This window comes from Eutrigla gurnardus (assembly GCF_963514095.1).
Source record: "Eutrigla gurnardus genome assembly, chromosome: 19".
Classification (NCBI taxonomy): Eukaryota; Metazoa; Chordata; class Actinopteri; order Perciformes; family Triglidae; genus Eutrigla; species Eutrigla gurnardus.
Window position 1 is genome coordinate 2,693,389 of NC_139930.1, and position 71,553 is coordinate 2,764,941.

The 71,553-nt window shown below is 43.2% G+C and overlaps 4 protein-coding genes across 8 annotated transcripts in view; all 4 read right to left on the minus strand.

Annotated features, from left to right (window-relative positions):
* Positions 1–15,180: 15,180 nt before the first annotated feature.
* Positions 15,181–19,911, minus strand: LOC311030245 (tripartite motif-containing protein 16-like). Its single transcript, XM_084035900.1, has one exon. The coding sequence runs from the start codon at positions 19,613–19,615 to the stop codon at positions 17,951–17,953; it is 1,665 nt and encodes a 554-aa protein (XP_083892026.1). The 5' UTR covers positions 19,616–19,911; the 3' UTR covers positions 15,181–17,950.
* A 4,765-nt stretch (positions 19,912–24,676) lies between these two features.
* Positions 24,677–27,458, minus strand: LOC311029541 (uncharacterized protein). Its single transcript, XM_084034728.1, has 8 exons — positions 27,337–27,458; positions 27,014–27,249; positions 26,595–26,709; positions 26,090–26,207; positions 25,905–25,996; positions 25,420–25,537; positions 25,226–25,327; positions 24,677–25,149 (listed from the first exon to the last, which is right to left on the minus strand). Exons 1-8 carry the CDS (start codon positions 27,343–27,345, stop codon positions 24,941–24,943), a joined length of 999 nt encoding a protein of 332 aa, XP_083890854.1. The 5' UTR covers positions 27,346–27,458; the 3' UTR covers positions 24,677–24,940.
* Positions 27,459–45,709: 18,251 nt separating this feature from the next.
* LOC311030244 (tripartite motif-containing protein 16-like) lies at positions 45,710–47,764 on the minus strand. Its single transcript, XM_084035899.1, has one exon. It carries the CDS (start codon positions 47,727–47,729, stop codon positions 46,065–46,067), a length of 1,665 nt encoding a protein of 554 aa, XP_083892025.1. The 5' UTR covers positions 47,730–47,764; the 3' UTR covers positions 45,710–46,064.
* Positions 47,765–53,576: 5,812 nt separating this feature from the next.
* Positions 53,577–71,553, minus strand: part of lrsam1 (leucine rich repeat and sterile alpha motif containing 1) — a 27,261-nt gene continuing 9,284 nt past the window's right edge. For 2 of the 5 annotated variants that reach the window (XM_084035888.1, XM_084035889.1), the window contains exons 13-25: positions 68,474–68,613; positions 68,351–68,395; positions 66,214–66,284; positions 64,719–64,818; positions 63,240–63,327; positions 63,057–63,131; positions 61,332–61,412; positions 60,834–60,929; positions 60,061–60,159; positions 59,849–59,980; positions 59,165–59,231; positions 58,035–58,240; positions 53,577–56,824 (exon numbers count right to left, since the gene is read on the minus strand). In XM_084035888.1, the coding sequence (XP_083892014.1) occupies positions 56,702–56,824; positions 58,035–58,240; positions 59,165–59,231; positions 59,849–59,980; positions 60,061–60,159; positions 60,834–60,929; positions 61,332–61,412; positions 63,057–63,131; positions 63,240–63,327; positions 64,719–64,818; positions 66,214–66,284; positions 68,351–68,395; positions 68,474–68,613 (1,323 nt within the window). In that variant the 3' untranslated portion in view covers positions 53,577–56,701. The remainder of the gene's footprint in view (positions 56,825–58,034; positions 58,241–59,164; positions 59,232–59,848; positions 59,981–60,060; positions 60,160–60,833; positions 60,930–61,331; positions 61,413–63,056; positions 63,132–63,239; positions 63,328–64,718; positions 64,819–66,213; positions 66,285–68,350; positions 68,396–68,473; positions 68,614–71,553) is intronic. The other 3 variants (XR_014598951.1, XR_014598952.1, XR_014598953.1) reach the window with 3 other exon arrangements.

Consider the following 71,553-nt stretch of genomic DNA (forward strand, 5'->3'; position numbering starts at 1 on the left):
TTACAAGAATACGTGAGTGTGTGGTCGGAAACTTTTCCGCCTCGCTATCACGCTACCCTCAAACTAAACCCACTAATTATTCAATCAGCCGGTACACCGGCAAGTCAAGGGGGAGGGGTTACGTGTCACCTGATAAATGACGTAATCAGGTAGGTGTCAAAAAATAAATAAATCAATAAATAACCATTTTCTTTTCCGGCTTGCAAACTGTGGTCATAACTTAAATGAAAACTAAATCAAAAATCAGAAACCATGAAACCACAAACATGGCTCCTACATCCTGGCCCCTAATTGTTAGTGCTCAAGCAAAACAATTACCAATTCAATACTAAATGGAGCCATAATACATAATAACTTAAATTTCAGTTATGTAAATATATTCTTAATAACTGTGTCAACAATCAATGGTGTCAATACATACACATTGTTTTTCCTTTTCCAAAAAAAAAAAAAAAAAATTCTTCAATGATCCCACATAAGACCCCAAAGTTCAAAGTTCCTTTGGTCCATAGGACCTCAAGGTTTCCCAAAGTCCATGGGTGTGTGCATATGCACATGTGTCTTTGTCTTAAAGTCCATGCATGTATGTGCGTATGCAGTGTTAGTGTGCTGCAAGAATGAGAGGTCCATGTATATGTACAGTGATGAGAGGGAATGCGCTGTGGATGCAACAGTCCATGTGTATGTCGGTGGGTGAGAACACCATGCGTAGGTGTTTGTCAGTGTAGGTGTATATCAGTGTAGGTGAGTGTGTGCAGGGGCAAGGGGGCATGATGAGCTTGGCCCAGCATGCAAGGCCTTTAAGCTGGATCAGCTTCCAGGAGCAGGCAAAGTTTGCTGATAGGCCTCTGGATGACGCTGGCCTTGGTCTTCACCAAAACACTCCGGACGAGCCCTTTGGGCCCAGGCAGGGTCTTCACCACTCGGCCTAGGGGCCATGAATTTCTTGGCGCCGCAGGGTCCACAATAAGCACCAGGTCATTCTCTTTAAAGTTTCGTTTAAGGTTGGTCCATTTTTGTCTTTGCTGCATCAGAGCTAAGAACTCGGTTGTCCAACGCTTCCAGAACAGGTTGGCTAAGTACTGTACCTGTCTCCACCGCCTTCTTCCGTACGAGTCATCTCTATCAAAGAGTCCAGGAGGTAGCAAAGGTTTAGAGTTTAACTGTAGAAGGTGATTTGGTGTTAGAGGCTCAAGGTCATTAGGATCACTGGATACAGTTGTTAGTGGTCTGTCGTTGAGGATGCATTCAACCTCACACAGGGCTGTGTGTAACACTTCGTCATCCAGTGTCTGTTGTCTTAGCACTGACAGTAGTACCTTTTTCACCAATTTGATCAGTCGCTCCCACACGCCTCCAAAGTGTGGTGCAGAAGGGGGGTTGAACAGCCATTTGACATGGTGGGTCAGCAGAGCTTGATGGATCCTTTGATGGTCTAGCTGGTCTGCAGCAGCCTCTAGTTCCTTCTGCGCACACACAAAGTTGGTGCCGCAGTCTGTTCTAATGGTGAGTATTGGGCCTCTCCGACACAGGAACCGCCGGATGGCATTGATGCAGGAGTCGGTGTCCAACATACTCGCCACTTCCAGGTGAATGGCTCTGCTGGCTAGACAGGTGAAGATCACCCCCCATCTTTTCACCCGGGATCGGCCCCTCTTGACCTCGATTGGCCCAAAGTAGTCGATACCTGTATGTGAGAAGGGTGGTCGGTCTGGTGTGACTCGGTCTTCTGGCAGGTCTGCCATCTTTTGAACTCCAACTTTGGCCTGCAATTTCCTACAGAAGACGCAGGATTTAATGACACATCTTGCAGCAGAATTAGCAGAGGGAAGCCAGAACCTTTGCCTAAGCCTCGACAGCATGTGATTCCTTCCTGCGTGTCCTACTTGTTGGTGTATCTCACGCAGGATCAGTTTGGACACATGTGAGTCCTTGGGGAGGATGATGGGGTGTTTCAGACTCACCGGCATGGACGATTTACTTATCCTGCCTCCAATCCTCAGGACTCCATCATCCAAGACCGGATCCAGTGTGGATATGGTGCTGTCTGCTTTGACTGGCATGCCTTTCCTTAAGAGAGTGAGCTCAGAATCAAAGTGACACTGCTGTACATAGCAAATGATCGCCCTCTCTGCTTCGTCCAAATCATCCACAGTCAGAATTTGGTGCTCACCTTTCATTTTGGATGTTGAGTTAAGGTCTTTACCTTTCTGACTTCTGAGCAGCAGGAGCTTTCTGAGTTTCAGCAGCCAGGCAACAGCTCTTTGAAGTTTCTTCCATGAAGAGAAGTACTGAATGAGGTAAGAAGTTGCATTAGTGTCAAGCTGTAAACAATTTGCAGTAATGTCCCTCTTCACCTCAGGATCATCGTGGAGTATGTGTCCGATGTCCTCCGGTGCCTCAGGCCATTCAGATTCCGGCTTTAAAAGGAAGTGAGGGCCGTGGAGCCATCGAGGGGACTTCAAGAGCGGTTCGATGTTCAGTCCGCGGGAGGCATCGTCTGCTGGATTATCCCTAGTGTTGACGTATCTCCATTGATGCACCTGAGAGAGGTTATGAATCACTGCAATCCTGTTGGCTACATACGTATGGAACCTTTTTGTTTCATTATAGATGAATTTCAGCACTGATGTGCTGTCCGTCCAGAAAGTGGAATTCTCCAGGTCCATGTGAAGTTCCTTCTGGAGCATCCTGTCCACTTTAACGGCAAGTGTTGCAGCAGCGAGTTCGAGTCTGGGAATAGACATCTGCTTCACAGGAGCCACTCTGGCCTTTGCAAGCACAAAAGAGACATGAACATTGCCATTGCAGTTTGTAAGACTGAGGTAACTCACCGTTCCGTAGCCGGACTCACTTGCATCACAGAAATGATGCAGTCGAGCAGTCCTGGTTAAGCCAAAGTTCTCAGGTTTTACACACCTGTCCACATGAAATCTGTTCAGCTGCTCCAGTTCTGTGATCCATCTTTGCCAGGGTTTAGAGAGAACTTCTGGAATGGGGTCATCCCATCCACACTTTTCAAGGCAGAGCTTTTGCAGGATCTGTTTGGCTTTGAGGATAAAGGGGGCAAGGAAACCCAATGGGTCATATATGGAACTAACAACAGACAGAATGGCTCGTCTTGTTAGGACTCTGTTCTTGATGGCCATTTTGAAGGTGAAAGTGTCTGTCTGAATGTTCCATTGGATTCCTAGTGCCCTTTCCAGTGGTGGATCGTCCCGGTCCAGATCAAGCTGTTTGACCAGTGCGGCTCTGTGGTTTTCAGGTACTGTAGCAAGGACTTCGCAGCTGTTACTCACCCACTTGGTCAAGGTGAATCCTCCAAGGGCGCATGCCTCCCTGAGGTCCATTGTGAGCTGGATTGCCTTTTCAACAGAGGACACAGACTTGAGAAGATCATCAACATAAAAACTGTTTAAAATAGTGTTAACCGTTTCAGGACTGAGTCGGTCAGAATTGTCAAGTGCTGTTTGCTTGAGAGCAAAATTGGCAATACTAGGTGATGACACAGCACCAAAGAGATGTACTTTCATCCGGTAGACTTCAAAAGGTTGACTTACATCGCCCTGTGGCCACCAGAGGAATCTGAGGAAGTCACGGTGCTGTTCTTGAACACAAACTTGATAATACATTGCTTCTATGTCTGCCATTAAAGCAATTCTTTCTTGCCTGAACCTGAGCAGAATGCCCAGAAGGGGGCTGGCCAGGTCAGGACCCTGAAGAAGTTCGGTATTCAGAGATTTTCCTTTGAAGGAAGAAGAACAATCAAACACGACTCGAAGCTTACCTTTCTGCTTATGGTATACGCCGTGATGCGGTATGTACCATACCTTGCCATCATTTCTTTGCTGCTGACATGGTGGCACCTTTTCTGCATAGCCTTTTTTGAGCACATCTTCCATAAATATCTTGTACTCATTTGCATATGCAGAATCTTTTGCGAATCGTCTGGAGAGACCCATTGCACGTTGTACTGAGACCTCTTTGTTGTCAGGTAAGCACACATCATCACGGAATGGCAAAGGTAGGTGATAATGACCGTTTTTGTGAATGACTGACCTTGTTGTTACGTCCATGAATTTCTTGTCCTCAACAGACATCTCCAATTTCTCCTCATAATCCTTTTCTGGAAAGTCATTGTTATATTGATGAATGAGAAGATCCTTCAGTTCTTGCATTGAGACACGATTGACTGTGACTGAAGCTGTGCCACCCTTTTCCATAGCAGATGTGTTGAGTGGGCCGCTGACCACCCATCCTAAGAGTGTTTTGACTGCATATGGTCCATTACCTTGACTATTAATCACACGCCAAGGTTCCATTGCTTTTGGCACATTCATTCCAATCAAAATCTCAATGTTGGCATCAATCCGTTGCAATGTGACTGCATTTAGGTAAGGCCATCTTTTCAAATCATGTTGACTAAGTAGGTTTTCTTTAGACACAGGAATTTTTGGCTGAGTGTAAACATGAGGCAACTCTATGTAAACACTACCATCCATGTTGCCTACCTCCAGTCCTGTTAGCTCATAGCTCTTTACCGGACGCTCCTGCCCCATCGTCCGCAAGACCACTTCAGTCCGGCGACCTTTGGTGTTCAGCTGGCGCATGATGTTCTCCGTGCAGAAGGTGGCCGAACTGCCTGGATCCAGGAAGGCGTAGGTCTGGATGGTTTTTGACCCCTTGGATGCCCTCACTTGAACGGGCACAATGGCTAGCGCACACTCCTTGCTGGCCCCTGTTGCATTCTCAGCTGAGACCAGGGCACTGTTGACGGGAGGCCTGCCTGAGTGGTTTGGTACGGTCATAGTCTGCATTCTCCCTGCATTGTCACTGTTGATGTGCAACAAGGTGGGATGCTTACGTTTACAGATTTGACAGAGCATTTTCTTATTGCAATTTTTACTGAGGTGTCCTTTCTTTAGACATCCAAAGCAGTATCCATTTTTCTTTAGGTAGTCAACTTTCTGATCATGTGGTTTTGAACTGAACCTTTTACAGTCTGTTATTTCATGTTTGTCTGCACAGAAGCTACATGAAGACAAACCCACAACATGATGGTTAACTTTCTGTGTCTGAACTGGCTGTAATGCTACCTGCTCTTCAGCTGGCGTTACAGTGGTAACAAAAGTCTTTTCAAAGGTTTTTGTGTTTGGCATCCTTGATCTTGGTGTTACAACCTTGGCTGGAGCAGGGTCTTTAATGTCTCCGAATATAGGATGTAGCAACATGCTAGACTGGGTCTCTAAGAACTCTACCAGGTGTATGAATCGAATGCGGATGTTTTTCTTTATGGATTCATAGGCTACAGTTCTCCATCGCTCACGGAGCTTGTAGGGGAACTTAGACACCAGCAGTTTCAAGTTAGAGGCCACATTCAACTCATCCATGTACTCTAGGTCTTGCATAGCATTGTAGCATTCTCTTAAATACAAGGCAAAAGCATGAAGATCATTTCCATCATCAGTTTTAATTGACTTCCAGTTCAGAGCCTTTTGCAGGTAAGCATTAGCAATTTTAATTTCATCTCCAAAATGTTTCTTAAGGAGCTGTCTTGCTTCTGTATATCCTCTACGAGAATCCATATGCATACAGCTACGCACAAGGTCTTTAGCTTGGCCTGCAGTAAACTGTTCTAGAAAATACAGTCTATCCTGGCAGCTATCTGTCTTGTCTTCTATCAAATATTTAAAAGCATGAATAAAAGACTGAAAAGATAGCGGATCGCCATCAAAGACTGGCACCTCCCTTTTTGGTAACAGAGAGATATTTTGCTGCATAATCATTACATCAATGAGCTGTTTCTGTGTTTGTAGCATCTGAAAATCTACATCATGACTGGACTGAACTTGAGGGCTGGAGGAGGAGGCTGGAGGAACAGCAGCTTGTGAGCTAGGCCCGCTATGAATGTGTCTAACAGCCATTTGCAATGGTGTTTTGGGTACTGCAGCCAAAGGAGCGAACTCAATAGCCGACGCATCAGGGAGAGTTGGTTCAGTAAAATCATGCCTACTTGCTTCTAAATATTCGTTCATTGCATCACCGCTGTCACTCAGCACTTTAATTTTTGCATCAGCTGCTGCTATCATAACTTGAACTTCCAACTGTTCCTTTTTGGATTTTAAAACCATTTCTTCAAGCATAAGCGCATGTAATGCAGGTAAAGCGTTGGCGCGCGCCTCAAGCGCAGCCTTCTCCGCTGCCGCTATTTTAGCTGAGGAGGTGGAGGTCTTAGAACGCCGAGATGAAGCTCCAGTGACGTTAGATACACTATCCTTAGGATCCACAATAGTTTCAAGATTATATTGTTGAATTTTCCATGCTTCAACCTCATTAAAAAAGTTATTAAAGTTCGTCATTCTCGGTTCATACCAATCAGCGTTATCCGTTGCTTTCTCCTCCTCACCAAGCAGATTCTGTACTGACTGATGCACAGATTTAAAATCATCGATGCAGCTCAACAACGTCTTTGCAAGTTCGTCAATTTTATCAACATCTCCGGTTTCAAACAGAGCTTTGATTTCGTTCCTCTTTCGTGTACACACTCCTAATTTCCCACTGCGTGTCGCAATGAGAGATTTCAGTAGCTGCGCGGCCTCTTCCGCGGTCTGGGGAGCAGAGTCAGACATCGCTAAAATGTTTACAGTTCAGTTCAATAAAGTCCGTCAAACTTGTAAATTGTTTCGAGCCCTTAAGCAAGCAGTTCATACTCCACGGTTCGTTAACACTTACGCAAACCGTCCTTTCATTTGGGCTTTGATTCATTCATGAAGTCGCTGCCGCATCCAACGTTGCGTCATCCATTCATTCAATGATCCGTTTTACGCGTCGTTCATAAGGACAATGAGCATCCCACAAATCCGCGATATAATCCACAAAGTGTAGTCCTTTGAAGCTCGTCAGTCTTCGGAAGTTTCCGACGATGAAGTGGCAATTCTTTGCTTTGGAAATTGCCACGCGAGGTGAATGGCGAGGGTCCCGACGCACTTGTTCCAGAAAAAGCACTCGCAGAAAGTTCATGTGAATGGTGTTTTAATCAGAACAATTCCGGTTTACTTTCTGTTACAGTCCAAAGGATGAGAAATGATGATGAGTGAATCTACCTTTACAAGAATACGTGAGTGTGTGGTCGGAAACTTTTCCGCCTCGCTATCACGCTACCCTCAAACTAAACCCACTAATTATTCAATCAGCCGGTACACCGGCAAGTCAAGGGGGAGGGGTTACGTGTCACCTGATAAATGACGTAATCAGGTAGGTGTCAAAAAATAAATAAATCAATAAATAACCATTTTCTTTTCCGGCTTGCAAACTGTGGTCATAACTTAAATGAAAACTAAATCAAAAATCAGAAACCATGAAACCACAAACATGGCTCCTACACAGCCATTGTCTGTGGTGGAGAATGAAGGCTTTAGGGCCTTTGTCCACCTCCTGGATCCGACATACACGATCCCAGGAAGGAAGGCTCTGAAACAGATGTTGGAGGACAAATATAAGATCACCAAAGACCAGGCCGTAGCAGAAGTTTCGAAGGCATCCACTATCTGTTTAACAGCAGATATGTGGACCTCCATTAACATGGATGCCTACTTGGCAGTGACTGGGCACTTCATCACAGAAGAGGTCCAGCTCAAAACTGTTCTGCTTGGTGTCAAGCAATTCCCCAGGTCCCACACTGCAGCAAATATTGCAGAGGCCAAAGCCACTCTTATGGCAGAATGGGGAATAAGAACCAGAGTGAGGTGTCTGGTCACAGACGCGGCACCAAATATGATTGCTTGTGCCAATGTACTTAATGTGCGTCACATTAACTGCTTTGCCCACATGTTAAATCTGGTGGTGAAGAAGTCATTGTCACAGACATCTGACCTGGATGACATACGCACCAGGGCACGTAAAATCGTGCAAGAGGTGGACACCCGCTGGAACAGCACATTCTCAATGCTCCGGCGGCTGTACGAGCAGAGGGAGCCCCTGGGTGCAGCCCTCAGCAGTCTTAACACCCCCCTCCTGCCATTTTCTGCTGAGGAATATGAAACAATCAATCAGTGCATCTCAGTCCTCTCTCCCTTCCACCAGGCCACTGAAGAGATGTCCACAATGAGGAGGGTGTCTGGATCAAAGGTGATCCCCATTGTAAAGATGCTGAAGCACCAAGCTTCAAGACAGTGTGCTTCAGTAACACACCACATAGCCAGTAACTTGGTTCACAACATGAACACCAACCTTGCTTGAAAAGGTAACTTCATTAACACTTGCAACATTATTGGATCCCCGATTCAAAGAGGTGGGCTTCTGCAGCACAACAAGCTGTCAGGCAGCGGTGGAAAGGCTCACCAGAGAATGTGCCAATGTAATGCCTGCACCGGCTCTGCCACTGGCACCTGCAGAGGGTCCATCCCCTGTCCAGAGCAACAGCCTCTGGGACCTACTGGACAGCCACGTGGATGCACAACGTCCATCAAATTGTACCGCCAGTGCAATTGCAGAGGTCCAGAGGTAAACAAAATGTACTTTTTCTTTTTCTATTTTGTTTTGTATTCATCTCTTGCTGAAATGATAATGATAATCCAGATATCTGAAGGACAAACTGCTGCCCAGGACAGAGGACCCATTAAAGAATTGGCTCCTCCAAAAGGCTGCCTACCCACACCTTTTTATAGTAGCAATGCAGTATCTTTGCACACCAGCATCCTCTGTCCCCTGTGAGAGGATCTTTTCGAAGGCTGGCGAGATCGTCAGCCAGAGAAGAAGCCGTTGGAAGCCAAGCACCATTGAGCAGATTTTGTTTTTAAATAAAAACTTGTAATAAAGTGTTGCACAAGCATAAACATCAACACAACAACACATCCCCCAAGCACATTTCCCTTATGCACGTAATCACTTCATTTTGACACTGTAGCACAAGCACAATCCCACATATTCACAAAAGTACCTCTACAATGTTGCATTTGAATCTTTTCATATTATGTGTTACATCACAATCATGTTCTTAATGATAATCAGTTTATGATCCAAATCCTGGGATGTCCCACCACAAGTGGTTTCCACTGAATTGCATCAAAACTTCTCACAAACTCAGTCACACCTCCAAAACACATGTTTCAAGTAATTACAGGTAGTAACAGGACAACACATTTAACATTTTATTAGTCAATAGACATTATATAGTAACACTTTGTTGTGTATGTGTGAACAATGATTCTTAGAATGAAGACACAACTGCTTAATAATGACTTTATTGCTTTTGTGTTGGAACTGGAAGCAATGATGTGTGAATCATTTGGAGGTTCATTGCTGCTATAACTGCAGCTGACCACTAGATGTCACTGGTAGGGTCTTCCTGTGAAGCTTTGAAGCTTCGAATCTTTTTTCGGTACAATCAGGAAGAAGCCTCAAAAGCTTCACGAGGCTTCATTTGCCCATCTCTCCATTTAATGATTATGGAGGCCACTGTGCTCTTAGGAACCTTGAGTGCTGCAGAAATTCTTTTGGAACCTTGGCCAGATCTGTGCCTTGCCACAATTCTGTCTCTGAGCTCCTTGGGCAGTTCCTTTGACCTCATGATTCTCATTTGCCCTGACATGCACTGTGAGCTGTAAGGTCTTATATAGACAGGTGTGTGCCTTTCCTAATCAAGTCCAATCAGTTCAATTAAACACAGCTGGACTCCAATGAAGGAGCAGAACCATCTCAAGGAGGATCAGAAGAAATGGACAGCATGTGAGTTAAATATGAGTGTCACAGCAAAGGGTCTGAATACTTATGACCATGTGATATTTCAGTTTTTCTTTTTTAATAAATTTGCAAACATTTCTACATTTCTGTTTTTTTTCTGTCAAGATGGGGTGCTGAGTGTACATTAATGAGAAATAAAATGAACTTTTTTGATTTAAGCAAATGGCTGCAATGAAACAAAGAGTGAAACATTTAAAGGGGTCTGAATACTTTCCGTACCCACTGTATACCATTTCACATTATAGGTACAAAACAGGACCAAGTGATAATATTGAGCCATTATTGGCTTGTGATGGGATACAAACAGTAGAAGGAAGTGACAAGGTACCATTGATAGTCACCAAGACAGTCTGCTTTCCTGGCATGACGGTGTAATCTTGGTCTCGGCCACAGGAGCACATTTGTGTTGGTGGAGGAATGGGCAGCAGACATACTGGAGTAATGAAAATTTCACAAATTAATACCTATAGTCAAAATATAAAACACTAACAGTTCAAGTTTATGTAGTGCATTTTATCGAAACCTAAAGACAAAAAACAGAAAGCAAAATCTTTTGAACACACCTTGTTCAACCAGTTCATAATGGCCTCTTTCATCCATTTTCACTGATGATGTGGGAGGAATATGTTTGTAAAAACTCTCTATCATGATTTCTCTGTCATGAAAGATGAGTTTTTTATGAACCATTGAGTCACATTCTGCACAGAGAAACTGAACTCCTGAGGGAACACAGTCCAAGCACCGGACCACAAAAACAGCATTGGCTGTTTTGCACTGCTGACAGCAATGCTGGGGAACACCTTCTGCAGCCAGCAAGCAACTCAGGAGCTCTGGCACTGCAGCCTTGAATTTTTCCCCAGTGGTCAGCTGCCTCTTGGTCCACTCTGACATGCTGGTTGTTTCCTCCACTTCTGCTGATGCTGGGACGGTGACTGAACTCAACAAGTCTCTTAATGTTTGGAGATGTTGATCTAAATTGATAAAGTATAAAAAAAAAAACATGCCAAAGAGAGTCATAAGTTTTTTTTTTAACACAACAAAAAAGGTCTATATGGCTTTGCCACAGCCAATGCATCATATAGCCTACATGGCTGCTGCAGTACATTCAATATTCAGATGCCTATTCGGATATTTTCAAATTCAAAGATTAAGGTTGACTTTATTTGAGTTGTCAGATTTAAATATGCATACCAAGATTTGGGACTTCTTGCGGAATTTCATCCATCTGCGAGGCCTCACCTTCTTGCACCTCCATAGTACCAGTGGGTTTAGCTGCAAGCAATAATGTAAGAAACATTACTGCTGACCAACAGCTTCAACTTATAATAATAAATGTAATATTTTTCTGACCAGATCGGTTCTTCCGCATTGATTTTGGTACAATGGACCCATCCTGGTCCCTTGTCCTCCAGGAAACATTGGAGCCTCCAGTCCCCTTCTGTTTCCTTTTCTTTGATGGCTAAAAGTAAAAAAAAAAAAAAAAAAAAGATATTTGCCTTTACTGAGAAAATTAAGTGCAATAATAGAGAAAAATATATGAAAAATATTACTGTTTTTGCTACCAATTCATCTGCCAACACTTTCCCCGCCTCCAGCCACTGTCTGAAGGACTCAGATGCCATTTCCAGAGATAAGAAACTGGTTCTTAAAAGAACCGTTGGTTTATTTATATACTATGTATATTAATGTTCAGAAGACCTGAAAAAAAAACAACATGAACCAAACGGATGAACTCAGATTAGTCGTGCAACCATGTATTCTATTTGTTGCCACAGAAATGAACATATAGTTAAATTTAATATAAAGTGAATTATCATAATTTTTTTATATTATTGTCGACGTGTGTGTGTGTGTGTGGGGGGGGGGGGGGGGGCAGTACACATTACAGTAGCATTCTGTACAAAACGTCAGATAATTTCAACACATGCCAATTGGTCCCGTGAAAAAAAATTCAACCCGGACATTTTCATGAATTTATAAAAAACAAACAAAAAAAAACGGACAGATCGGACTTAAAAAGAGGACAAGTCCGGGAAAAAGAGGACGTCTGGCCACTCTATTGGTCAAATCATGTCTTTAATATGATTCAGACCTGATCTAAAACCGTCAAACTAAACTCAGCTACATATGAATCGCAAGTACTCGATTATATTAATATAAAACATCGGCAAATAAAATTAAATATACAAACCTGTCGCACTCAAACTCTTCCGGCTCTTAGTACGTTGTTTTTGATTGGAGAAGAAGGTCAAAGTTCATCAGTGACGTCTCATCTGAGACATCGGAGTGTCGATATTTACTTGACCGCTAGAGGGCGCGCTATTTTGAAACGTAACATATGGTCGTAATTCGGTGCTTGACACACGACCTATGTGGTCGTTTTCTCGAGGAGGACAGTCTCTGCCTTTGCCATTGCAGCCCCAAGGCTATGGAACAGCCTACCCATTTCAATGAGGTGCTCCTCCTCTGCAGCTGCCTTTAAGGCAAATCTAAAAACCTTTTTGTTTTCCCAGGCCTTTAAATGTCCCTGATGGTCTCAAGTGTGTGTCATTTTTCATTCTGGCTGTCCCAGCCATGGCTATTCTGTATTTTGTACCTTGTTTGTAATTTTGTGTTCACTGAACTGTACAGCACTTTGGTCAACTTTGGTTGTTTTTAAATGTGCTTTATAAATAAATTGATTTGATTTGATTTGATTTAAAACTGGTGATGTTAAAAAAATACACAGTAGTGGTCAGACACAGCCAGGTCGACAACAGAGGACACACCGATGGACAGGCCATGGGTTATGACCAGGTCCAGGGTGTGTCCTCTGTTGTGAGTCGGCTGAGCGACGTGCTGCTTAAAATCAAGACAACTTAAAAGATTTTAAAACTCTCTGGATATCGGGACCGAGGTAACATCAACGTGTAGATTAAAATCACCAGTTATTAAAATCCTGCTATGAGAGGTGTGGATAATTGATAAAAGTTCAGAAAATTCACTGATAAAGAGCTAGAGTGATGGGGTGGTCTGTATATAGTAAGGCAAAGAATTGGAGGACTGCTAAAAGTAAAGGCATGGTGCTCAAATGATGAGTAACTGTTAAAAAACACTCCATTTGAGGTCAATGAGTTATCTATAATCGATGCCGTGCCTCCTCCTCTTCTACCCTCTCTAGTAGAAAATAACAAATTAAAATTTGGTGGGGAAGCCTCGGTGAGAACAGCAGGTGCGTCAGTGCCAAGCCATGTCTCAGTTAAAAGAAGACAGTCTAACTTGTTATCTAAAATCACATCATTCATTAAAAAAGTTCTATTTAAAAGAGAGCGAACATTAAAAAGTGCCAAGTTTATGGTGACAGGTGGTTTGTTGACTGGAGTGGTGGATTGTTCTGTGAGTGGTCTGAGATGATGAAAGTTCACAGAGTGGGTGTGGTCGTGTCTGATGTGGTGGTGGTGTGTAATGATTACGGGAATGGGTGAAGTGTTGGTGTGAATATGAGGTCCAAGTCCGGTGTTGTATGTATGGTGATCAGAGGTGGAACTGAAATCATAGGAGCATGGACCTGGGGGACATGTTACAGGTTCCCCCTGTAATTACACAGAACTCTCTTGAAAGAATGTGGTTCAGTTGTTGCACACTTACAAACCTCTGCTTGTTCTCAAAGCACTATCCAAACCATAGTTGGTTCCATGGAGGAAGTTATTAGTGATGTTCAAGGTCGAGCACAAGAAGCAGTTCTCCAAACATTTCCCTCTGAAACTAAGGAGTCAGAAATGTATAAGAAAGTAGAGCACTGTTTAAATCCATTAGACAAGCCCTTTTCCAAATTTAACATGGATGAAGAGCCAAAAATATTATGATGAAAAATGGGAAATAGTTGATTGTAAAGAATGTGTCCTTGGTGTGAGAGTGGATACACGTAGACATAGAACTCATATAGTCAGGTTCCTGTAACAGACAAGTTCATGTATGTACCCATTTTAGGTACACTACATCCATTTTCAGAAACAGTGAGACAAGAGAGTGCTTCTTACAAGAGAAACACTGTAAAAAGGGGACATACAAAGACATTAATGATGGGGTTTATCTCCAAAACCATCCTCTTTCTTCACAACAGAGACATGCTCTACAAATGTTACTTTATTAGGAGGATTTAGAAATGGCTAATGCATTGGGTTCTAAGAAGGGGATCCACAAACTTGGTTGTGTTTTTTTTCCTTTAAAAATCCTCCCAGCCAAGGTGAACTCTGTGCTAATGAACAGACATCTTGCAGCTCTTTTCTACACCCAGGATTTAAAGACGTACGGTTTTGAAGAAATATTAAAGCCTCTTAATGACGATTTGAACATTTTAGAAACTGAAGGAATCAACTCCCATTTATTGATGAACCAGTGTTTGGCTCTGTAATTCAAGTCACGGCAGATAATCTTGCTTTGAATAGTTTGCTCGGCTTTGTTGAATCTTTCAGTGCAACATACTTTTGTAGCTTCTGTCTGACAAATGAGGAAGAAATTCCGTGTGTTTGTTCTGAGGATGATCCAGGACTTAGTCTGCGCTGTGATGGATATACGGAATTGTTTCAAGAGAGTAAGTATTCATCACTGCTGATAGTAACAATAAGTTAGCTGCAGCCCCCCAGCTAACAGCAGAAAGTCCCACGTCATTGCCAAATGCTCCCTGTTTGACAAAAAAAAACCTGGCTTGCACACTCTGTAGCTGAGAGCCCCCTGTACAGGAGGCAGCATGAGATGCATGCTGTATATCTCTGTGCACGTCTTACCTTTGTTGTTTTGCAGTCAAAAGTTACATTTCAGCTCAAAAAGGACTCTGCTACAGTAGCTAGCTAGTTAGTCCGACATGCAATGTGAAGGTCCTGGTTGTTTGTAGAGTTAGGTGTGCACTCTTCATATTATCTTTGGGGTGACTTCCTTCTGGAGCATCAGATGCACACCGTGAACCAGCTCATTCACATATGATTATGTGGATAATAATAATAATGACAATAATAATGATGATGATAATACGGTAATAATAATAATAATAATAATAATAATAATAATACACTAATAATAATCAAACCTGTAAGAGTCAGGGCAGAGGAGCAGAGAGAGTGAGAGGGGAGAAACCTCTACTGGAAAGGTGAGTCATTTGTGATGCAGGCAGTCTTGGAATTTTATGGGGTGACTTCCTTTTATGGGGTGACTTCCTTTTATGGGGTGACTTCCTTCTGGATTATCAGCTGTGTTTCTCACTTTACGCATGGATGCACACAGTGAAACAAGAGCTGAGCACATTCACGTATGATTGTCATCAGTGGATCAGTGGAATGTTTGATTACATTTTTGTATTCAGCATAAAATATTATGCAGGACTACTTTTATAGAATAAATATGTTTAATAAGTAATTCTGTGGTTTATTTTTTCACCTTTCAGAAGAATACAGATAGTCTCACTCGTATTATTGATGTTTATTTCATGGATATAGAATTTTGGTTAAAAGTTACAGAATCGAATCGTTAATAAAAAAAATAAACATTTCTACTGAATCGTTAATGGAATCGCTGTGAAGCCAAAGATTCTCCCCCCTAATGGAACCCATCCATGAAGCTCTCTACTGTTCTTGAGCTAATCTGAAGGCCACATGAAGTTTGGAGGTCTGTAGTGATTGACTCTGCAGAAAGTTGGTGACCTCTGTGACCTCTGTGCCTCAGCATCGATGACCCCGCTCCGTCATTTTACGTGGCATCATCAAGTGATGATCCTTGAACCTTTTGTGCTGCTACATTGTCTTGCTACCGTTCTAGACTTGAAGAAGGTCTCTGAGGGGAAGCTGCCTTTAGAAGAAGGACTTTTGCTCAGATCTGAGTGTGCGGATGCTTTTTTTCTGCTTCCAGATCGTCAGCAATTAAAGTGAGAACCAGCAGAGGGAGCCAGACACACACAGACACACAGACAGTCTCGGTGTTGGTGCATCTGGTCCACATGGATCCGCCAGTCCTGCAGACCAACACACAGACCAGAGACCGTTCAGAAACAAGTCAAGCAGCAGCAACACAACAGACGGCATGCTGGGAAACTACAGCAGCTGTCTCAGTTTGTCCTTTAAATCCTTCAACCTGCACATTTCACTGAGCTTTATGGTGACAGACACATCCAAGTCATCAATACTCCATTATTATCATTATTATTATTATTATTATTATTATTATGATAACCAACATGACGGCCTCATTCTGAACGTTCCTCTGCATGAAAACCAACAGAACCAGAACCAGAAGAACAATATGTGTGTTCTTGTCAGGATTGAACTCAGCTTCTTCTCCAGCAGCTTTGTATGACACCCTGGAATGAAGACGAGGAGGAAGCACTTTGTTCACGCTGCTTTATTCATCATGGAAAGCTTCAGTGTGTCCACAGATCTCATCAGTGAAGTCTGTTAAAGGATCAATGATTTCATCACACAATCACTTTCTACGTGGGATTCTAGATTTCTTTACTAACGTAGAGAAAGAAAACAAAGCAGCTGGGATTAAGGAGGTCTGCTGGTTTCCACCAAAGAGCCACGCAGAGGAGGAGAACATAGAAGTACATCGCTAAGCAGAGGAGGAGGGGGAGAGGAAGAGAGGAGGGGGAGAGGAGGAGAGGAGGGGGAGAGGAGGAGAGGAGGAGAGGAGGAGGGGGAGAGGAGGAGAACATAGAAGTACATCGCTAAGCAGAGGAGGAGGGGGAGAGGAGGAGAGGAGGAGGAGAGGGGAGGAGAACATAGAAGTACATCGCTAAGCAGAGGAGGAGAACATAGAAGTACATCGCTAAGCAGAGGAGGAGGGGGAGAGGAGGAGGAGAGGAGGAGAGGGGAGGAGAACATAGAAGTACATCGCTAAGCAGAGGAGGAGGGGGAGAGGAGGAGAGGAGGGGGAGAGGAGGAGAGGAGGAGAGGAGGAGGTGAGAGGGGGAGAGGAGGAGAACATAGAAGTACATCGCTAAGCAGAGGAGGAGGGGGAGAGGAGGAGAGGAGGAGGAGAGGAGGAGTGGAGGAGGAGAGGAGGAGGACATAGAAGTACATCGCCAAGCAGAGGAGGAGGGGGAGAGGAGGAGAGGAGGAGAGGAGGAGAACATAGAAGTACATCACTAAGCAGAGGAGGAAGGGGAGAGGAGGAGAGGAGGGGGAGAGGAGGAGAGGAGGGGGAGAGCAGGAGGAAGAGGAGGAGGGGGAGAGGAGGAGAGGAGGAGAGGAGGAGGAGAGGAGGGTGGAGGGGAGGAGGGGGAGAGGAGGGGGAGAACATAGAAGTACATCACTAAGCAGAGGAGGAGGGGGAGAGGAGGAGAGGAGGGGGAGAGGAGGAGGGGGAGAGGAGGGGGAGAACATAGAAGTACATCGCTAAGCAGAGGAGGAGGGGGAGAGGAGGAGAGGAGGAGAACATAGAAGTAAATCGCTAAGCAGAGGAGGAGGGGGAGAGGAGGAGAGGAGGAGAACATAGAAGTACATCGCTAAGCAGAGGAGGAGGGGGAGAGGAGGAGAGGAGGGGGAGAGGAGGAGGGGGAGAGGAGGGGGAGAACATAGAAGTACATCACTAAGCAGAGGAGGAGGGGGAGAGGAGGAGAGGAGGGGGAGAGGAGGAGGGGGAGAGGAGGGGGAGAACATAGAAGTACATCGCTAAGCAGAGGAGGAGGGGGAGAGGAGGAGAGGAGGAGAACATAGAAGTAAATCGCTAAGCAGAGGAGGAGGGGGAGAGGAGGAGAGGAGGGGGAGAGGAGGAGAGGAGGGGGAGAGCAGGAGGAAGAGGAGGAGGGGGAGAGGAGGAGAGGAGGAGAGGAGGAGGAGAGGAGGGTGGAGGGGAGAGGGGGAGAGGAGGAGGAGAACATAGAAGTACATCACTAAGCAGAGGAGGAGGGGGAGAGGAGGAGAGGAGGGGGAGAGGAGGAGAGGAGGAGGAGGAGAGGAGGAGGGGGAGAGGAGGAGAGGAGGAGAGAGGGGGAGAGGAGGAGAGGAGGGTGGAGGTGAGAGGGGGAGAGGAGGAGAGGAAGAGGGGGAGAGGAGCAGGAGAGGAGGAGAGGAGGAGTGGAGGTGGGAGGAGGAGGGGAGAGGAGGAGGTGAGAGGGGGAGAGGAGGGGTGGAGGTGAGAGGGGGAAAGGAGGAGAGGAGTAGGAGAAAGGGGAGAAGAGGAGGAGGAAAAGGAGGAGGAGGAGGAAGGTGAAGTCATTCAGTTCTTAAATGACTTCTGTCTAGTTGAGTTTACAGATCTCACCACTACTTCCATCACCATAAACATTAAGTCCAGCATAGAGGGTCTCAGTGAACGTGGTCTGGACTCTGTGGAGGAGAGTCATGGTCTCAGAGACGCTGTAGAAGGACAGAATACCTGCTCTGTGATCCAGGAACACTCCTACTCTGGAGGACCGAGGACCTGAGACGGGAGTTTTAACACCGTTGTACCTTAAGTAACATCTGTTATTTTTACAATATAAAGACCAGGATTTATCATTGTATCCAAACCAACATGGATTCCCTCCTCCTGCTCTGCTGATACTCTTGTATGCGACTGCTACACCAACTCTATATCCTCTCCACTCCACCTCCCAGTAACAACGACCAGTCACACTTTCTCTACTCAGGACCTGATCATAATCAGTGAATCTGTCTGGGTGACTAGAATAAGACTGGTTTTGACTCCATGTTGCTTTTCTGTTCCCCTCAGATAATAACAGACGTGTGTTTGCTGTGTTTGGATCCAGTGTGATTTCACATGAATATTTCAAGAATCCAGCTCTGGTCTTGGGTTCTGGTGGTGGCAGTAAAACATCCACTTCAGTCCCTGCCAGTGAGACGTTTGTCCATCTGTGTGTCAGAACTTCCTGTAGTCCATCTCTGACTTCTGACAGCGCCGCCGTCACGTCCTCAAAGTAGCGGCGAGGAGGACGGGCGTTGATGCTGGATGAGTGTGTGGACTCACTGAGTGGTGACAGTGACGGGTAGTCGTGTAGAAACTGGTTGTGATCCTCTGTGTGTGAGAGCTTCTCCAGCTCAGCGTCTCTCCTCTTCAGCTCACTGATCTCCTGCTGCAGCTTCTCCTGAAGCTCTCCGACTCGACTCACTTCCCTTTCCTGCTGGGATCTGACCTGCTGCTTCACGTCAGAGCGTCTTCTCTCCATGAGACGGATCAGCTCCGTGAACATCTCCTCACTGTCCTCCACTGCTTTATCAGCAGAGTGGTTGATGGCCTCCACCTCCTGGTGGAGCAGCTTCACATCTTTGTCTCTGTCCTGGATTCTCTGCTGGATGTTTAGTCGACTCCCCTCCAGCTCTCTCTGCCTCTCGGTCCTTTCTGCTGCAGCTGAGACTGTGTCGTGGCCTTTATGTTCGTCCACAGGGCAGAGATAACAGATAGACTGCTGATCAGTACGGCAGAACATCTTCATCACCTCATCATGACGAGAGCACACGTTCTCCTGGAGCTTGTTGGAGGGCTCCACCAGCCGGTGTTTCTTAAATGCTGCTGATTCATGATGAGGCTGGAGGTGTTTCTCACAGAAAGAGGCCAGACACACCAGACAGGACTTGAGGGCTTTCAGTTTCCTCCCAGTGCAGAAATCACAGGCCACATCTTCAGGTCCAGCATAGCAGAGACCAGCAGGAGCAGCTTGGAGTCCAGTCCTCTTCCGCTCCTCCACCAGATCTGCCAACATGGTGTTTTTCAGCAGGACAGGCCTCGGTATGAAGGTCTGCCTACACTGAGGGCAGCTGTGGATCTCCTTCTCATCCCAGAAGCTTCCAATACACTTCATGCAGTAGTTGTGTCCACAGTGAAGAGTCACCGGATCCTTCAGTAGATCCAGACAGATGGAACAAGACAAGGTCTCCCGGTCCAGCTGAACTCCTTTCTGCGCCATTTCACCTCTCAGCGACGACGACTGTCTGAGTTTCACTTTGTGAGAAGTGAAACTGGTCTGAGGTCTGATCTCAACAACATGTGTGTGTGCAGTGAATGTGGCCTGTCAGCTGCTGCACTTCACCGCCATGTTGGTTACACTCATCCTCACACGGTAGATCTGAAGGGGAGGAACAAGGAAGTGTGTGTGTGTGTGTGTGTGTGTGTGTGTGTGTGTGTGTGTGTGTGTGTGTGTGTGTGTGTGTGTGTGTGTGTGTGTGTGTGTGTGTGTGTGTGTGTGTGTGTGTGTGTGTGTGTGTGTGTGAGCAGAGAGAGGAGGGAGGCGTTCTCAAGCTGGGGTTCATTCCAGGAAGAGGAGCGGCACATTGACTTTGTTTCCTCACTTCTAACAGAGCCTTCAAACTCAACTCAAACTTTATTTATAAAGTGTGTTTAAAACACCCAACAGTTGACAAGTGCTGTTCTGGACAATAAATAAAACAGTAGACATCATGCAATAATATAAGACAGAACACATAAACATACAATAAAAGGATGTCTTGCTCAGTTTGAATCAAAAGCCAGAGAGAAAAGCTGAGTCTTCAATGAGGACATAAAAACCTCCAGGGTCTGGGCAGATCTAATGTCCCGAGGCTGATCCAGAGCCTTGGTGCAGCCCCCACAAAGGCTCGGTCCCCCCTGGATTTGAGTCTGGTCCTGGGGACATCATTAGACCTGCCGACTTCATTAAACATACTGTCCTGCTAGAGCTCTTCGCTCTCAGAATAAAGGCTTACTTGTAGTTCCTAAAGTCTCCAAAAGTAGAACAGGGGCCAGAGCTTTCAGTCATCAAGCTCCTCTTCTGTGGAACCGTCTTCTGGTTCTGGTTCGGGAGGCAGACACTGTTCCCACATTTAAGAGTAGGCTTAAAACCTTTCTCTTTGACACCGCTTATAGTTGGGGCTGGTTCAGGTTTGCATTGGACCAGCTCTTAGTTATGCTGCTATAGGCCTAGACTGCTGGGGGATTATAGTGGCACACTGAGCCTCTCTCTCTCTCTCTCTCTCTCTCTATGTTCCCCCGGAGTCCTTGTGCTTTCTTGCCTAGCACGTCTCCCCAGGCCTGGACTGGGACAAAAATTCGGCCCTGGACTTTTTGGTCCAGACTGGCCCACCACAATCCGCCACAGATACTGTGCCAACTCGGCCCGTTGATGTACTGTACATATAATCACACAAGCCCTTAATAACACTACTATACTGAATAATATCCCTTTATATTCTGGAGCCTTGAATAACATAAATGATGACTACACAGTATGTTGCTCATTTGCTCTTAAGAAGGATACTGGAGAAAGGATTTAAGATTCAAGAGTGTTGTTTATTTAACTCACTCATGGCATTGGCAGGCTGATAGCAAGGTGGTCAAACCACACCACATGGCAACATGTGAGTTTTAAGCTTGTAGATCTGCAAATGTGTGGCATGCTTTGATGAAAATATAAAATAGTGGTTAATAAAAGCAACTATTAATCAGGTTAGTAGGGGTCTGGAAAATGGGTGGGACTACTGGGCCTCTGTAGCCTATCATAGGGCCACTGGGCCAGGTATTCTTTAGACAGACAAGCCACTGGGCCTCTAATGTGTCTGTGGGCTGCAGCTGAGCTCTGTGGGCCGGTGCATGTCTCTCTCCCTGGGCTGCAGCAAAAAAAAAGAGAAAAAAAAAGGCAGCCACTGCCGGCCCATTATTGACCGGCCCACCGGGAAAACTCCCGGTACTCCCTATGGCCAATCCTCCCCTGAGTCTCCATGCTGTGGTCTTGTTTGACTCTTACCGCCAGTATTTTTAATTAAAGTAATTGACTAAAATCGGGGGGCTGCACGGTGGTGTAGTGGGTAGCACTCTTGCCTCACAGCAAGAGGGTCCTGGGTTCAATTCCCGGGTCGGGTCGGCCCGGGGTCCTTCTGTGTGGAGTTTGCATGTTCTCCCCGTGTAAGCGTGGGTTCTCTCCGGGTTCTCCGGCTTCCTCCCACAGTCCAAAGACCTGCAGGATGGGAATCGGCATCTCTACTGCAAGTTATACTAAATAATACTGCTCTACACTCTCTTGACATCAGGCCGTTCTGAAAAAGGGGCAGAATTTCATGATCTTGTCAACTGAGGAATTAGGTGATTTTACCAGCTGGCAGCAACACGTGGAGACCATTTAGGCAAAAAAAACTCATTTTTGCCAAAAAGTGACTAAGGCAATTATTTTAACAAGGTGACAATGTGATGTGTGCAAGAAACTGATTTCCACTGTGGTCTCCTGGCTGCAAAAAAGGTAGAGGAAGGAGAAGGAAATGATCTGACGGCTCTATACAGTGCATCACCTCATCTGGATAGATATGTAATAAAATATTTTGAAATAACATATACGAGTTGCTAGCTGTATTCCTTCTTAAACATAAATGAAATGAAATGGTTCTGGACCTGTTACCCCCGCGACCCTATCCAGGATAAGCGGTTGAAGAGGGAGGAAGAAGGTTCTCTGACTGTCAGGATGAAGATTTTAAATGGCCCCTGCTATAAAATACAGACGTTTCAACCTTGATCAGGCCAAACCATACTACATAGACATGTTGCTGATGGAGAAAAATGTATGTCAACTTGGTAAAAATGCTAATTATGATTGTGAATAGGTCAGTCATCAATATCTTAAACACATTTGGGCAGTAAATACCCCTGAAAAGATGTACTTCTGATTTTATCCAAGTTGGACCTGAAAGGGGTGTGAGAAACTCCATCTCAACGGGGCTGGCTTGGAGCAAGATGGAAAATGTAACTTTGTCGTAGGACAACAATGAAAATATCATTGGAAAGGTCTTGGCCTAGAGAGTAACATATATCAGTATGAGAACTGTGTGAGGTTCCTGCTTCTCAGGAGTGACCTTTGAACCTTGAAAATGAGACACTTATGAATGCTTACAGGACGGGAACGAAATGTGTTACAAACATGGGGTCAACAGTTTTGGAAAGGTCTTGACCTCTACTGCCATAACAGAGGGTAATCCAACAGGGGGCGCAACTGTATGGGTCAAAACCCAGAAAAAAACAGATTTAAACCTCTTAATTATAATAAAAATCAGATTTGACCATAAATATGTGTTTTCCACTACCAAAAACATCTGGAGAGCCTCCAAGCTTCCTTGTAATCTCGTCACATAATAGGGAAAACACTTTAAAACTACATTAAAAATGGCGCACCACACACACACACATAGCAACCACGTGACCAGACTGTCGTTCTTCAAGCATTCTTCCGGGTTAGGTTAGGTTTCTAAACGTAGGGTTTAGAAATTATCTATCCGCTTATTTTTTAGCATAAAAAGTCAAACCACGTCACATATGTTTATATTTTGAGAAAGCCTTTGTAAATAAATACATCAACACAAACATTTAATCGCGCTATTTTAGCACTTATTCTTGTCGCTCCGTTTCGCAGACTAACAGGGGTACGTTCAAAGACAGAACTGTTCGATCAACGTTTGAAAAAAGAACTTCTGGGGTTCGTAATTTGGATCTATTGTTGTTGTTCTGGTGTAATAATGTGGTTTAAAGTTTGTTTACATATAATGTGGCTATCGAGACTGTGCCCCACACGTCAATCAGATTGATTATTAGTGAAGCTAACGCTAGCTAACAACGTTAGCTAACGTTGCTGCTTGTGAACATACTTCAAGAGAGCGATGTGCTTCTCTGTGTAGTTTGGACAGATTTAGTGGCCATCATGTAGCCTATGAGCTTTATTTCCATTTTTAATGTGCAAATAAACTCAAACTTTAGATGCTTTTATATCAAACAGGTGGGTTTCAAAAAAGACACAGTTGTGGATTAAATGTACATGTATTTATTCCAGATGTTAAAGTTCTCCTCCAGACAGATTAAAGAATGACACTGTAAACCAGGGGTCACCGACCTTATTGACCCTGAGAGATACTTCCTGGGTCGTGAATCTGACAAAGGGCGACCAGTTTGAAACACTTATGAAATAACACATTTGCTTTGACCTCAGAACCAGCATAGGTCAGAGTTCACCTACATTCACTAAACTTATATTTAAGTTATAATAAACTTGTTTTTAATGCTTTTTTAAAAAACATTGTCATTTTCAAATCTATATAAATGCAAGTCTGATTAAAGAAGAATAGCAAAAGAATAAAAATAACATTTTTGAACAGGCACCTGTTGACAAAATGAAGCTTGAAGTCTGAAGACAAGTTAACATGAAGGAAAGGCTAGCTAATGAATGTAGCCGCCAAGGCGCTGATTAGTTTGGATGTCAAAAGCTTTGATAGGCATGGCTTTCCATGGCTTCAATATACAACATATATTTACAACATAGATAATAACATCTACAAGAAATCTACATTTTTTTCCTCCGCCGTGGGATTTTTACAAAACAAGAGTCTTGTAAACCACCCCACCCCTCCCTCTCCTCCCAACTAGATTTCTTCATCAGAATCTTCACTACTGCTGTCCTCTTCACTTTCCACGTCTTCCTCCATTGTGAAGAAACCGGGGTCTGTGTTGACAGTGGCGTAGGTGCCTGTGACTGCACTCAGTTTGTTTTGGAGAAAGTCTTTTCTCTGTAAAAGACAGGCGTGCGGTCCCCTGTATCCGGCCTCTGTCATATCCCAAGGAGTGGCTTGAGGGAAAAGTGAAAAGGAATGAGATTTAAAATTAGGCAGATACATTTGGAAATGTAATGCAGTTTGAATGCCCAACTCTGAGGCTGTGTTTTTGTCTACTCAAAAGGAAAATAAAAAAAATGTCAGTCATTGGGAATGCTCCTCTTTTAATAAATAAATAAATAGAATATTTGTAGAACATACTGTGGTTCCTGATGTTGTCCTCAGTGTGATGAAGGAGGTTCTCCAGATTATCTAATGCCTTTCTCAGGCACTGATAATGCTGGGTCATCTCCTTCACAATTATGAGCTTCTCCTCTTCCATACGCCCGACCAGCATGACTTGGTCGAAAAGTCGCCTCTTGGAACGGAGGCTCACCACTATTTTAGAATAGAGAACAGATGTGACAGAATCAAAACATTTGAGCATGTTCCATGTTCATGTGCCCATTGGTTAATAAAAGAATGGGTCAGTTTTTCCTCATACCTACTGTTGCTGACTATTGTTCTCTATTTGACTGATCTCTATCACTTAATCAAGCCTTTTCTAACATTCCATACTACAAAATAAGCAATAAAAGTATGTATGATTCGTACTGATATCATATTGGATTGATATCGGTATCGGCCAATATGTTTTCATGTATGGACTTTGTCAGTGTATTTTAAACCAATATTCACAGCTCAATATCAAAATGATGACTTTGCTTACCATCTCCTTGCACTTCCCAAGGCAGAACCACATTATCAGACAGGCTGCATGCTGCTTCTATGTCAGTTGTGTCTTGACCAGCAGCAACAGTGTTGAACTGGATTATCTTCTCTCTTAGTTTTTTCTTGAGCTCACCCAGTCTCCTCCGTTTCCGTTGCCTTGTTTGATTGCTGTCTGTTAGTTTAAAAAAAGTATTATTAGTAAGAATAACAAAGAAGCATTAGTTGTTGAGTGATGCAATACTAAATACCATTTTGTCGATAGAGATCATGCTTCTTCCTTCTGAGGGAATAGATGATCTCATCTATTTCTCTCTGGAGCTCTTCCTGGCTACTATGAGCACCATGATTCTCTTGAAAAACAGAAACAGGCAGAGTTTGAAAACCAAATGAAGCCAAATGAATGACAGTACCAAACTGACTTGTCAGCGACAATGTTGCTTACCAGTGGCTGCCCACTGCTTCACATCCTCCACCCACTGTTCTGTGTCATCCAGTGTGATGTTGAGGTCTTCCTGGAGATGCTGAAGATTTGCAGCTTCCAACTCTGCTCTCTGTGTAGTCTATTTATAATGTTTTCAGCAGAAAAATACAATGTCAGAAGAATGTTCACTCAATTATCTGCTGCTAAATGCTTAATACTTTGCATTCTACATGTCAAAGTATCCTTGGGAAAGATACTGAATCCCATATTGCTGTCTATGTGAATTATATTCTGATGAGGAGCTGGCACATTGTACAGTAGTTTCAGTCACCAGTGTATTCACGTGTATGAATGTGTGTGACAATGAGATGAATGTGGACATACTTTGTAAAGCTTTGGAATGGTCACAAACACTAGAAAGCTGTGCTATATAAATACATTCCATTTACCATCCATTTAACCATTCAATGACAAATGTAAATGTTAAAAAAGTGTAGACTTCTTACTTTGACAAATGGCTTTGCCAGTGTCTTGTGGAGACTCTCCACCTTCCTGCTGTTCCATTCCATTGCAAGCATTGTTATCATATCAGCTCTGCCTGTATAAAACAAAACAGAGAATATGCACATTCAAATCAATTTGATTATCTGGTGTCGTTTCAAAGCATGCCACTTCATTTTTTTGAACCAACCTGACTTGGTCATGTATTTTGTGGTCAGAGCTGCCCTTGAGAGAAAACTGTTGACCTGCTCCACCTCCTCACCAACAGTATTTCCTGCACCATCCTGGTTTCTGCCACTCCACTTCACCTGCTCCAAAATAAACAAACATATACACAAATATATGCACTGCTTATAAAATACCTGTATTTACTTGCTCTCTTGCTTACACCAAAGTGTCCGGGCATGTTTTTGTACTTGTTTCCTCACCAGTTGTAACTGTTAGGCCAGAGATATACTTCCTTTTTAAGCATGTGTGTCCTTAACAACATCTTGATTTCTGAGGAGCTGCAAAAAAACTGTCCAAAATGACACTATGCAAAAAAAGGTAGCTATGGTGAACACTAGTTAAAAGCAAGTATATCTCTGGCCTTACAGGAACTTTGACAAGCCCGTAACATGATTACAACATATTAAGTGATTTCACTAATGTGGTCAATCTTCTTATGACACAAACTCTTAACTTGCACACTGTACCTCACATTTGCCAGTGTGAGCCTTGGCATGCATTACAGAGAGGAAAGGCCTCATGGCTGTAAGTATTTGGAGCTCAGGCAACTTCACTGCCATCTTCTCCAAATATGGCCAATACCTGTAGAGAAAACCACTTAGTGCTTAGGTTGCATACTGCCATGATTATAGGGAGATAAATCAGAGGTAGTAACCAGTAAAATCTCTGTTACCAACCGAAGAACAACATGTATCAAAAACAATGCTAGAGATAATAATGCCTTATATCTGGTGGACATGGAGGTTGTACCACATAAGCTATATTAACTTTCTACAGCCATAAAAAAGGCATGATTCTAGGCCTGTTGTGGCAATCTACAAGGAATTAATACAGTGCAAAATACCAGTGAAAACTTCATTTATGACTTGGAAAGGGTTAAGATTACCTGCAAGTGAGGTCCATACAAAAGAACGTTATGTTTGCAGCTTCAGCAAGCTCTTTCTGCAGGAACAATGGGTAGGCATAGATTTCACCACGGTAGTGGTTTAAGCCTTGAAGCAGAATGCCATGTCTGCAAACGGCAATTTCCAGGCCCTCCTCGTCCACCTTGGCCCTGGACTTTCGTGAGGTTTCTCGCCCTGCTGTAAAAGTTGCCGGCCCACAGACGTCATGACCAGTCCTCTGAAAGGAGACACAATCTGTTATATGTAGCCCAGAGACAAGTTCAAAAAAGAAAAAGAAGTGGTAGGAGGTTGGATAAAACCTTACAATCGTCATTTGGCTTCTAATATGATCCACAAAGGCAGACACTTTGGCATCTTCAGCGATGAACAGGCCATCAAAGAGAGGTGGTTCATCTGTCCTGTTAAATCAGAAGAATTTCCTTGTTTTATTACAGCCTTTATGTCACCTGTCGAAATGAATGCTGATATTTCACATTAGCGGAGTAGTTAAATATTACTGTGATTTACTGTGGAGGTAAAAATAAATAACATTACTGAAGTTATTGGCCATGGATTAGGGCCATGGAACCGAAACAAAAAGGTATTACTAAGATTAGAAAATAGTTTGCTGACCCTTTGGACTTTTTGAAGCGGTAGTGCTTTCTGTTACCATCTGCAGATATGGCAAGCATGTCTGGTGTGCATGCAGGGCACTTGAAGGGCTCAACCAGGCACAGATGCTGTTTCTTCCAGTGGCAGAAGGCAAATTCGCGATATACCCTGTGAAAGGTATCACCGCAAATACTGCCCGTCTGAAAACAAGGATGGTATTATTTTGGTTAATTCCAAACTTTGCAATTTGGAATTCAAAATTTCAAATAACAAGAGTTCACACCCGTCCTGTGCGATGGGCCCGATGTTCAAGCATTCTGATAAATGCTTTCTGGGATGTAGCTGGGCTGGCCAACTTCATTTGCTGAAATGATGTAAAAACATCCAATTTAAACAGCATTTGGCAGCTTGCTGTTGCTGGCCAGTATCTGCAACTGATGAAGTCACTGATTCCTGGCGTCCACTTGCAGGAGCAATGTGGGCAACTGACAGCAGGCAACCAGAGGTTGTATGGACCTGAAAAAAAATACATACAGTGGGTACGGAAAGTATTCAGACCCCTTTAAATGTTTCACTCTTTGTTTCATTGCAGCCATTTGCTTAAATCAAAAAAGTTAGTTTTATTTCTCATTAATGTACACTCAGCACCCCATCTTGACAGAAAAAAAACAGAAATGTAGAAATTTTTGCAAATTTATTAAAAAAGAAAAACTGAAATATCACATGGTCATAAGTATTCAGACCCTTTGCTCGGTATTGAGTAGAAGCCCCCTTTTGAGCGAGTACAGCCATGAGTCTTCTTGGGAATGATGCAACAAGTTTTTCACACCTGGATTTCGGGATCCTCTGCCATTCTTCCTTGCAGATCCTCTCCAGTTCTGTCAGGTTGGATGGTGGACAGCCATTTTCAGGTCTCTCCAGAGATGCTCAATTGGGTTTAGGTCAGGGCTCTGGCTGGGCCAGTCAAGAATGGTCACAGAGTTGTTCTGAAGCCACTCCTTTGTTATTTTAGCTGTGTGCTTAGGGTCATTGTCTTGTTGGAAGGTGAACCTTCGGCCAGGTCTGAGGCCCTGAGCACTCTGGAAGAGGTTTTCTTCCAGGATCTCTCTGTACTTGGCCGCATTCATCTTTCCTTCAATTGCAACCAGTCGTCCTGTCCCCGCAGCTGAAAAACACCCCCATAGCATGATGCTGCCACCACCATGTTTCACTGTTGGGATTGTATTGGGCAGGTGATGAGCAGTGCCTGGTTTTCTCCACACATACCGCTTAGAATTAACGCCAAAAAGTTAAATCTTAGTCTCATCAGACCAGAGAATCTTATTTCTCATAGTCTGGGAGTCCTTCATGTGTTTTTTGGCAAACTCTATGCAGGCTTTCATATGTCTTGCACTGAGGAGAGGCTTCCGTTGGGCCACTCTGCCATAAAGCCCCGACTGGTGGAGGGCTGCAGTGATAGTTGACTTTGTGGAACTTTCTCCCATCTCCCTACTGCATCTCTGGAGCTCAGCCACAGTGATCTTTGGGTTCTTCTTTACCTCTCTCACCAAGGCTCTTCTCCCACGATTGCTCAGTTTGGCTGGACGGCCAGGTCTAGGAAGAGTTGTGGTCGTCCCAAACTTCTTCCATTTAATTAGAGATGGGACGTTTGACACCGAGACTCCGAAGCCTGCTTCACTCTATTGAAGCAGGCTGGTTCGAAACGCTGTGTCGAGGCTTGTATCAAATCTCCGCGATCACGTGACCGATGACGTTTGACGCTTCATACGTCACAACGAACCACCGGAAATGAGGTGACTGATTCGAAGTTTTGGCGCTCCTTCATTCGTTATAACGAGACGCGAGATGCCCAGTGCTCCCCCCTGCTTCATAGCGTTCTGAGAGACCTTTGACAGCGACGACCCTACTTGAGTGATGGAGAATCCGAGTGGAAGAAAGCGATCCCGTGGATGGGAACACTTCGACCTTGTGTCACCCACCAAGGTAGGTGTTTTATAATATAATATAGCCTAATATAATATACTTTAATATGGTATTGCAAAATATCTTCCCGCGACACTTGCAAGGATGTAATGGTTACAGAAAATGAATGAATGTTATGATATAGCTTGTAATATTTTCAACTTCATATTATCTTGATTGTTTCAATATTGCATTTAAATATATTTATTAATGTATTTTTTTAAATTTAGGTTCAGTGCCTCATATGCTCACGAGAGCTGGTGTATGGAAACAACACCTCCTCTATGTTGCGGCATCTTCGTGCCAAGCATGATCATGCAGCAACTTCTCAGCCGAGCACCTCAGCTGAAGCTCACCCTGCTGACCCTTCTGGTATTGTATTGTAACTGTATTGTAACTACTCAATACAACCTATTCTTCAGTTGAATCCAAATAAGATTTAAAAGTTGCACACATGTAACCTACATTTTTTCTTTCATCAGTGTCCAGGAAGCAACAGCTGGATGAGGCCTTGCTGAACCTTGTAGTTATGGACACACAGCCATTGTCTGTGGTGGAGAATGAAGGCTTTAGGGCCTTTGTCCACCTCCTGGATCCGACATACACGATCCCAGGAAGGAAGGCTCTGAAACAGATGTTGGAGGACAAATATAAGATCACCAAAGACCAGGCCGTAGCAGAAGTAGAAGAAGGCATCCACTATCTGTTTAACAGCAGATATGTGGACCTCCATTAACATGGATGCCTACTTGGCAGTGACTGGGCACTTCATCACAGAAGAGGTCCAGCTCAAAACTGTTCTGCTTGGTGTCAAGCAATTCCCCAGGTCCCACACTGCAGCAAATATTGCAGAGGCCAAAGCCACTCTTATGGCAGAATGGGGAATAAGAACCAGAGTGAGGTGTCTGGTCACAGACGCGGCACCAAATATGATTGCTTGTGCCAATGTACTTAATGTGCGTCACATTAACTGCTTTGCCCACATGTTAAATCTGGTGGTGAAGAAGTCATTGTCACAGACATCTGACCTGGATGACATACGCACCAGGGCACGTAAAATCGTGGGGCATTTCAAGTCGAGCACTACAGCTAAAGAAAAGCTCTGTGAAATACAGCGACAGATGGGCCAACCAGAGCACAAACTTGTGCAAGAGGTGGACACCCGCTGGAACAGCACATTCTCAATGCTCCGGCGGCTGTACGAGCAGAGGGAGCCCCTGGGTGCAGGCCTCAGCAGTCTTAACACCCCCCTCCTGCCATTTTCTGCTGAGGAATATGAAACAATCAATCAGTGCATCTCAGTCCTCTCTCCCTTCCACCAGGCCACTGAAGAGATGTCCACAGAGAGGAGGGTGTCTGGATCAAAGGTGATCCCCATTGTAAAGATGCTGAAGCACCAAGCTTCAAGACAGTGTGCTTCAGTAACACACCACATAGCCAGTAACTTGGTTCACAACATGAACACCAACCTTGCTTGAAAAGGTAACTTCATTAACACTTGCAACATTATTGGATCCCCGATTCAAAGAGGTGGGCTTCTGCAGCACAACAAGCTGTCAGGCAGCGGTGGAAAGGCTCACCAGAGAATGTGCCAATGTAATGCCTGCACCGGCTCTGCCACTGGCACCTGCAGAGGGTCCATCCCCTGTCCAGAGCAACAGCCTCTGGGACCTACTGGACAGCCACGTGGATGCACAACGTCCATCAAATTGTACCGCCAGTACAATTGCAGAGGTCCAGAGGTAAACAAAATGTACTTTTACTTTTTCTATTTTGTTTTGTATTCATCTCTTGCTGAAATGATAATGATAATCCAGATATCTGAAGGACAAACTGCTGCCCAGGACAGAGGACCCATTAAAGAATTGGCTCCTCCAAAAGGCTGCCTACCCACACCTTTTTATAGTAGCAATGCAGTATCTTTGCACACCAGCATCCTCTGTCCCCTGTGAGAGGATCTTTTCGAAGGCTGGCGAGATCGTCAGCCAGAGAAGAAGCCGTTGGAAGCCAAGCACCATTGAGCAGATTTTGTTTTTAAATAAAAACTTGTAATAAAGTGTTGCACAAGCATAAACATCAACACAACAACACATCCCCCAAGCACATTTCCCTTATGCACGTAATCACTTCATTTTGACACTGTAGCACAAGCACAATCCCACATATTCACAAAAGTACCTCTACAATGTTGCATTTGAATCTTTTCATATTATGTGTTACATCACAATCATGTTCTTAATGATAATCAGTTTATGATCCAAATCCTGGGATGTCCCACCACAAGTGGTTTCCACTGAATTGCATCAAAACTTCTCACAAACTCAGTCACACCTCCAAAACACATGTTTCAAGTAATTACAGGTAGTAACAGGACAACACATTTAACATTTTATTAGTCAATTGACATTATATAGTAACACTTTGTTGTGTATGTGTGAACAATGATTCTTAGAATGAAGACACAACTGCTTAATAATGACTTTATTGCTTTTGTGTTGGAACTGGAAGCAATGATGTGTGAATCATTTGGAGGTTCATTGCTGCTATAACTGCAGCTGACCACTAGATGTCACTGGTAGGGTCTTTCTGTGAAGCTTTGAAGCTTCGAATCTTTTTTCGGTACAATCAGGAAGAAGCCTCAAAAGCTTCACGAGGCTTCATTTGCCCATCTCTACATTTAATGATTATGGAGGCCACTGTGCTCTTAGGAACCTTGAGTGCTGCAGAAATTCTTTTGGAACCTTGGCCAGATCTGTGCCTTGCCACAATTCTGTCTCTGAGCTCCTTGGGCAGTTCCTTTGACCTCATGATTCTCATTTGCCCTGACATGCACTGTGAGCTGTAAGGTCTTATATAGACAGGTGTGTGCCTTTCCTAATCAAGTCCAATCAGTTCAATTAAACACAGCTGGACTCCAATGAAGGAGCAGAACCATCTCAAGGAGGATCAGAAGAAATGGACAGCATGTGAGTTAAATATGAGTGTCACAGCAAAGGGTCTGAATACTTATGACCATGTGATATTTCAGTTTTTCTTTTTTAATAAATTTGCAACAATTTCTACATTTCTGTTTTTTTTCTGTCAAGATGGGGTTCTGAGTGTACATTAATGAGAAATAAAATGAACTTTTTTGATTTAAGCAAATGGCTGCAATGAAACAAAGAGTGAAACATTTAAAGGGGTCTGAATACTTTCCATACCCACTGTATACCATTTCACATTATAGGTACAAAACAGGACCAAGTGATAATATTGAGCCATTATTGGCTTGTGATGGGATACAAACAGTAGAAGGAAGTGACAAGGTACCATTGATAGTCACCAAGACAGTCTGCTTTCCTGGCATGACGGTGTAATCTTGGTCTCGGCCACAGGAGCACATTTGTGTTGGTGGAGGAATGGGCAGCAGACATACTGGAGTAATGAAAATTTCACAAATTAATACCTATAGTCAAAATATAAAACACTAACAGTTCAAGTTTATGTAGTGCATTTTATCGAAACCTAAAGACAAAAAACAGAAAGCAAAATCTTTTGAACACACCTTGTTCAACCAGTTCATAATGGCCTCTTTCATCCATTTTCACTGATGATGTGGGAGGAATATGTTTGTAAAAACTCTCTATCATGATTTCTCTGTCATGAAAGATGAGTTTTTTATGAACCATTGAGTCACATTCTGCACAGAGAAACTGAACTCCTGAGGGAACACAGTCCAAGCACCGGACCACAGCATTGGCTGTTTTGCACTGCTGACAGCAATGCTGGGGAACACCTTCTGCAGCCAGCAAGCAACTCAGGAGCTCTGGCACTGCAGCCTTGAATTTTTCCCCAGTGGTCAGCTGCCTCTTGGTCCACTCTGACATGCTGGTTGTTTCCTCCACTTCTGCTGATGCTGGGACGGTGACTGAACTCAACAAGTCTCTTAATGTTTGGAGATGTTGATCTAAATTGATAAAGTATAAAAAAAAAAAAACATGCCAAAGAGAGTCATAAGGATATTTTCAAATTCAAAGATTAAGGTTGACTTTATTTGAGTTGTCAGATTTAAATATGCATACCAAGATTTGGGACCTCTTGCGGAATTTCATCCATCTGCGAGGCCTCACCTTCTTGCACCTCCATAGTACCAGTGGGTTTAGCTGCAAGCAATAATGTAAGAAACATTACTGCGGGGGGGCGCTAGTGAGCAGCGCATGGAGTAGACGTGCTTTTAGCGGCTCTTCCCTGCCAATATGTAAAATTATTATTTTGACAGTCTCGTACATAATTCTATCAGCCTCGGGAACAACGGTACACATTAGGGGCCTAACCAGTTAAGTTTATGCAACGACATGCCGAGGAAGTCATCAAAAAACGTCGAGGGACCGCCACCATCCTCTGCTTCGGCTAGCGCTGGTGCTAACAGTGCTAGCGCTAGCCAGCCAGCTCATGACTCCAGCGACGGCGACAGCGACACCGAGCTGTTGCCATCAACCTGGGAGAAAGTTTCCGACAAGATCCTGGGACACATGAACAGCAGGTTTGATAAATTAGAGCAAACACTTCAAGTAGTGCAGAGCTCTCAAAGGGAACTATTGGAGAAGGTTGAAACAGTGGAAGAACAAGTGCTGGACCATGAGAGCCGCTTAACCTGCTTGGAGAAGACAGTCTCTGGCCTGAAGGATGAGAACAACGCGCTGAGGCTAAAAGTGGATGACCTCGAAGGCCGGTCGCGTCGCAATAATATCAAGATTATCGGCATTCCTGAGCAGGAAGAGGGCGGTAAACCAACCGAATTCATCGAGGCATTAATCCCGAAGCTTTTCGGAAATGATAGTTTTCAGTCACCGGTGGTTATCGACCGGGCGCACCGGATCCTGCGGCCGCCGCCCACAGCTGGAGCTAAGCCTCGCGCCATTATCGCCAGGGTCCACTTCTATCGGGAGAAGGAGCTCATACTTCGCCTCCGGAGGGAACGACAATTAGAGTACAAAGGCAACAAGGTGCTCATTTTCCCGGATTACACGCCTGAGGTGATGCGGCAGCGGCGTGAGTACACCGAGGCCCAGCGGATGCTACGGGAGCTAAAGGTGGAGCACAGTCTACTTTTCCCAGCGAGGCTCCGGATAAAGCACAAGGAGCGGTTCAAGGTCTTCAGTACACCGAGTGAGGCAATGACTTTTATCAACACTGACTTAAAGAACTTATCTTAAGACAGGTGCTACATTTCTTACTCAGGTAACTGGGTTCAACACACTGAGAGACTGTCAGTCTAATTTTTCTGACTCAGGGCAATTATGTTTGGCAGCGGAACTGGGCTAAGTTAGCTAACACAGCTTTAATAGCCAGTTAGGTTTGAAAGCGGGTTTCAGGCCGTGCGTGTAGCGGCCCCGAGCATGAAGGGATGCCTGTGCTTCGTTTGGGGGAGTGCTTGCGGGCGGGTAGGGGACATGTTCAGGTTTATGGGTTTGTTTGAGGGTGTTACCTCAGGTTACAATGGATGTTCTTTGTGTGTCTTGTTTTATTATATTTTGTGCACTTTTGAGAGGATACCAGATTGTTTTTACTACAGGGATATTGTCAGTATCAGATAACGTAACACGTAGCAGCATAAATTATACATTTACATTGGTCTCATGGAATGTAAAGGGATTGGGTCATGTGATTAAAAGGGGTCGAGTCTTCTCGCATCTCAAATCATTAAAATCAGACGTAATTTTTCTTCAGGAAACACACATCGGTGTAAACGAGCAGCGCAGGTTGAGAGCAAATTGGATCTCACAAGTTTATCAAGCACCTTTTACCCGCAAATCTAGGGGGGTTGCTATTCTTTTCCGAAAAAATATACCATTTAGTCTTGATTGTATGACAGCAGACCCATATGGCAGGTATTTGATGATATCTGGACACATAAACTCCCTTCCAATAACGATGCTTAACATCTATGGTCCAAATATTGATAATCCTGATTTCTTCCGTAAAGCATTTGATTTGATACCGGACTCCACCCCGAATGTTATTATTGGGGGAGACTTTAATTGTTATCTGGACCCCGTCCTAGATAGGTTTTCTACAAAACCACCTCCCACTATAGCTTCAGTGGGAATTCTGAATGATTTAATTAAAACAAGGAATATGGTTGAAATATGGCGTCTGCAGCATCCTACAGATAAGGAGTTTTCTTTTTATTCTCATGTTCATAAGTCTTACACTAGGATCGACTACTTCTGATAGCTTCTGAATTACTGCCTAGTGTTACTAATTCTACGCATCATAATATTTTAATATCTGATCACAGTCCAGTTTCTCTTAACTTCAGAAATATCCTATCTAGTCCAAAATACAGCTGGCGCTTCAACCCTCTTCTTCTTGAGGACCAGTCTTTCATTGAGCATATGAATGCACGTATAGACGAATTTCTTGTTACAAATGATAATGGGGAAGTTTCGGATTCTGTTTTGTGGGAGGCCTTCAAAGTAGTTGCAAGGGGCCACATTATTTCATTTGAATCCGCCAAGAAAAGAGAATTTAACAACCGCCTTAAGGACATTGAAAAAAATGCTTCCTGTACTGGAAGAAGCTTATAAATCTTCCCTCTTATCTTCTGATTACAATAAGATCTTGAAATTGAAATATGAATATAACACCATTCTTAATAAACGTGTTGGTAGTCTTCTATTAAAAATTAAACAGAAATATTTTGAACTTGGAGATAAACCAGAGAAACTGCTAGCTAGCCAACTTAAAGGCAACAGGGCTAAACAGGCCATTCATAGGATAAAATCCAAATCAGGCAGACTCCTAACCAATCCGAGAGAGATAAATGCGTGCTTCAGGGACTTCTATAAGGAACTGTATTCTAGTAAAGTAAAGGCCACTGAAGCAGATTTCTGTAATTTTTTTGCTAATTTAAATGTTCCCCAATTAGATAGTGCGGCGAGAGATGACTTAGATGCCCCATTTTCTGAAACTGACCTCTTGAATGCTATTCGAGCCTTCCCCTCTGGAAAAACATCCGGCCCAGATGGCTTTGGCTGTGAATTTTATAAATCATTTCATGGCAAAATAGTTCCACTCATGCTGAGAATGGTGAAAGATTCTATGAGAAATAAGACGCTCCCCAGTTCATTATATGAGGCAAATATCTCCTTGCTTTTGAAAGGGGGAAGGGAAGCGGTGGACCCTGCAAGTTACAGACCGGTTGCTCTCTTAAATTGTGATCTGAAAATAATAACTAAAGTTTTGGCTACAAAATTAGGTAGGCATATTTCCACAATTATACACCCTAATCAGACTGGATTTATCCCAGGTCGGTTTTCTTTTAGTAATGTCCGTCTGCTTTTAAATACAATATATTCAGTACATGGGGAAAATACACAGGCTGCTATTTTATCTCTTGATGCCCAGAAGGCATTCGATCAGATCGAATGGCCCTACATGTCAAAGACTCTAAAGCAATTTGGTTTTGGGGAAAGTTTTATTGAATGGCTGAAAATAATTTATCTTAAACCAGTATCCTCTATTCTCACTAATTCAGATAGGTCCCAACCCTTTGAGTTACAGCGGGGTGTAAGGCAGGGCGACCCTCTTTCTCCTCTTCTCTTTGATATTACCTTGGAACCACTTGCAATAGGTATAAGGGGTCACCCAGGTATTCATGGTGTAAAGTTTGGTAATGTCGAAAGCCTGGTTAATCTGTATGCTGATGATTTATTGATCTGTTTATCAGACCCAGTGGTCTCAGTTCCCAACCTTCTGAATTATATAAAATCATTTGGAAAATTGTCTGGGTACACAATTAACTGGGACAAATGTGAGTTCATGCCATTGACTAATATGTGTCCTATTTTCTTGAAATCTTTGCCATTTAAATTAGTTACTACTCATATTAATTACCTTGGCCTTAAGATTTCCAGAAACCCCAAACTCTTACTGAAATTGAATTTTTTGGATATGGTGGATAAACTAAAAGCTAATATTAAGAACTGGAAACTGCTCCCTCTCTCAATGATTGGCCGTATTAATGCCATTAAAATGGTTGCACTTTCAAGGTTCTTGTATCTTTTTCAAAACCTCCCTATTTATTTGCCGTTACATTTTTTTTAAACAACTAGATTCAGTTGTCCTGTCATTTGTTTGGGCAGATAAACCCCCTCGCATTTCTAAAGCCCATCTGCAGAAGAATGTAAAAAGCGGGGGTCTCGGCCTCCCGGTTTTTAGGCATTATTACTGGGCTGCAAATGCAAGGGCTCTCATTTTCTGGCAGGGGGGTTCTCCTCATGATGACTGTTCCACTCCGCTCTGGTTAAAAATTGAATCCATGTCGGTATTACAGACTTCGCTCCCAGCGTTGCTCTTTTCAATTGCACAGCCACCCCACAAGTTATTTGGCGACAATTTTGTTCTTAGTAATTCTTTGAAGATATTGAGTCAAATAAGAAAAGGCCTTGGATTACCAAATGTTTCAATAAATGCCCCAATAACAGGTAATCATTTGTTTAAACCAGGCTTGATGGATGGGGTGTTTCTGGACTGGAGAAAGAGAGGCCTATGTTGCATTTCAGATTTTTACATAGGTAACAATTTTGCTTCTTTTCCTCTGCTCCAGGCTAGATATCACCTCCCTCAGTCACATTTTTATCGGTATTCACAGGTCAGACATTTTATAAGAGAACATGTTTCTGATTTCCCATTAAGACCACATAGTTATAATTTTTATGATACATTTCTCTTACAACCAAACAAATTTCCCGCTTTGTCACTGCTTTTGAGACGCCAGTGAGTACCAGTCATCTCAGGGATACATGGTCAAAAGAACTGGGAGTTCCACTGTCAGAGGAACTATGGGAGGAGGGCCTGTCCAGTATACAGAAGTGTTCTATAAATTCAAGATATCGCCTAATTCAATTTAAAGTCGTACATAGACTGCATTACTCCAAAACTAAACTCAATAGAATATTTGAATCAGTGTCCCCCATGTGTGATAGATGTAACAGAGCCGAAGGTTCACTCTCACATCTATTCTGGTATTGCTCAGTGCTGGACAGCTTTTGGAGCGACATATTCAATTGGTTCTCTAAGCAATATAAAATAACTATTCAACCAGACTGTAACCTGGCTATTTTTGGTACCTCTGAAAGGACATCGACCGTCCCTTCCCACTGTAAGCAGGCTCTCAAAACAGGCATGGTAGCAGCCAAAAAATGTATTTTACTTAACTGGAAATCTCCATCATCCCCTTGCTTTAAGAGGTGGCTTAACGAAATGGTTTTTGTTTCAAGGATGGAACAGATTCGCCTTAGTAGAGGGAATGCACCTAAGCATTATGAGAAAACATGGAAACCATTTTTGGCCTTACTTGATGAGACCTAAATGACCAATAATATGAATCAGGCTGCTAGGTGGTATTTGTAATTCATTCAGCTTCCCGTATTGTTTCTGTACTGACCAAGGCTTTGATTTTCCTCTCAAGGTTCCCCTTTTTTTGTGAGTGTTTGTGTTTTGTTTTGCTCTGTTTTTTTTTTTTTTATTTTTTTTATTCATACCCCTGATGGTAACATGAGACAGAAGGCACTGGGCCACTTTGCTTATTGTATATATCCTCATATAGTCTCTGTCTTTATTTTTCTTACTTCATTTAACAATGTCAGGTGCTGTATGCCTTTTTTTCTGTTTTCTCTTATTTTTTGTAAAAAAATTAAAAAGTGAAAATAAAATATTAAAAAAAAACAAAACAAAAAAAAAAAAACATTACTGCTGACCAACAGCTTCAACTTATAATAATAAATGTAATATTTTTCTGACCAGATCGGTTCTTCCGCATTGATTTTGGTACAATGGACCCATCCTGGTCCCTTGTCCTCCAGGAAACATTGGAGCCTCCAGTCCCCTTCTGTTTCCTTTTCTTTGATGGCTAAAAGTAAAAAAAAAAAAAAAAAAAGATATTTGCCTTTACTGAGAAAATGAAGTGCAATAATAGAGAAAAATATATGAAAAATATTACTGTTTTTGCTGCCAATTCATCTGCCAACACTTTCCCCGCCTCCAGCCACTGTCTGAAGGACTCAGATGCCATTTCCAGAGATAAGAAACTGGTTCTTAAAAGAACCGTTGGTTTATTTATATACTATGTATATTAATGTTCAGAAGACCTGAAAAAAAAACAACATGAACCAAACGGATGAACTCAGATTAGTCGTGCAACCATGTATTCTATTTGTTGCCACAGAAATGAACATATAGTTAAATTTAATATAAAGTGAATTATCATAATTTTTTATTATTATTGTCGACTTTTATTATTATTATTGTTATTATGGTCTCTGCCGATGATTGACGGGGGGCGATCGTCCACGCAGGAGGGGGGCGGTGGTAGGCCTACAGTACACAGTACAGTAGCATTCTGTGCAAAACGTCAGATAATTTCAACACATGCCAATTGGTCCCGTGAAAAAAAATTAAACCCGGACATTTTCATGAATTTATAAAAAACAAACAAAAAAAACGGACGGATCGGACTTAAAAAGAGGACAAGTCCGGGAAAAAGAGGACGTCTGGCCACTCTATTGGTCAAATCATGTCTTTAATATGATTCAGACCTGATCTAAAACCGTCAAACTAAACTCAGCTACATATGAATCGCAAGTACTCGATTATATTAATATAAAACATCGGCAAATAAAATTAAATATACAAACCTGTCGCACTCAAACTCTTCCGGCTCTTAGTACGTTGTTTTTGATTGGAGAAGAAGGTCAAAGTTCATCAGTGACGTCTCATCTGAGACACCGGAGTGTTGATATTTACTTGACCGCTAGAGGGCGCGCTATTTTGAAACGTAACATATGGTCGTAATTCGGTGCTTGACACACGACCTATGTGGTCGTTTTCTCGAGGAGGACAGTCTCTGCCTTTGCCATTGCAGCCCCAAGGCTATGGAACAGCCTACCCATTTCAATGAGGTGCTCCTCCTCTGCAGCTGCCTTTAAGGCAAATCTAAAACCCTTTTTGTTTTCCCAGGCCTTTAAATGTCCCTGATGGTCTCAAGTGTGTGTCATTTTTCATTCTGGCTGTCCCAGCCATGGCTATTCTGTATTTTGTACCTTGTTTGTAATTTTGTGTTCACTGAACTGTACAGCACTTTGGTCAACTTTGGTTGTTTTTAAATGTGCTTTATAAATAAATTGATTTGATTTGATTTGATTTAAAACTGGTGATATTAAAAAATATGGTCAGACACAGCCAGGTCGACAACAGAGGACACACCGATGGACAGGCCATGGGTTATGACCAGGTCCAGGGTGTGTCCTCTGTTGTGAGTCGGCTGAGCGACGTGCTGCTTAAAATCAAGACACCTTAAAAGATTTTAAAACTCTCTGGATATCGGGGCCGAGGTAACATCAACGTGTAGATTAAAATCACCAGTTATTAAAATCCTGCTATGAGAGGTGTGGATAATTGATAAAAGTTCAGAAAATTCACTGATAAAGAGCTAGAGTGATGGGGTGGTCTGTATATAGTAAGGCAAAGAATTGGAGGACTGCTAAAAGTAAAGGCATGGTGCTCAAATGATGAGTAACTGTTAAAAAACACTCCATTTGAGGTCAATGAGTTATCTATAATCGATGCCGTGCCTCCTCCTCTTCTACCCTCTCTAGTAGAAAATAACAAATTAAAATTTGGTGGGGAAGCCTCGGTGAGAACAGCAGGTGCGTCAGTGCCAAGCCATGTCTCAGTTAAAAGAAGACAGTCTAACTTGTTATCTAAAATCACATCATTCATTAAAAAAGTTCTATTTAAAAGAGAGCGAACATTAAAAAGTGCCAAGTTTATGGTGACAGGTGGTTTGTTGACTGGAGTGGTGGATTGTTCTGTGAGTGGTCTGAGATGATGAAAGTTCACAGAGTGGGTGTGGTCGTGTCTGATGTGGTGGTGGTGTGTAATGATTACGGGAATGGGTGAAGTGTTGGTGTGAATATGAGGTCCAAGTCCGGTGTTGTATGTATGGTGATCAGAGGTGGAACTGAAATCATAGGAGCATGGACCTGGGGGACATGTTACAGGTTCCCCCTGTAATTACACAGAACTCTCTTGAAAGAATGTGGTTCAGTTGTTGCACACTTACAAACCTCTGCTTGTTCTCAAAGCACTATCCAAACCATAGTTGGTTCCATGGAGGAAGTTATTAGTGATGTTCAAGGTCGAGCACAAGAAGCAGTTCTCCAAACATTTCCCTCTGAAACTCAGGAGTCAGAAATGTATAAGAAAGTAGAGCACTGTTTAAATCCATTAGACAAGCCCTTTTCCAAATTTAACATGGATGAAGAGCCAAAAATATTATGATGAAAAATGGGAAATAGTTGATTGTAAAGAATTTGTCCTTGGTGTGAGAGTGGATACACGTAGACATAGAACTCATATAGTCAGGTTCCTGTAACAGACAAGTTCATGTATGTACCCATTTTAGGTACACTACATCCATTTTCAGAAACAGTGAGACAAGAGAGTGCTTCTTACAAGAGAAACACTGTAAAAAGGGGACATACAAAGACATTAATGATGGGGTTTATTTCCAAAACCATCCTCTTTCTTCACAACAGAGACATGCTCTACAAATGTTACTTTATTAGGAGGATTTAGAAATGGCTAATGCATTGGGTTCTAAGAAGGGGATCCACAAACTTGGTTGTGTTTATTTTCCTTTAAAAAACCTCCCAGCCAAGGTGAACTCTGTGCTAATGAACAGACATCTTGCAGCTCTTTTCTACACCCAGGATTTAAAGACGTACGGTCTTGAAGAAATATTAAAGCCTCTTAATGACGATTTGAACATTTTAGAAACTGAAGGAATCAACTCCCATTTATTGATGAACCAGTGTTTGGCTCTGTAATTCAAGTCACGGCAGATAAGCTTGCTTTGAATAGTTTGCTCGGCTTTGTTGAATCTTTCAGTGCAACATACTTTTGTAGCTTCTGTCTGACAAATGAGGAAGAAATTCCGTGTGTTTGTTCTGAGGATGATCCAGGACTTAGTCTGCGCTCCAGAGAGCTTCATATTGAACGTTGTAATGCACTAAGTGAAGATCCTGCTCTACCTTTTGTTTATGGGGTTAAACCCTTGTGTGCTTGGTTCATGACAGGATTTTCAGTGCACTGGTCATTTTGCAGTTGATATAATGCAGGATTTGTTGGAGGGTGTCGTACAGTATGAGTTTAAGCTGTTTTGTTCAGTAGCTGCTTAAAAATGTTACATCTCTATGAACACGTTGTCAGATCGGATACAGAGTTTTAATTATGAATATATGGAACGTAAAACAAACCGAGTCACTTCAAGATTGAGGACAACAGCAATCTGGCCAGAATATGAGTTTAAATAAATGAACCAGTTATTATTAACTTAAATGTGATCATAAATCTTAGTTTCCCTTCACTTCATAGTGGAAGCGGTAGAGAGTCAGAGTCAGTGCGTGGTTATCCAGTCCATTCCACTTGTTCATATAGAACACGCCCACATCACTGAAGCCCAGTCCACGTTTTCCCTGCAACCTAGCACTCGGTACCTGGGTACCTGCAGTGTGTGTACCGGGAGCGGAGCACACAGAACCGACTAGAGCAGCATTAGGAGAAGAACGTGACGTGATGGATATACGGAATTGTTTCAAGAGAGTAAGTATTCATCACTGCTGATAGTAACAATAAGTTAGCTGCAGCCCCCCAGCTAACAGCAGAAAGTCCCACGTCATTGCCAAATGCTACCTGTTTGACAAAAAAAAACCTGGCTTGCACACTCTGTAGCTGAGAGCCCCCTGTACAGGAGGCAGCATGAGATGCATGCTGTATATCTCTGTGCACGTCTTACCTTTGTTGTTTTGCAGTCAAAAGTTACATTTCAGCTCAAAAAGTACTCTGCTACAGTAGCTAGCTAGTTAGTCCGACATGCAATGTGAAGGTCCTGGTTGTTTGTAGAGTTAGGTGTGCACTCTTCATATTATCTTTGGGGTGACTTCCTTCTGGAGCATCAGATGCACACCGTGAACCAGCTCATTCACATATGATTATGTGGATAATAATAACAATGACAATAATAATGATGATGATAATACGGTAATAATAATAATAATAATACACTAATAATAATCAAACCTGTAAGAGTCAGGGCAGAGGAGCAGAGAGAGTGAGAGGGGAGAAACCTCTACTGGAAAGGTGAGTCATTTGTGATGCAGGCAGTCTTGGAATTTTATGGGGTGACTTCCTTTTATGGGGTGACTTCCTTTTATGGGGTGACTTCCTTCTGGATTATCAGCTGTGTTTCTCACTTTACGCATGGATGCACACAGTGAAACAAGAGCTGAGCACATTCACGTATGATTGTCATCAGTGGAAAATAATAATAATAATGATGATAATAATAATAATAAAAATAATACATTCATAATAATCACTCCACCACCCCAAACGTTCGCTCACATTCTGTGCATCTCCTGGGGGCTAAGCCCCCCCCCCCCTGTCCTTAAAACCTGACGCCCCTGAGATCAACTCCTACAGTTCATTTGGGTACGCTGATTTTACTGTTCGCTTTGGCTTCACCAATAATCCATATAAATGTGTTAAATCTTATGAATCGTGATTCTTAATTATGATTAATGTGTTGAGACTTTTAACACTCTCTCCCTGCCAGCATGTAGTCTATTGAAAAATGTTCAAAATAACTGAGCAATGTTTGATTACATTTTTGTATTCAGCATAAAATATTATGCAGTCTATTTTTATAGAATAAATATGTTTAATAAGTAATTCTGTGGTTTATTTTTTCACCTTTCAGAAGAATCCAGATAGTCTCACTCGTATTATTGATGTTTATTTCATGGATATAGAATTTTGGTTAAAAGTTACAGAATCGAATCGTTAATAAAAAAAATAAACATTTCTACTGAATCGTTAATGGAATCGCTGTGAAGCCAAAGATTCTCCCCCCTAATGGAACCCATCCATGAAGCTCTCTACTGTTCTGGAGCTAATCTGAAGGCCACATGAAGTTTGGAGGTCTGTAGTGATTGACTCTGCAGAAAGTTGGTGACCTCTGTGACCTCTGTGCCTCAGCATCGATGACCCCGCTCCGTCATTTTACGTGGCATCATCAAGTGATGATCCTTGAACCTTTTGTGCTGCTACATTGTCTTGCTACCGTTCTAGACTTGAAGAAGGTCTCTGAGGGGAAGCTGCCTTTAGAAGAAGGACTTTTGCTCAGATCTGAGTGTGCGGATGCTTTTTTTCTGCTACTTCCATTTATTATTATTATTATTATTATTATTATTATTATTATTATTATTATTATTATTATTATTATTATTATTATTATTATTATTATGATGATAACCAACATGACGGCCTCATTCTGAACGTTCCTCTGCATGAAAACCAACAGAACCAGAACCAGAAGAACAATATGTGTGTTCTTGTCAGGATTGAACTCAGCTTCTTCTCCAGCAGCTTTGTATGACACCCTGGAATGAAGACGAGGAGGAAGCACTTTGTTCACGCTGCTTTATTCATCATGGAAAGCTTCAGTGTGTCCACAGATCTCATCAGTGAAGTCTGTTAAAGGATCAATGATTTCATCACACAATCACTTTCTACGTGGGATTCTAGATTTCTTTACTAACGTAGAGAAAGAAAACAAAGCAGCTGGGATTAAGGAGGTCTGCTGGTTTCCACCAAAGAGCCACGCAGAGGAGGAGAACATAGAAGTACATCGCTAAGCAGAGGAGGAGAACATAGAAGTACATCGCTAAGCAGAGGAGGAGGGGGAGAGGAGGAGAGGAGGAGGGGGAGAGGAGGGGTGGAGGAGAGGAGGGGGAGAGGAGGAGAGGAGGAGAGGAGGGAGAGGAGAGAGGGGGAGAGGAGGAGAGGAGGAGGAGGAGAGGAGGGGGAGAGGAGGAGAGGAGGGGGAAGAGGAGAACATAGAAGTACATCGCTAAGCAGAGGAGGGGGAGAGGAGGAGAGGAGGAGGGGGAGAGGAGGGGGAGAGGAGGAGAGGAGGGGAGGAGGAGGAGGAGGTGAGAGGGGGAGAGGAGGAGAGGAGGGGGAGAGGAGGAGAGGAGGAGAGGGGAGAGGAGGAGAGGAGGAGGGGGAGAGGAGGAGAGGAGGAGAGGAGGAGAGGGGAGAGGAGGAGAGGAGGGGTGGTGGTGAGCGGGGGAGAGGAGGAGAGGGAGAGGGGGGGTGGAGGTGAGCGGGGGAGAGGAGGAGAGGAGGAGGGGGAGAGGAGCAGGAGAGGAGGAGAGGAGGAGGAGGTGAGAGGGGGAGAGGAGGGTGGAGGTGAGAGGGGGAGAGGAGGAGAGGAGGGTGGAGGTGAGAGGGGAAGAGGAGGAGAGGAGGAGGGGGAGAGGAGGAGGGGGAGAGGAGGAGAGGAGGAGGAGGTGAGAGGGGGAGAGGAGGGTGGAGGTGAGAGGGGGAGAGGAGGAGGAAGGTGAAGTCATTCAGCTCTTAAATGATTTCTGTCTAGTTGAGTTTACAGATCTCACCACTACATCCATCATAAACACGAAGTCCAGCATAGAGGGTCTCAGTGAACGTGGTCTGGACTCTGTGGAGGAGAGTCATGGTCTCAGAGACGCTGTAGAAGGACAGAATACCTGCTCTGTGATCCAGGAACACTCCTACTCTGGAGGACCGAGGACCTGAGACGGGAGTTTGAACACCGTTGTACCAGAAGTTATAACTGTTATTGTTACAATATAAAGACCATGATTTATCATTTAATCCAAACCCACATGGATTCCCTCCTTCTGCTCTGCTGATACTCTTGTATGCGACTGCTACACCAACTCGACCTCCTCTCCACTCCACCTCCCAGTAACAACGTCCAGTCACACTTTCTCTACTCAGGACCTGACACCAATTATTGAATCTGTCTGGGTGACTAGAATAAGGCTGGTCTTGAATCATAAATGTTGCTTTTCTGTTCCCCTCAGATAATAACAGACGTCTGTTTGCTGTGTTTGGATCCAGTGTGATTTCACATGAATATTTCAAGAATCCAGCTCTGGTCTTGGGTTCTGGTTGTAGCAGTAAAACATCCACTTCAGTCACTGCCAGTGAGACGTTTGTCCATCTGTGTGTCAGAACTTCCTGTAGTCCATCTCTGACTTCTGACAGCGCCGCCGTCACGTCCTCAAAGTAGCGGCGAGGAGGACGGGCGTTGATGCTGGATGAGTGTGTGGACTCACTGAGTGGTGACAGTGACGGGTAGTCGTGTAGAAACTGGTTGTGATCCTCTGTGTGTGAGAGCTTCTCCAGCTCAGCGTCTCTCCTCTTCAGCTCACTGATCTCCTGCTGCAGCTTCTCCTGAAGCTCTCCGACTCGACTCACTTCCCTTTCCTGCTGGGATCTGACCTGCTGCTTCACGTCAGAGCGTCTTCTCTCCATGAGACGGATCAGCTCCGTGAACATCTCCTCACTGTCCTCCACTGCTTTATCAGCAGAGTGGTTGATGGCCTCCACCTCCTGCTGGAGCAGCTTCACATCTTTGTCTCTGTCCTGGATTCTCTGCTGGATGTTTAGTCGACTCCCCTCCAGCTCTCTCTGCCTCTCGGTCCTTTCTGCTGCAGCTGAGACTGTGTCGTGGCCTTTATGTTCGTCCACAGAGCAGAGATAACAGATAGACTGCTGATCAGTACGGCAGAACATCTTCATCACCTCATCATGACGAGAGCACACGTTCTCCTGGAGCTTGTTGGAGGGCTCCACCAGCCGGTGTTTCTTAAATGCTGCTGATTCATGATGAGGCTGGAGGTGTTTCTCACAGAAAGAGGCCAGACACACCAGACAGGACTTGAGGGCTTTCAGTTTCCTCCCAGTGCAGAAATCACAGGCCACATCTTCAGGTCCAGCATAGCAGAGACCAGCAGGAGCAGCTAGGAGTCCAGTCCTCTTCCGCTCCTCCACCAGATCTGCCAACATGGTGTTTTTCTGCAGGACAGGCCTCGGTATGAAGGTCTGCCTACACTGAGGGCAGCTGTGGATCTCCTTCTCATCCCAGAAGCTTCCAATACACTTCATGCAGTAGTTGTGTCCACAGTGAAGAGTCACCGGATCCTTCAGTAGATCCAGACAGATGGAACAAGACAAGGTCTCCCGGTCCAGCTGAACTCCTTTCTGCGCCATTTCACCTCTCAGCGACGACGACTGTCTGAGTTTCACTTTCCTCACATGGTAGATCTGAAGGGGAGGAACAAGGAAGTGTGTGTGTGTGTGTGTGTGTGTGTGTGTGTGTGTGTGTGTGTGTGTGTGTGTGTGTGTGAGCAGAGAGAGGAGGGAGGCGTTCTCAAGCTGGGGTTCATTCCAGGAAGAGGAGCGGCACATTGACTTTGTTTCCTCACTTCTAACAGAGCCTTCAAACTCAACTCAAACTTTATTTATAAAGCGTGTTTAAAACACCCAACAGTTGACAAGTGCTGTTCTGGACAATAAATAAAACAGTAGACATCATGCAATAATATAAGACAGAACACATAAACATACAATAAAAGGATGTCTTGCTCAGTTTGAATCAAAAGCCAGAGAGAAAAGCTGAGTCTTCAATGAGGACATAAAAACCTCCAGGGTCTGGGCAGATCTAATGTCCCGAGGCTGATCCAGAGCCTTGGTGCAGCCCCCACAAAGGCTCGGTCCCCCCTGGATTTGAGTCTGGTCCTGGGGACATCATTAGACCTGCCGACTTCATTAAACATACTGTCCTGCTAGAGCTCTTCGCTCTCAGAATAAAGGCTTACTTGTAGTTCCTAAAGTCTCCAAAAGTAGAACAGGGGCCAGAGCTTTCAGTCATCAAGTTCCTCTTCTGTGGAACCGTCTTCTGGTTCTGGTTCGGGAGGCAGACACTGTTCCCACATTTAAGAGTAGGCTTAAAACCTCTCTCTTTGACACCGCTTATAGTTGGGGCTGGTTCAGGTTTGCATTGGACCAGCTCTTAGTTATGCTGCTATAGGCCTAGACTGCTGGGGGATTATAGTGGCACACTGAGCCTCTCTCTCTCTCTCTCTCTCTCTCTCTATGTTCCCCCGGAGTCCTTGTGCTTTCTTGCTTAGCACGTCTCCCCAGGCCTGGACTGGGACAAAAATTCGGCCCTGGACTTTTTGGTCCAGACTGGCCCACCACAATCCGCCACAGATACTGTGCCAACTCGGCCCGTTGATGTACTGTACATATAATCACACAAGCCCTTAATAACACTACTATACTGAATAATATCCCTTTATATTCTGGAGCCTTGAATAACATAAATGATGACTACACAGTATGTTGCTCATTTGCTCTTAAGAAGGATACTGGAGAAAGGATTTAAGATTCAAGAGTGTTGTTTATTTAACTCACTCATGGCATTGGCAGGCTGATAGCAAGGTGGTCAAACCACACCACATGGCAACATGTGAGTTTTAAGCTTGTAGATCTGCAAATGTGTGGCATGCTTTGATGAAAATATAAAATAGTGGTTAATAAAAGCAACTATTAATCAGGTTAGTAGGGGTCTGGAAAATGGGTGGGACTACTGGACCTCTGTAGCCTATCATAGGGCCACTGGGCCAGGTATTCTTTAGACAGACAAGCCACTGGGCCTCTAATGTGTCTGTGGGCTGCAGCTGAGCTCTGTGGGCCTCTGCATGTCTCTCTCCCTGGGCTGCAGCAAAAAAAAAAGAGAAAAAAAAAGGCAGCCACTGCCGGCCCATTATTGACCGGCCCACCGGGAAAACTCCCGGTTCTCCCTATGGCCAATCCTCCCCTGGGTCTCCATGCTGTGGTCTTGTTTGACTCTTACCGCCAGTATTTTTAATTAAAGTAATTGACTAAAATCGGGGGCTGCACGGTGGTGTAGTGGGTAGCACTCTTGCCTCGCCGCAAGAGGGTCCCGGGTTCGATTCCCAGGTCGGTCCGCGCTCCTTCTGTGTGGAGTTTGCATGTTCTCCCCGTGTAAGCGTGGGTTCTCTCCGGGTTCTCTGGCTTCCTCCCACAGTCCAAAGACCTGCAGGATGGGAATCGGCATCTCTACTGTCACTAACTTGACTACACTACACTACACGATCACTCCCGGGAGTCTGGCTATGCTTTCTGGTCCAGCAGAGTCCACTGAGGTCCTGACCGATGCAGACTGCTAACTGGCCTGATGCTGGAAACACCACATTGTATACCTCCACCTGCCTGCTGTGTGACTGCTAATCTACTCCTGCTTTCTGGTCTACAGCGACATTGTTGGATGGATCCATCTCAGCGTGGCTGTGCCTGCTGCCATGGACTACTACTGTTGATACTATTACTTCTGTTACTGCTGCTACTACTATACTACCAACACCAAATACAGTTGGAACCCAAGGGCCTGGGCTGCACCAGATTTCTGCCTAAAAGCCTATTAAGGCAGTTTTTTCTCGCCACTGTAACGCTTGCCCCTGGGTGATGTTGGGACTTTGAAATTGTGTTGACTCTTGAAATTTTGAGCGTATTCTAGTCCTGCTCAATGTGTTAAGTGTCCTGAGATGACTTCTGTTGTGATTTGACACTATAAATAAAATTGAATTGAATTGAATTGAATTGAATTTAAATTGAATTGACCTCAGTGCTCTAGTTGGAGTGTGACAGTGTAAAAGTTATCTATCTATCTATCTATCTATCTATCTATCTATCTATCTATCTATCTATCTATCTATCTATCTATCTATCTATCTATCTGGAAAGTATATGCTGACCAGTGTTGGGCAAGTTACTCTAAAAAAGTAACTAGTTAAAGTACTAGTTACTTCTCCCAGAAAGTAACTAAAGTAGTTACTGAGTTACAAATTCTAAAAGTAACTAGTTACTTTGGAAAGTAACTATTGCGTTACTTTCAAATCATTTTTAAATACTGATGTGTCAAATAATTTGGACCCCATCTCCATCCCTCTTTGACGGAACTTAAAATACATGTGCGTGTTCAATTATTTATGACAAATCTGAGTATTATAATGGAATGGATACTCAATACATTACAAACAGAAATCCACAGTGCACAAATCTAAACCATTTTATTGGAGATTTTATAATTACTATGCTTATAGAGTGGATTGATAAAAATAACACAATATATCTTTTGGAACTTTTGATATTTATTGCACCTCAACGGGTCACAACTAAGCAAAATTAAATTATGCTTGTTAAGCAATGTACGAAAAAAATAATAAATATATTTACTCTTGTAGTGTAAATTAGGGGGAAAAAACAGTAGACATACTGTACGTATGTTTTTATGTAATGTGTGCAAGGACGAAATTTTGATTTCAGAGGTGGGGGGGACAAAAGTATTTTTAATAAAACTAACTCTATAGTTCACTGTGTTTTCTAGTAGTTCTTCTAGTTTTCTGTTCCCTTTTGTGGTTTTACTGGTTGTAACTCATGTAGCAAAACATTATCACCCAATTCTAATCCATTAGTAATAATAACAATAATAATACATTTTATTGATCAGATTATTGAGAGCTTTGTAAATGATGAGGAGGATCTTGAAGTGGATATGCTGCTTTATTGGGAGCCAGTGAAGGTGTTGCAGGATGGGTGTAACGCATTTCTTTGAGTAACTTACACTTTGACTTCTAAAGAAGTCTCTTATGTCCACTTTTCTTTTTTTAGACATCCTGGCTGCATCTAATTACCAAACACACACACACACACACACACACACACACACACACACACATACGCACACGGACACCGATTCAAACGTTGATGTAAATGAAACCTCTGATATTACAATCCTTCTAGCTGACGTGAACCAGGCAGTTTACAGTAGCGGACTCCTGTAGGACTCCTGACCGCAGACTAGCAGACCGGTGTGCAAGCAAGAAGGAGTGACAGCGGGGACGGCCAATCACAGGCTTCAGCTTGAGCGGCCGTTTTCCGCTTGGTCCTAGTGCTTGTCACATCTCTGTTTAATATAGCGTAACATTTGTTTTTTTCTGCCTTCAATGAAGTAACGCGACACATGTTTTTGCACGTTTTTGCAGTAACGATAACGTAAGAACAAATGACAGTTCAAACAGTCAAAGCATTAATGTGAATCTTGTCCAGTCTCTTGCAATCAATCTCCCACATACACTAAGGTGTAACACATCAGAACTTTAGCCATAGTTTACATCAGAACACCCTCCAGAGTACACTGTTATACTGACAACATGACTAAGCAATTTGACTGTCTTATCTGTTCACCATGACACAAGGCCTTGTCATTCTGATGTCACTGACATGGTCGTTGACACAGATATTTACTTTTCAGAGATGAACTCAGGATTTTCAGCAAGAGACTGGCTTTTGCAGGTAATCCATGTTGTTTTGCTTTTTGTACAAATCGTTTTGAGAAATGCACTTCCTGTTTTGCAAATGTCATAGAAAACAGAAAAAAATAGAAAAACTATAAATCACAGCTAAATGGTTTATTCTATTTCATTGTACAAAGGTCAAGCCGTTACCTGTGACGTGTGTGAAGGGCCCCGTTCATCGCTGCTCGCAGATTTTATTTATCGCACATATTACATAAAAGTACATGTAATATCTGGATGTATGGCAGAAATTACACCCAATAAACACAAAGAGTAAAAGTTGTGAATTCATGAAGCCAGAAAAGGGTCGAGGGCGTCAGGGGAACTGTCCGGTCCCTCAGCTCTTTGAAAAAGTGGCCCCCTGAACAATGTAGTCGACGAGCCTGGCTCTGTCTTGTTGACATATTTTGAGAAATGTTGCCTGTAACAAATCCACATTAAAGTTTGTGAACGAATAACATGATAAGCCACAACCAAAACAGTTTTCAGGAAAACAAACGTATTTGTTTATTTGACTTTTAGGACTTGTTATGGTTTTATTCAGAAGATATCGGCCAATGAACATAAGAGGGTTGTTGCTCCAAAACGCAATTAGCATAACTCCATAACCTTTGTGCCAATCATCACAAAACCCAAAACCTATGTTGACATCGCTTGAAAGAACATACATGTCCATTTTCATCAAAATCGAATAATCTTTGGCGCTTCCAAAAAATTCCAAGAATTGCCATTTTTGGCCATCCACAGGGGTTGTTCCTAATCTAACTCGGACTATACAGGTGATCCGATTGATACCAAAGACCAAGTGTGTTTTCCAGGTGGGAGAGGGAATGATGGAGGACTGCAGTGATAACATCTGAGTGGACCTGTTGGGCCGGTAGGCATACTGCAGGGGGTCCGTGGGTCTGGTATCCTGCTCTGAATGTGGGACAGCACCACTCTCTCAAAACATGATTGGAGTGAGTGCTACTGGCCTGTAAAGGAAGGGGGGCGATGGTTGTGGTCTTAAAGCAGGAGGCAACGATGATCTGGCTGAGGGAAAGGGTGAAGATGGAGGTGAGAACATCAAGCAGAGGTTCATCTTCCTCAGGGCTTTGAGTTAAATCATTTAAAGTCATTTTAATTTCCACCCAGAGTTCTGGCATCTGGTTCACTTCATCAGCTGACCCCAGGGAGGTCTGTGATTGGACAGAGGACAAGCTGTGACGATTCAAATAAAATATTACCTCCTGGGGAGGACACTTACCTTGGGGACAGACCACAGATGGCTGGAGAGTATGGAACACATTTTTTGTCATAATTAAAGTTAAAAATCCAAATATAAAATTAAGAGATAAAAATGATGGCCTTTGGAATCAAAAAACCTAATTCTGAACAGCAAATGGAAAAAAAGAGTAATTTGATTTAATAATTTCCGTTTCCTATTTTGAGTTTCATATTTGATGTTTCCCTTTTCTTATTTTCATTTAGATTTAGATAGATCTTTACAGAGAAGCTTTGAGTTTGAAGATTTCCATTTAGATTTTGAATTTTAAAATTCACTTTTTTTTAATCACTTTAGATTCAAAATTATAATTTTCCATTTTTTCATTTGGTCATAATTTGCATTATGACCAAGAATATCCTCCATAGAAAACACAACAGTGAAGAGATGAATAATGACACACAGCTGGTGTTTCATATAACATACTCAGTTTATTTGGTGTTGGTACATTACTTTCTGTTTGTAGTTACAATCTCTCAGATCTCCGTCCAGATGCTCGCCACCATCAGGAGTCCAATGGCTCCGTTGTCACCATTGTGTTCCCTCACCATTGCGTTTCTCCAGAGTGACTTCACAGACATTTAGTAAGTGAAAATCTGTGAGATTGTTACTTAAACTTCTGTAAAGTCACACTTTACTTTGCCTTTAAATATACTTATATATACTTCAAGTTTCTTTCTTTTGCTTCTAAGTTACCAGGGCGGAGGGTTCAGTTGCTGGAGGGACATGTGGGCGGGGCAGAGCCGTTAAATACAGGAAGTAGCCAACTGGAATGGACCAACTGTTGTAGTCTTGCTTTCTAAAATGGCTTCATCTTCCATTATATAAGTTCCACTTTGTCTTTGCTTCGTTAAGTCAGTTGATGCTACGTTAGCATAGCCTGAGTTATCTTCTCTTTACTTGACCAGACCTTCATTACTAGTTTGTGAATTTATTATAAAATGGTAACACAAATCTTCTACAGTGAGCACAAGGTGAGGACAGGAGAACACGTACTTACACATTTTAATGTTCACGTTTGTGTTGAAGTGAAATCTCTCACACATTACATTTAACAGTCATATGAGGAGAAGTAAAGATATTTCCTGAAACATGCTGGGGTGTCCCCGTTAAGAGCACTTGGAGTATAAGAGCATTAGTGACGCGACACACAGGTGATGTGGTGTTAGTTTATACAGATGCACCATATTAACAATTCATAGAAGAGAGGGAGCAAAAGATACAAAGAGAAAGAGACTAAAGCGTGTTCCTGGGCCTTGAGGGACCCCGGACCAACAGGAGTCCCCAAAAGGCCCAGCTGGACTGTCTGGTTGTGTGATTAGCTCTAACAGGAATATATGCAGCACAGTACCAGCTGGCTTTCTCACCATTTTGAGACGCACATAAAAGTTGAAATATTCTAAATGTTCATCTCCAGGCGTGAAGTCCCATCATTCATCAACTCCTGAGACACTCGGCCCAGGCAGCCAATCAAATGGAGTAAGAGGCGGGCTTTACTACTGAACCACTTCCTTCCTGTTTTGATGGTGGCCGATGTTGCAGAACGAGCAATAAAAGGTTAATATATATATATTGATATTTTTCATGTCTCTCCCAGGGTTTGATTATAAGCAGCTGATCCTTTTGAGTCTCAGTGTGATCAGAGTTTTAGGGTTTCAAAATAGAAGTACTGCACTAATGGAATAAATAAAGCTGGTGGAATGATGGGGCAGAACGTTATGAAAGGAGGGCAACATCACAACATCAGCAGGACTTTAGTCCTCAGCAAACCCCAAAATCAATGGATCCTACATTTCCTAGAAATCAACCCAGTGAGGTCTTTAAAGTGGCAGTCCGTAACATGTCCATCTATTGAATTGTCTTTTAAGTTCCTATCTATCAAAGAGTGAGTTAAAACAATGGTGGTTGATCATGTGACCACTAATAAAAGTGCTTGTTGCTGCTTTGTCCAGAAATAGGATCTCCGTGTCTGTGGCCACATTCCCACTAAACTCCCACTCCCACTAATGCTGCGTTTACTTGTATTCAGAAATCTGTAACTTCCAACTGCTGAGTCAGGCTCCCTCTAGTCTAAAGTGTTTGACCAGGTACATTTCATTACTGCTGACTCACAATGGAGGATCAACAGGCAGAGAAAGAAGACCATTCAACTTCCAGTCCAAGAAAAAGAAACAACAAACTAATGGAAGTGAAGAAGGAAAGTCATCAAGAAGCAAAGTGACCGCTAACGAGGGAAAACCACGGACCGCCTTTCAGTGTGGAGCATTTGAAGGCATCACGCAGATGAGAGACAGTCACACTGTTGGTGAGGGAGAAGAGTCCCAGAGGCTCGCCTGCAGTTCCATCTACCGCCAGAGAGGCCGCTAGAAGCAACGCATCTCAAATCTTAGGGACTGCCACTTAAATTTGTTTAGTTTAGTTTTTCAAACTCCATGTTCATGTTGCACTTCCTGTACTGCTGAGCCCCGGATGAGCCAGACCCACAAGTAAAACTAGAACATGTGGTCTGTAAGAGAGCTGCAGTGGAGAGGTCAGGGCTCAGTGGCTCATTGTTCTTACAGGGTGCACATGTATACTTGTCTTTGTGTCTCAGATCACCACACACCTGAGTCCATTGTATCAGTTTTCTAACTTTTAGTCTGCTCACTACAGTTTCTGCCATTTTATATTTTGTGAAAACCCCTTTTTTTTTTTTTTTAACAACTCATCCTAAATTGTTGGAATAACCTCATCAAAACGTATCAAAAGTTTGTTGGTAACTATTTTTGTTTTCAACGTAAAGACAGAAACCAAAGCTGAACGTTTCACTCACACTGACCACTGGGGGGCGTTACTAATGCAGAAAAGGGCCTGGCTCAACACAAATCAGACTAGAAATCAGAAATTCTTCACAAATATCTTCACAAAACTCACAGGAAATGTTTCATGATAATGTTGAACCACGTGTGAACAAATCATTCTGAAATCACTCTATAGGGGTTGCAGCTATATTATAACGTAATAATTACAGTAATATAACACAGACTGGGAGGGACTGGGAGTGGTAACTGGGGTTTCAGCTGCTTACTTCTGACCTGAGCAGAAATCGGATATGCATCGACATAATTCAGCCACGTTAACGTTAGATGATTGAGTCCAGCAGGCACACAGAGGCCTGGAGGAGAAGAGAGACAAAACACTGAACGGGAACAAGATGTCGTTGACTGATTCACAATATGGACAAGTGGGTTTGTATAAACAAAGAGGGAGATTACCAGAAAAAGGCACACAGCAAGTGAGAACCTGTAATAAGGCAAAGAACAGTCAGTCTTCAGCCGGTACGAGTCGGCTTCAAATATACAACGCAAACAAGGAAAAGAAAAACAATTATTGAATTTAAAAGAACAACAAAATAAAACAGTCTTGGACACCCAAACAGCATTGAATGAATTCTTTCCGGATCACTGCTGGGTTAGTAGAGGAGAGTGAGTGACGGGCTGAACTCACAGCAGCTTCAGGATCATGCAGAAGGCCAGCGGGCGGCTGCTGGCTCCGTCCTAGCTGTGGTAGAGGCGGATGTGCTGGGAGATGCTGCAGCGGCACAGAGGACACTTCTGCAGAGCGTCGCTGCAGACCTGACAGCAGCACACGTGACCACAGGGCAGGAAGATGACCTGAGACTGGAGACAGGGAGTCAGACACCATCAGTCCTCTGGAAGACGGGCCGTCAGCTTTCATGTCTGCACCTCATCACGACAACATTTACGAGAGTCTTCACAGAAGAGAAATCTGCGATTTCACTCTCTCTTTTTTCAGCCTAATCCCAAACATAAAACCCAAACCGAGTGCGAGGAGGACTGGATTTACCGTGGGGGGTTCCTCCCTCAGACAAAACTCAGACATGTTGCCATGGAGACAGCGGCTGTGTGGCAAATCACTCCATGTCATTACTTCAATCAATAGTTTACCCAATGACAGGCAGTAAAGGGAGATATTGTCTGTTGCATTGTGGGATTGGTAGCAGTTGGCAATTACTTTTTTCATTCCATTGTTCATCATCATAATAATAATAATAATAACTTTATTTGTACAGCACATTTCATGCAAAGATGCAGCCCAGAGTAAAAAAAACAAAACAATAATAACCTGAAACCACAATATTTCAATACTATCTCGATAAGACATAACATCAACAATGAGGCCTCCAATATTTACCTGATTTAAAAGCCTAAATGATTTGTAAACTACACAAGAAGCCAGTGTAGAGATGAGCAGAGGGTTTCTTTACTTTTAAATCCTGGCTGCAGCGTTGTGATTTTACTTTCTCAAAGAAACACAGCAGAAAATGATCCTCAGCTGAAAGGAATCCTGTTTATGAGATCACAGTGTAAAAGAACGGTGACCTGGCTTGGACAGGAAACTATATAGTGGATTCATTTACACACTCAAAGAAAAAGGCGGACATTGAACACAGCACTACGTGGTTGGGAAGTAGAGAGGGAGTAAGACAGCGCTTCGGGGTACAAATTGAGCTGCCTCCCCCTTTTTTTAGACCTAGAATTGTTTACTTTTGTTTAATGTGTAGTATTCTGAATGACCTGCAGGTGTAGAATCTAGTAAACATGTAACTACAGACAAAGCAAAGCTGATCATTCTCAGGTCACTTCTGGAGTTACAAAAGCCTTTTTTCAATTCAATTCTAAGACGGTTTATTGAAATTAGAGATGATGCAAAAACACTGAATGTAAAAGTATGTGTTGGCGTCTCAACTCTGCTGGTTAACAATTAACTAATACCTCTTAAGGCGGGTCCACACCGCAAACATTTCACCAGGAAACAATAAATGAACAAGCGTAGGAGTTCAGACTGAGGCGGTCTGGTTTTTCTTACCCCGGTCTCCATGCAGACCACGCACTCGGAGCTCCCTGGTCCATCCACAGGGCTGGGGGCTGATGGGGTGACGGGGGTCCCGGGGGTGAGTGGTGGACTGGGCATCTGGAAGGTGGAGGTGCTGGGAAGGGATGGAGGGGAGCAAGAGGCCGGAGCTGTGGGGACCACTTGGGTCTCCTCGTCCTGCTGGACAGCCTTACAAGCTCCTGGTGGAGGAGGAGACGGGGAGTCAGCAAACACAGCCTACACTATCATGATCCTCAAGCCTCAGAGAGGCTGGAGAAGACGGCTCTGCCATCTAAACATCAAACCATTTGTAGGATTCTGTTGAAAACGTGTAACTATCCTGTTTGAACAGTTTTATGTTCTGTAATGAGGCTGGATGGACACAATTATGCATCATGGTATCATGATATATTGCTTATAGTAATCAATATACGGACGACACCAAGTATCTATCTTTTATTATATAAAATAATTAACACTAGGTGGAGCAGAGTTGTTTTTAAGTCAGCTGATTCATAGGAAGTTGGTCAAAACAAAGATGGAGTGTGGGTCAGTCCATCTGCTCAACTGATATTTGACTGCAATAAAAATGTTGAAGTGAGATGAACCGAGTAAAAACTCTCATCAGAACAGAGTTTGACAAAGTGCTTCAATTGCAGATGAAAACGGTAATAAACGAATAAATTGCGATACTCGCAATAAAATCCCAATGATCATATTGACATTGTGACATCATCGAATCATTTCATCCATAAAGAAAATCTAAATTGAAAATGACCTTGAAATTAGCTGTAAGAAAACATATTTATTCTGCCATATTAATAGGTATTCTGAGGCCATTATTAAGTGTTGAAACTAAAGATAAGGAAACCAATATATCATCAGCTAATGTTAGATCTATCAGTGTCATAGTATATTAGCCAGTTCAGCAGTTACAGTGTAGAAATGCATGTTTCAGTGACAGTGGGTTGTTGTTCGTAGCTGATCCTCGTTGTTGTTGTTGTTGCTTGTTATTATCATTGTTCAGACCTCACATATCACGTTCTGTGTGCTTTTTGTGACCAGGGTGGGAACAGATGAGGTCTTTGCATAGAAAACAGAAATGTAGGATGTGTTTGATGTACCTTCAGGGTTGCGATCCTGAGCCCATTTCAGGAGAGCTTTCTGGATTCCTACTTCATTAATGCCAAGCTGAAAACACAGACATGAAGAATGCTGATTACTCTGCAAATGCACTTTGTAGGCTAAGACAAACACATAGAATCGATATTACAGTATTATAGTCCAGATCCAACAGTCTGGGTGTGGTTGTGTTTTATATCTTTGGGCTCTGTGCAGGCACCTCTTGTCACCAGTGCCACTCATGCTGGTAGATGGTAACAATGATGTGGTGGCTGTCCTGGACCGTGAACATCACATGACAGTCACGTCTACCTCAGGGCCTTTTGCCAGTTGGACATCCCTGGAAAACCTCTAAAGGGCGTCCAAGAGGATCCTGATTAGATGTTGAACCACCTCAGCTAGCCCCTTTCGGTATGGAGCCGCTGTTCTCTGGATGTCTGAGCCCAGCTACTCTATGATGTTTTCTGTTGGCTAACAATGGGCTAAAAGCTCTGGTCATTCAATGACATGTTAACACCATGAATGATGTTACATATCGCAGAGAAATGAGCTGGAGTCATTTATAGAAACATGCACCAGTCTAACCAACACTTTGTGCTGACAGCTAATGTTAGAGTACTACAGTGTGTACAGAGTGATCTCCAATATCAAAGTGGCAACTGATAGCAATGTGTTAGCAACTTTACCTTCTTGAGGTCAGCGGAGGTCATGTGGCGGAGGGCCTCGGTCGTCACATGATGATGGGCCAGGATGGGCAGGTAGTGCTGAGCTGACAGGTTGCATAACAGGTTGACCAACTCTTTCTCCACGCCAGCTTCCTGCAATCAGATTACAGTTCAACAACAGCACAGAGATGTTTCCAGATGTTTCTGCGTGTCCTCCGGGCTCCCTGCTGTACCTGCATGCGCAGTGACAGGGGCTTGGCATCCAACAGTCTCTGGTACTGGATCATCCAGTAGTTCTGCTGGTTGGACTCAGACTTCCGCTCCATCTCCGCCTGAAACACAGAGTGATTCTGGTCTCATTTAACCACTTGACCCCAGAACGCGAAAGAAGACAAGATGTGTCAAAATGACTAACAACAGTCACAATACCAAAGTGTGACTCAATACTAGTGATAGTGAAACAACACCACGCCAAACATCCTGGACCTGGTCTTTATGTTGTCTTGTAGATCCTTTCAGTCCTCTAAATCAGGGGTTCTCAAACTTTTTTGGGCCAGGGACCCCTTAGAAGGGAGATCGTTTCCCAAGGGCCGCCTCATCATCGTATCACAGATTAAGCATTTCAACCGCTGCTGGAACTATGAGTTCTTGTGCAATTGGGTGCGACTTGTTACTTTCATCAATCAACTGAGCAACTAAATAGGAAGCCTTCTGGGCTTTCTCTGAAGTTGTGGGCAGGTTCACGTTCACGATCCGTGTTTTCTGGCTATAGGTTTGCGGACCCCACTTTGAGAACCTCTGCTCTTGCAGTCCTGCTACTTTGAGTACGGCTACTAAGAAAATGTGGTGAGGACCGTTTTAACAGCAGGGTCACCATTCTTTTGTAGTATCAGTATACCATGCAACACTACGACACACACAATGGCACCGTTTTGATGACTTGAAACAGAGGAAAGCATGAGTCTCTGATGGACGCTGAAAGAGGACAGAGCAGATGTTTCCTCACCAGAACCTGAAGCAGCTCCTGCTCTCTCTGGTCTCTCTGCTTCAGCAGCTGCTGCAACAAATCACTGAGAGCTGTTCGCTGCTCCACCAGAACCTCCTACACACACACACACACACACACACACACACACACACACACACACACACACACACACACACACACACACACACACACACACACACACACACACACACACACACACACACACACACACACACACACACACACAATAATGTGAGGTAGAATACACATTCATCAATAAATACTGACGAAAAATCTAAATAAAGACGGTAGCCTGGCTCTGACATTATTAACCGATTCATTGAAATCATGTTTGTAATACCCTTTTACTTCTGCATATTTTGTTGGACCTCAATGTGTACAATGATAAATTGTTGCCATGAAGCAATGACATGGAAATAATCAAAGGAGATATGATATAGTAATCAACGGGGAGAAGAAAAAAAAAAGGCAATGACAGAAGGAGGCGACACCCACCTGCAGGTTCTCAGCATCCAGATTGCGTCTTTTAATCTCCAATCTAGTCAGCTGCATTAATTCACCCTCTATGAGCTTGATCTGGGGACAGTGGAGAAGCAAACGTGAAGCTAGCTGGGAGACGGGACATGCTGCTGAATGCAAAGTCAGGATGAAAACCTTGATGTGATGATGTTCTGTCTGTCTGACTGGGAGCCAACGTGTTTTGAAAAGGCAGATGATGTTAGCAGCCAGGTGTCTTTAGCCAACATGCTATTAGCACACATTAGATACTGTATGTTGTGATGTCATGAGAAGTAGTATGATAGAGGGTAGATAATGTAGTCCAGGTCGATGTTCACTAAACTAGTTTTTCTTCTTTGCCTAAAACTGACTGATAATAAAGTAATACATTAACTAAATGTAAAAAAAGACTTCTCACAGGTCTCAAACACCAGTCTCCTGGGTTAAAGTCCTGAGTTTGACCTATCAATCCACCACAGCATGCTCCCTATGTATACAGCACTTTGTCACTCTTTCTACTACAACAACAACAACAACGTTCCTTTCAGCTAGCTAACTAAATTGAGCAGCATATTCAAGTTTGCTGGGTGTAAACAGCCGAAGAGCTGATTCTCATCAAGGTGCAAATAGACATTGTTTACAAATGACTTAACATGTATGAGTAAAATGAGTCAGCTGTGTGTGTGTGTGTGTGTGTGTGTGTGGGGGGGGGGGGGGGGGGGGGGGCTGCATGTGACATAAGAGAAAGGAAAGGAACATAACAGGAAAAAGAAATTACAATAATGGCCAATGATATGATAATGATGAATAAATCAGAACTCAATCAGAAAGATTTGTGTGACACTGTGTCTCTAAAGCCTGTCAACATTGAGATTCTCCTTCTGTGGTCCCCTAGAGGTCTAGATAGTAGCTCACATTAGCCCAGAGACCAGACCAGACTATGTGGAGAAACCAGAGACTGTCTGTGGTCCCCTAGAGGTCTAGATAGTAGCTCACATTAGTCCAGAGACCAGACCAGACTATGTGGAGAAACCAGAGACTGTCTCTGGTCCAGACAACAAGGTCTCTGCTGTATTTATGTCTAGATTACCTTATTTGGAGTGTTGATGGAGCAGCTACGATGTTAGCATAGCCTAGCACCCATCAACCAGACTCCATTCAGCATTTTAAAAGTAGTTATCTTGTGGTCTTCAGACAGACCTAACAAAGCCTGACTTCAGACTTGTTACTGATCACCATCATGATGGAGTTATTTCAGCATCCTTTTCATCTGGTTATTGATATTAAATCACAGATAAGTAGTTGATTCTGGGTTCCTCCAGCTGTGGTAAACCAGCCCACGTGGGTCTTGTTAGATCCAGTGAATCCAGCTTGGTGAAATCCACCGAGCACCTCTGGATGATGTCATGAACTCAGACAGGATGTGTTTGGTTTCCTGGTGGATCTGGGACTTCAACATGTACAAAGCAGCAATAGTGATTTCAGCCGTGATGGATGAAACGTTGGTGTCTACATGAAGGTAAGCCCCGCCCCCCTACTCTCTGGTGCATCTAGAGTGACGCGAATAAACCAAAATGATCCTGCAGTCAAACTTTAGTTTTTGCTTTGGTTTAAACACAGCATTACACTCAATATAAGCATGAGTGTACATCCTCCACTGTACCACATTTCATGTGAGCTCATAAAAACCCAGAGACCAGTGACAGGTTGGACTCCACAGACCTGGTTGCGGATGTAGCCGTGTACGGAGTCTTTCTGCAGCTGCAAGGCCTGGAAAGCTGCTTTCTGCATCTCCTCCTGCAGAGAACAGTCATGATCAAAAGCTGTGATTTGAATCACACCGAGGTTGATTTCTGCACGGGTCTCACTACACATGAAGACATACTGTATCAAGACACAACATACCTCCTGTAAGATGTGGGCGATGGCTTTAGATTTGTCCAAAACTTGGAGGGACAGCATCTTCTCAAACTTCTTGTCCATATTCTCCATACTGTTAGAAGACACCAAGTTTACATCATGTGTCTCACAGCTTAGGTTTGTAAGTCTAGAGGTCGACCAAGTAGATTTTCAAAGGTTGATATAATCACATTAGTTGGGAGAGTGAAAAGACAGACAATGAGTCGGCACCTCCCCCACAATAAAACATCACACTCAAAGTAATACACAGGCCTAGTTAAAGAAATAGCCTACATGAATCTGAAACTGAACATTTTTAATTTGTTGAAAGAGAGAAGTGAAAGTTTCCCAGTTTATGTCATGCTTTACTTTTGTTGGCTACTTTTGCCTCCAACATTTTGAATCTTCGTCACGCTGAATATTAATCCTCTCCTCTTATCTGTCAAACAGGTCCTTGTAATGTTGGCTTCCCTTCTTGTGCTCCTCTGTTCCCTGGGGTCCCACTAGGCTCCATCATGAGTCCCTTCTTATTCACAGTATACAGCTACCGTTTGGGCTAATAGTGCGTCATCATGACATTGACGTCCACTACTGTGCAGAGGATTAAAAAATGGATGTCCTATTAAAGCCTGGCACCACCATCCCGTATTATGTCAGGCCTTAATGAAATTAGAAACTGGATGTCCAAAAATGTCCAAAAATGAGTCACTCATAATCAAATAGTGATCATTTCTCCTGTAGCCGCAGCATCTCTCATCTAGTCCTGATGACTTTTCTAACAGCGAACATAGCCGAGACTAGGTGTCATCTCTATTCTTACCAGTCCGAAGACATTTGACTGAGATGTGGTCGTTCCCCGGCAGACGTAGAAAAGGTCATTCATGCTTTCATCTCCTACAGACCTGATTATTGTAAAACACCTTCCACTGTGATCAGCAGGAGTAAAAAAAGAAAAAAGCAGGAGAAACATCCATGCCAGGCCATGATGGTATATTTTGTTGTATATTGATCTTCCTTATTTTCTTCATGTTTTTACTTTGTTTTTGAAAGGTGCTGTATACATAAAGGATATTTAGATTATTATTAATAGTAAGAGTACATCCTGAAGTGGGATTTCGTGGATGACATCCAAAGGTGTGTGATTATATATCATTTATGGATAGTTATGTAGTAAAATGATCAGGAAGAGAGAACGTTCAATGATTGCTTTAACTCCCTGTCTGCTTGTCTTGTGGATACAGAGCTGATAGTGTGTTGTATATTTGACAGATGAGAGGAGAAATAAACTGAACACAGGTCAGATCTAACATGAACACCACGTGTCCGTTTGCTCTAAAATCAGCTGTTCACCAGGACCACAAAGATGTATTGAGTTGTTTTCCAGCTAAACTGATAAATCAGTCGCCCTCTCGTTGGTTCCACACTATGTTGCAGCGTCAGCATCCGTCTGCTCAGATATGCTGTCTGTGTGAGTGCATGTTTAACCTTCTGTAGGCCTCAGACGCCATACTCCGTCTGCGAAAGTCATTGGCCTCTTGCAGAAGATTCATGGCACAGCTGTCGGACAGCATCTTCTGCATGGCCACTTCAACACAGAGAGGGAAGGGGAGTTAGAGGAAGAGGCCATGTGAACCAAACCACAGTACAGCTGTAATAGGGGTCAAAGCGTAAACCGTATCGAAGGTTGGCGTGGGATGCAAAGCCATGAGGTCATTACACCTACCAGGTTTACTTTATCCCCTAAAGAGCATGAATGTGCTCAGTAGTTTCCATGACAATCTGTGTATGGGATATCTCATGTGGATGGTCGACATTAGCACCAGAGAAAGTGAAAGGGTTCAACCTCTGGGGGGCATGAGGCTTTCACGCCCCCACCAGATACACCTTTAGTGAGTGAATTTGTAATGATAACAGTGGAAGATTAAAACTAGAATGACCACATCTTGGTTGTATCTCTCCACCAACCAGTGAAGTGTCAGTTTACATTCATGTGTGACCCAAATGTTATCGCTTCATCACTTAATTGTATTAGACATGTTTGTGAAAGAGTTATGCCCAAAACCTTTTTTTGTGAGGTCAACACCAACACCAACAAAGTTGGATCAGCCTGTGATTTTCAGTGTGATTCTGAATCCAGCCCTCAATATTTGGATGATTTTGGTTTACATTGACTGTAGTTACGTCAACCAATTCCACAATGTACATCAGTAAAGATTTTCACCTTGAATAATTTGTTCATCGAGATCTGATTTCAGTGTTTCTTTAATGTTTTGGAGCAATGTTAATTATGATTCTGCCTTGATTTAAAAGAAGTGGAGTCGCTGCTGACCTGCAGTCAAAATGCTTCAGTGAAATACTGCTTGTCTAGTTCATGGAAAGGGTTGCTACGACTACAGTGATCAAATTTAATCTAAATGTCACATCATTCATTCTGAATTTCAGGTCCAGTATTGTTCTGATCAGCCATTTGTGAAAAAGGGTTTAGTATTTTGTGACAGTTGTCTATTTTTAAGAGAAGATATATTGAATATATTTAAATATTATTCAGACAACTTTTTTCGTATTCATCTGGAACTTAGAAAAATCAATCAATTATCAATAAATCAGGTGCAGTCGTATTACAGACTGATGGACGCATGGACGACCTGAAAACATAATGCCTCCAGCCACAGTTATCGCTGGCACAGAAACAGAATAATTATTAACAGCAAAGATATCCTACTCTGCACAAAGTGTTGATGGCTGGACAGACAATGTTGAGTTGATTGTTCTGATACAACAAGCTTTAAGTTGGCAGCTAATTAACTTCTCCATATATTTTACTGTAAATATGGAAAGTGATGGAAATACTGGTAACTATTCACATTGTATTTTTTTCTTCTTAAATTACAATGGGTCACTGGTTCAATAATGTGTTGGGGGGATTCATGGGGGAGTGCAGCCTAAATACAGAACACATGGTAGGTGAAGTACATCTCACCTGCCACCTCCCTCTTCCTCAGTGAGTTGGTTTCATCCTGTGTGATGGCCGTCAGATGCTCCATACGGATCCTGAAGGGGAAAGTATTGCTGACTTTATACAGTAAACACAGCTTTAACATGGGACTAAACACCCAAACCACTCCTTTCAGCAGAAAAACAAGCAATACGGTTGTTCAGTGATTCTGCTCCATTTAATTTCAATTCTACATATTGTGATAGAAATATACATAGTGACTGCCCTCTACTGGCTGAAAACAGCTATTGACATGTGATTTTGCTGTTAGCTGATCTGGGGGGCAGTCGAATAGTCAAAAAATAAGGTCCTAACTCCTATTCCTTGACCTCTGGGGAAAACGTCACGGGGTTAAGGAAAGGCGATAGGAGAACTCAAAAGGATTTAGGAAAAGACGGCCGCGGTGCTCAGAGAATCCGACCGGACTTCCACTAAGCTACGTCATTATAACGCGGCCGCTGATGATTGACAGCTGATGATCGGCACCAGTGATTGACGTGCGTCTGCACTGGATAAACTACAATAATGGACTACAAAAAGTGCGTCGTCCACTTCTCCACATGTTGGTTTTATAAACAGCTGGTTCACTGACCGGCTTCAGTCCAGCAGCTCCTCCTTCCTGTTTGACCGGTTGCTTTATTTACGTTTCGTTTGTGGTTTTAGTTTCGTTTTTGTCAAACATTTGAAACATGATTGAAATAAATAAAAAAATCATTAAATTATTATCACTGTCGACACATATTTATCAACACAGTTCCAATTACTATATGTCTGCATTAAAGTAATTGTTAAATATGCAAATGCACATATCGTTTGTTTTCAAGAACGGCCGAGGTGTGCGACACTTTAAATGCCGCACACCATTTAAAGAATTGTGGGTCGGCGTAATCTCCTTTCCTATCGCATAGGAAGGTCCGTTGCATCCTATGCTAAAGGAGCTCTGAAAGGAAGCATTGGAGCTCCTTTCCTTTGCATTTAGAGAATTAAACGGCTCTTATCATGGCGGCCACTTGTTTACTTCCGGGTCACTTCTTCAGTTAGGAACCTTCCTAAGCAGAAAAGACTATTCGACTGCACCCCTGGAGTCAGGTGCATGGAATTAGCTTTTTTTTTTATATTTCCAGGCTAGACGCACTTGAGACAAACCTCTGGGGTTAAGTTGGTTTTAAAGGTTCTCTATACAGGATTGACAGCATTAATCATTCTCTATATTACAACAAGGACATTAGCTACATACAGATGTAGTGGAGTTACCATGTTTACATCACACAAGTCTGGAACAAACAGTATAATATTCACTACCAACAACTCCTTCACTTCCCTCCCTCGCGCTGCATGAAACACAAGATCAGAGCAGATTTCTGCCGAAAAGTCTGTTAAAGCAGTGTTTTCTCTCCACTAGGTGGCGCTGTAACTCTTTTCTCCTGGTAATGTTGAGACTTTGAAAAGTCATCGACTCTGAAAACCATGAGCGTGTTCTAGTCCTGCTCTGTGTGTAAAGTGTCCTGAGATAACTTCTGTTGTGATATGACACTAGAAATAACATTGAATTGATGCAACGTTTTGAGTCTGAAGTCACAGAGAGGTTTGTCTCTACATGTCGGCCCTGTGATAGACTGGCGTCCTGTCCAGGTGTACCCTGCTTTCGCCCAATGATAGCTGGGATCGGCTCCAGCCCCCCCGTGACCCTGAATACAGGATAAGCGGTAGACGATGGATGGATGGATGGATGGAAGTCACAGAGAGCGCTGATGCCAAGACTCCAGCCCCAAGGGAACGAAAATGTTGAGGGTTCATGATGATGTCAGTCTTTATATAGTATGCCAATTGTTCTTAAGCTTAATAATGAGTAAAGTTTTAACAGGTCCATTCTAAATAGTACTTTTTAATCTGGTCTGTTAAGAGTTAATGATCAGTTAACGTGTCAGCGATCACACTTTACTGTATGTAGATTGTTGTATTGCCATTGGGTTTTATGTTCCTTCTACTGGAGTTTCTTCCTTGTAAAGTCTTCTATAAATAGACTCATCATGGTAAGTGGAAGACAAGTGGATGAGTGCTTTTGTGTGTCATATCTTTTAGCTGTGATGTACCAGTAGATTATAGACCAGTGGTCACTCACCGATCTTCCTCCATGGCTTGAAGAAACTCGGCGCTCTTTTTCTGCCTGGAACGATCAAATTGGATACGTTACTCTTCACTCCAACACAGACCATACATCACACAGATAGCTGCTTGTTCCCACCTGTTTTTGTCCATCAGCATGTTGCTGATGCGACTGCTGATGCCGTCTTCAGCCTGTCTGACTTTCTCCAACACCAGCAGCCTCTCGGCCTCCTGAGCTCTCTGCTGCTGGCTGACGCCCAGCTCCAGACGCTCCTGCTCCTAAACATCACACATGTATAACACATGAATTATACACACTAATGATGCACACTCCTGAACCTCAAATCAACATTAAATATACCCTTAGAAACAGCTTGCAAAACAGACAGGAAAAATGGTAGTGACCTCACTCAGTGGAGGAATGCAATAGTTCTAATAACCTTTATTTATAAAGCACTTTTCTAACACATACATACAAAAAACCCAAACGCGACAACAGAAAAAAAGGTGATATATGAGGTAAACAGATTCATCTAATCACACCAATAAGCAGACATACAATAGATTCAAAGAGGACAGGGAGTGATTGACATAAAATGATTGAAAGGATTAAACTGATTTGGATAGACTAATCTCCTCCATTCATTCCAAAGTACAGGAGCCCGAATGGACAAAACACAGTCAGCATTAGTCTTGAGCCTGGCCAGTGGCACAAGGATCCAAGGCTACGTTAAAAGGTACAGTTTAGCTAGAAGCTCAGCCGTATAGCCCTGCTATAAAAGCTACCAATACAATCGTTAGACAGACAGGAGTGATATGGTCTCTATGTTTAGTGTTCAAGTTTTAGCCCAGAACAAGCCGGGGGCGTGAGATTGATTTCTGATGGAGGCAGCTGAGTTGCAGTTGTCTTAACCAGATGAAATAAAGTCAGAAGGAGATTAAAATGATTTTTGGTTCATTTCTGAGCTGAAGGAACTCCCTTTACCGGCTCCTCTAGAGTAAGGTCACTGTAAAACATCACTACGAGGTCTCCAGCCACAGGCTCAATGTTAGATGATACACTATCTTGCCAAAAGTATTCACTCACCATCCAAATAATATAAATCAGGTGTTCCATCACTTCCATGGCCACAGGTGTATAAAAGCAGCACCTAGGCATGCAGACTGTTTCTACAAACGTGTGAAAGAATGGGTCGCTCTCAGGAGCTCAGTGAATTCCAGCGTGGTACTGTGATAGGATGGTACCTATATATATATATATATATATATATATATATATATATTGGTACTGTGATAGGATGCCACCTGTGCAACAAGTCCAGTCATGAAATGTCCTCACTCCTAAATATTCCAGTCAACTGTCAGTGGGATTAGAACAAAGTGGAAGTGATTGGGAACGACAGCAACTCAGCCAAGAAGTGGTCGACCACGTAAAATGACGGAGCGGGTCAGTGGATGCTGAGGCACATAGGTCACAGAGGTCACCAACTTTCTGCAGAGTCAATCACTACAGACCTCCAAACTTCATGTGGCCTTCAGATTAGCTCAAGAACAGCATAGAGCTTCATGGAATGGGTTTCCATGGCGATTAGCTGCATCCAAGCCATACATCAGCAAGTGCAATGCAAAGCGTCGGATGCCGTGGTGTAAAGCACGCCGCCACTGGACTCTAGAGCAGTGGAGACACGTTCTCTGGAGGGACCAATCACGCTTCTCCATCTGGTAATCTGATGGACGAGTCTGGGTTTGGTGGTTGCCAGGACAACGGTACTTGTCTGACTGCATTGTGCCACGTGTAACGTTTGGTGGAGGGGGATTATGGTGTGGGGTTGTTTTTCAGGAGCTGGGCTTGGCCCCTTAGTTCCAGTGAAAGGAACTCTGAATGCTTCAGCAGACCAAGAGATGTTGGACAATTCCATGCTCCCAACTCTGTGGAACAGTTTGGGGACGGCCCCTTCCTGTTCCAACATGACTGTGCACCAGTGCACAAAGCAAGGTCCATAAAGACATGGAGGAGAGAGTTTGGTGTGGATGAACTTGACTGGCCTGCACAGAGTCCTGACCTCAACCCGATAGAGACCTTTGGGATGAATTAGAGTGGAGACTGAGAGCCAGGCCTTCCCTCCAACATCAGTGTGTGACCTCACAAATACACTTCTGGAAGAACGGTCAAAAAGTCCCATAAACGCACTCCTAAACCTTGTGGAAAGCCTTCCAGAAGAGTTGAAGCTGTTCATATTAAACCCTATGGATTTAGAATGGGATGTCACTTAAGTTCATATGGGAGTCAAGGCAGGTGAGCACATACTTCTGGCAATATAGTGTCAGCAGTAATAAAGAGTCACGACAGGATTTTTTAAATGTCCTTGATTATTATTAAGAGTAATAAAGCAGTTGGAATCATTAAGTCTGAATGGTAGATGTACCTGCAAGTCGTCAGCATAGCTGTGAAAAGAAACATTATGCTTATGGATTATATGACCCAGTGGGAGCATATTAGGGGAGAAAAGGATGGGGCCAAGAATCGAGTAGATCAAAATAAATAAATAAATGCATTTCTCATGAGCATCAAATGTTTGCTTTTAGCGGCACGATGCCATTCAGCCGTCAGAAGGCGCTCAGATACTTGAGACTAAAACAGTGAAATAAATTAAGCAAAATAATATTGGCACCAAATTGGCCCCTTTCTGTGCAAGTGAGTGAGGGATATGAACAATAAATGATTAAGATCATATTCTTTACAGACATCCGTCTCCACTAATTAACACAATTCTGTGTTTATTCCTGCTGTGTCCATCCATGCGTGGCAGCGCTGCACTCCAATTCTAGATTAGACACCTGAACTCCTCATTAAATGGAGTGTAGCTAAGCCGTTAACTAAGTCAACAAACAGTGTTTTTATTGAGTATTTCAGGAGCGCTTATTGGAAACAACCCTGCCTGCTCCGACAGTTTGGATTCACTGAACAAACAAAGACAACGTTGAGTGAAGACAACAATAGTCCGGCACCTCTGACTTGCTGGCAGTGACAAGGATGAGGTGTTTGGTTTGCTATGATTGGGCTTATAAACGTCTCGTGTGATTTCTGCTATGTTGTTATTGTGCCTATATGAAATGTTACTGACGGTATGACTGCCTGCAGTAGTAATCATTTTGGCAATAACCCCGTTACTGACCGCACTGCTGTGCACTTTAGGGGCTCCCCCGGAAGCCACAGTG

Excerpts from the sequence above, each read along its gene's own strand:
- LOC311030245 (XM_084035900.1), bottom strand. The coding sequence starts at position 19,615 with ATGGCGCAGAAAGGAGTTCAGCTGGACCGGGAGACCTTGTCTTGTTCC.
- LOC311029541 (XM_084034728.1), bottom strand. Across the intron at positions 26,710-27,013 it reads TGTATGGACCTCACTTGCAG|GTATTGGCCATATTTGGAGA; the intron begins GTAATCTTAACC and ends TTTTCTCTACAG. Across the intron at positions 25,997-26,089 it reads AAAATACATGACCAAGTCAG|GCAGAGCTGATATGATAACA; the intron begins GTTGGTTCAAAA and ends TGTTTTATACAG.
- LOC311030244 (XM_084035899.1), bottom strand. The coding sequence starts at position 47,729 with ATGGCGCAGAAAGGAGTTCAGCTGGACCGGGAGACCTTGTCTTGTTCC.